Source organism: Anopheles funestus, chromosome 2RL (genome assembly GCF_943734845.2).
Source record: "Anopheles funestus chromosome 2RL, idAnoFuneDA-416_04, whole genome shotgun sequence".
In the NCBI taxonomy this organism is placed as follows: domain Eukaryota; kingdom Metazoa; phylum Arthropoda; class Insecta; order Diptera; family Culicidae; genus Anopheles; species Anopheles funestus.
In genome coordinates this window covers 57,757,109-57,829,197 of record NC_064598.1, presented here as the reverse complement: position 1 = coordinate 57,829,197, position 72,089 = coordinate 57,757,109, and the positions used below count along the sequence as shown (strand labels likewise).

Here is a 72,089-nt window from a genome sequence, read left to right as displayed (position 1 = left end):
CAGGATTCCCTGGCTCATCGCCGAATACATAGTGGGTATAGATTTTAGGTGGGCTTATCCCTAACGATTTGACAGCTGCGCTGTAGAAAAATGAATTAAAATTTGACGTTTATGGGTTCGATTTTTTGTCAATGTATGTGAGTGAATCCTTTGGAATGTGCAATGTGTGTGAGTGAAAATATACGTATCACAATCGAACCCACAAACTTCTAATTGGTTTTCAGCATGTCTACCGCTTCAAACCTATGGCCGAACTCACACGTGACGCCCACGCCCTGCCCACGTCCACAAGTAACTTCGTAGAAAGCCGAAACAAACTCTCTATGCTTACTGCACGCTTAAGCAAAACAACGCTTTACCGAGTGCTACCCCGAATGCAGCGTACGTGGTTTTCTTATGCGGATCGCAGGTATAATTTGGGAATCCTCTTTCACTTCGCGAAGATCCCAGGTATAATTGCCGGACCCTCTTTCGCTTCGCGATTTGTGGACGCGTCCAGGACAGGACCCAATTTTTTTGAAATTTTGTATGACTTTGGCTTTTTTGGACGTCTCATGAGCCGTAATGTGTACGCGACCTATGAGCCCACCTAGTCTCTTTACCCACTTTGAGCTGAGCCATCGGGACTGTCAAAACGATTCCTCAAAAAAAGTGTCAAAAAGTTTGAGTTTGTCAAAGTCTATAGAGTAAAGAGGTATCGTAATAGAGGGTTTTTGGCAGCTCATGTTTACACGAACAGTTGAAGCAGCCTCCAAAACAGTCATACACATTCAACTACACAAAATCGTGTATGCGCTTCGGACATCTATCTGCCATTTTATTTTTTATTGTTATTCCAAGAGCTGCCAAAACCCCTCTATTACGAGACCTCATTACTCTACAGACTTTGCACCCGGTTACAATATACGGATTCTTTGATGGAAGAACATATCTTTTGTAACGCTTTTTATATGTGCTAGAAGCACGAAGCAAATGTGAGAAGAAAGCCGGCCTGCCAAAAAGAATGGTATCGTGAAAACACGAAAACGCACACCAATCTTTTTGTTACAGGCTCCTATGAACGTATGTGCGAGATTGGTGATCAAAGATTGGTATCGTGTAAACCGAGCTAATAAATAATGTAGTTTAACAGTCTGATAAAGATAACATGTATTTATATAATTTATCTTTCAGAATATAGTAATGTGTACAAAGATGATTTCATGTCTCGTGTTTGGTGTCCAACATTTATTCGGGAAAGCGAATGGCATCATGTAGCTGTAACATTAGGGAAAATATCACCAAAATCATCTCTTCTTTCGATTTATGTGGATGGCCGGCATGTACATTCGCAAAAAATCAATCCGATTTGTAGCTCATCGTCCAGCATTTCTTCAAGAAATTCTACAAATTACTTCCACGCTTTTGTTGGAACACCACCAATATGGCGAACGTATTCTAAGCTTATTTGGAAACAAGGAGTATGTAATTTCATTGACGATGTAAGTAAGATGTTTAAAAAGGGTTCATCATCACTCTGTTACTTATTATGCTTATTTTTCTAGACTTTTGATGCATCCGCTGTTGCTCGAATATACATGCTCGGACCACATTACATAGGCTCGTTTCAAGATGTTCGATTGGATGATAATGAAGAAGCAAATCCGTTAATTGCAGAACACAGAATATCGTTTAGCATCAACCCAAAAGCTTTCTCATATATGACGTTAAACAAAATAAGGAAAGTGTACAATCGCACGGATGCTAAATCGATCGCAAAACAACTCGGTATGAGCTCGCATGAAAACGCTACACCAATTTTGGTCATGCATAATGCTGCCGGTCATTTAAATGGTCCCGCGCGTACATTAGGTGGAGTAATGGTTGGATATTTAGGTATTCGAAAGTTCAATCCGTTTCCAGTATCAATGTCGATCAACACAGTTGGAGGATGTAGTGTTTTACTTGGACTGGTAGCCATGTCACACGATGTCGAAAGTTTATATGCAGCCGTTAAAGCATTAACATGTATTTTGCGTACGAGTAAATTAGCACGAAATGAAATGAATCAACGTCGTTTCTATCAAACTCTCGCAATGTTGTACAAAAGGAAAAAAACGATGCTCAATTCACATATTTTACATTTAACGTTCAATTTGGTTGGCACCGTCCATAGCGGACACGAAACATCTACTATACCAAATGTAACAGCATTCCAGGTAAGTTACAAAATTTTATCTAGTTCTGTATATTTCCGAGAGAAAATTTTAACTGCAAAATGAGCAATACAAAACTTTATAAAATTGATTCGTTTAATTGCTTGCATAGAAAAAACTATCAAATTGTCATACAGAATTTATATTTATTACTTTTGGTTTGCCGTCTTTTAGAAATATAGTCCTTATTAATGAACTGTTTCTATTTCCTACATTTCTGCAGGATTTGTTATGTGACTTTCCAATATGGTTGGAACAATCAAATGACCTGATACGTTCTTTGCTGGAGCATCTATTAGAACTTTGCACCGAATCAAATGAAAAAGTTACCAATGTTCGAATCCTGCAGGATTTACAGGTATGTTAATAATTATCACTCTCTCTCTTTCTCTCTTCTTGGCTTTAACGACCTTACAGATCACGCCGGCCATTTCTGGCTTACTAGACTTATTTTACCACGTAGCAGGATAGTCAGTCCTTGCTACGGGGAGACGGTCCGGACGGGATTTGAACCCGGTCCTGCCGTGTGGACCGGCGCCGTTTATCACATGCACCACCATGTTAATAATTATTTTACTTCTAATTCCGTTCTTCTATACGTAGTACTTAATTTGTTCCATTCACACTGTGGCGACTACCACCAAAAATTACGCGGCTTGTTGAAAATACTCTTTGCAATTTATTTATTACAAATCAAAGATTTGTATCTCCTTCAGAACCTGCCGCGTTCGCTTCGTCTTTTCGAAAGAACTCATTTTTCTACTTCCTATTCGTCCTGACCTATCCTTTTCACGTGGCCTACGCACTGTGTTTATATCGCCCGCTTCTCTTCTAAAGCTCGTCCTCTAAACCGTATGATCGAGTTCTTTATAAGATTCAACCTAAAACATCGCGCGGCTAGCTTTGTTCGCAACACACACAGTATAAAAAATCCCATCGAAAATACTCGGTAAAACGATATAAACATTTTAATTCTCTAACTTAAGGTATCATAGACCCCAGAATTGGAATCCTCCATGGGAAGAATTACACGAGACGCCCACGCCCCGTCCTTGTCCACAACTCACCTGGTAGAAAGCCGAAATAAACCCTCCCAAATATGCAATTCAACTCCTGTTTTTTTTTTATTCATAAAGAACGGCCTGGTCGTATTGCTAAATTCAACTCCTTCTCTGACTAAAAACTATTGCCGCTATATTCTGGCCTGCATGCGAAGTAGAGATGTGCGCACTGAGTAGGAATAAGTGAGTGAGTTTAATCGTGCATAGGAGTTTATGGTTTCAACTCAGCATAAGGAGTTTTTATGACTCTTTTACTTACTCATTTATGTGTTACTCACTCATTCTCTGTGCCGATCCTTGGCGTTTTTACTCCTGCAGTAGAGCGATTCAAATCCAAAAAGAGTAACAACACTTACTAACTCTTATTGAGTAATTTAAATCCAAAAGGAGTAACAAAACAGTTTTAATCAATCCTATTGAGTGATTTAAATCTAAAAAGAGTAACACAATACTAGTTCACTCTTATTGCGTGAGTTGAAACGCAAAAGAGTGAATCATTAGTCGGCACAGAGAGTGAGTGAGCACAAACCCCGAGGAGTGAGTCATTAGTCGGCAGAGAGAGTGGGTGAGTAAAAACGCAAAGGAGTAGTTAAAGGATTAGTTTAGAGTAATATTTTTATGACTCTCAAAAGAGTGAGTAAAAGATTCAAATCTTTATAACCACTCTTTCACTCTGTTTCAACTCTCTGAAAAGAGTAGATATTCCCATTGGGCACTGTCCCATCATCGTTCCGATTACAAAGCCCTACCACGATATCGCTATCTCCGCTAAGACGTTTTCTTGCTCTTTTCAATGCTTTTTTCACTTTTGTCATAAGAAACTTTTCATTTATCAAAAAAAAAAACAAATGTATATATAAAAATCTGGTTTTCTTTGTATATCTGGGTACTACGTTCAAAATTTTGCTACAAAAAATTTTGCTAACGATTAGCAGCTGCACCTATCTGGTAGTACGCAGGCTTGGGATTCACACTGCTGGGATTAGACTATGCGTCTATCTGGTATTGCGCTAGAGGATGTGACGAAGTGGAACACTCGCCACTATATTAAAGAATAATGAAATTAATTCTTTTTCTTTTGATCTTTTGATCAGCTCAGATTCTTTTCATCTTGAATTTGAATTTGAATTGAAATTGATTTGGTAAATCAATTATTAATCATTATTTACACTTGATACCATTCATTTAGATTATTACTTGATTACCATTCATTTTAGGGGCGGCCTGGTGGTGCATGTGATAAACGGCGCCAGTCCACACGACCGGACCGGGTTCAAATCCCATCCAGACCGTCCCCCCGTAGCAAGGACTGACTATCCGGCTACGTGGTAAAAATAAGTCTAGTAAGCCAGAAATGGCCGGCGTGACCTGTAAGGTCGCTAAAGCCAAGAAGAGAGAGAGAGGCCATTCATTCCAAACCACTACCATACGATGCGCCAACTGTGTTCACGAGAGGTTATGTTTTATAACTACGGAACTGAAGTGTCGTTTCCCTGGCTTGGGCTCGTTAGTTCTGCTGTTAATGAAATTTCTAACGCAGACCGGATGCGCGTGGCCATGTGCTGGATCAGCTGGTATTTGGTAGCCGCACGCTGCTTTTAGGCCAGTGTATGTCCGTGTACACGTGGCGGTGTCCAGTGGCATAATTAGTTAGATATGTACACAGGGCAATTAAAATATTAATTTTGAAAGCTATATAACAGTTTCGGCTAAAATCGATGATATATTTGATGTAATAACTAATTTTATGTTTTTTTTTTCAGAGTACGTCAAAGCTTCTCCTTATAATAGGAGAGATCACTAATGAAGGAGCGGAAAATGCATTATTTGCTTTGTTGCAAATATTGCTATCTCATCAACCTAGATCTAACGACATACTACTGTTTGGGCAATACATGGTCAAATGTATTCCTACGGTAAGGAATTGTCAAAAGTGTTTTGTCATAACGAATATTTTATCACATTCATTTGCGTTAAGTTACGTTACTTAGCGAGAGAAGTTTGAAACAAAAAATTGTTACGAGAGATCATACATTACAAATAATTTACTAAATATTGCTATTCGTGGATTCTGTTACTCATTCTTATTCTATTTATTTTTTTATTATGATGATTAACTATTTATCTTTCTCGTTCCAGATGGAAAATTCTTTTGAACACAGCACAGAAAAACTTACGGAACGGCATGTACATCTTCGGAATCGTGGACTGAATATCTTGCACCATTTATTCTATGGCGCAGATAATATAATCAATTGGCGATTTTGCGATGAAATATTTCGCGTACTGGGACTGGATTGGGTGTTGTTGTTTATGCAACCACATTTGCATTACTCAACTTTAGTTTGGGGATTTCGGCTATTAGTAACAATGCTAACGCGAGAGCCCATTCTAACTCGCTTTAGAGAAGGAAAATGTACAAATAGTGATGAAGGATACCTGAAAAACACAGAAATAATTATGCATTCCCGAAATGCCATCTTACTTTCTTCAAAATTTAGTTCCCAAGTGTCAGGTGGATCTGGAAATAATGCAATTTTAGAAGAAAGCACTACTTTAAGCCAAACTTCACCTCTGTTGATGGGATTTCCTTACCTAGAATGTTTATTAATACATCGTACAAACATACCGGAAGTATTTTCATTGCTTATCGCATTGATGATTGGTTATCCCGTAAAATCATCAATAATTCCTTCCAAAGATAACAATCTTGAGTCAATTTGGTCCTTTCTTTGGTCAAAAAATGTTCATACAGGTAACAACCTGTTACCAGAAAAATTAAATTTTTGTTCTGAAGCACTTTGCATTCTGCTCAGCATGACAAGATCAATTGTGCATGGTACAAGAGCTGGAGGGAATTTACCAGTAGAAAAACAAATTCCACCACATTGGTTACAATCGCATCCGTGTGAAATTTTAACCATGTTTATGTTGTTTTACAAGCATCTTCCAGATTTTGCTTCAGTTACTTTAAGTGGAGAAGTTATTGCTTCACTTATCGCGATACTGTTTACACCACCCAATGCGCATGGTATTGATAACAATATTCCATCCGCTAAATCTTCTGCAACAGGAATAATTACTGCAGCAAATACAATAAACATTCCAAATGTATCGCTTACATCTACTTCACGGAAAATGTATAACATAACAACAACAACAACAAATACGCAGTCAGTAAATGACACATTGGAAGAAGCGTCACAATTACCACCAATGCAGATTAATGAGGCAATATCCATACAAGTTATGGATGTTTTACAGACTTTAATTATAGATTCGCTCGTATTAGTTTATTCTTCAAAGTCTCCACCCGTCATAGACATGGTACTAGATTTTATTATAGTAGGCAGTACTATTTACGAACATCAACGTAAATTTTTTTTGACAAACATTGTTTCGTTACTTATGAAAAATGATTCAATGATAAATATTATTGTTGAAAGGCAGAATAGCATTCCAACTAGCAGTAACCTGATGAAATATAGTGGACAGGAGCATGTAGTGGCTAATGTTTTTTACGTAACTGCCCGATTTGTCGATAAATTGTGGCAACAGATGCTATTTATTGATGGCCGCGAAGTTTTTGAATACTGCGTTTGCTTATTAAAACATGCCAAACGACATGTCGGATCTTCATCTCTATCATCCCATATTTCAGGTAATATGGGTGGTAGTGGAACAAATATTGCTAGCGCAAGTTCTTTGGATTCTTTGTACCGTTCGATGAATCGATGTATACTTAATCTTTTGGCTTATCCACCTGCTCCAGTGAATATAAGTTTAGTGGACATATTGCAAAAAATAATGAGTAACCGTTTGTTAGTTTTTGGAGCTGGAAATCATGATCCAGATTTTATTGGATGCTTGACATATTGTATTCTCCAGTTACATAAAGGAGAAAGTATTATGTTAACCAGTACATCACATTTTGAACAAGAAAGAACAACAACGTGGCATGTGGAATCACCGCTCAAAGATGGAAATTTAGAACACAATTCCCGTCAATTTAAACATGATGAACTTGCGTTCGGACCATCATCAGAACTAGAGAATATAGCCTTTAGAGTTTGGGAAGAACTTTACGTATGTAAGAAACCAGTAATAGAAGAAATATTCAAAGTAACACTTACTCAACCATTTCACAATTCTCGTGCGCCGAACATGGAATGCACTCATGAGCAGATTTTTGATTCTGCATTCAAACATTGGCTAGCATATGTCGAAAGAGAAAGGCATTTTACCTCACGAAATCCTTGGGACGTGCATAATAGCATACAATCTAAAATTCAAAAAGTAGCTGGTGGATTGACACGGCTTACAAGTCGAACGAAATTAAAAAAGGAACTCGGAAAACGACAAGAAATTCTTAGCGAAGAGTTTAGTGCAGAAGGCAACAGACAGTTTCTTAATGCCAAAATTTTACTTGTGAAGGACTTTTGGAATTATTATTTGACACAGCAAGAAAATAGCTATATGCACAACAAACGCTATGTTCATCAAGATTGGCTGCAAGTGGAAGCAGAGTTAATACGTGAACGAGGTATATGGGGTCCGGAATGTTGTGCTGATTTCACAAAATGGACCCTTGATAGTACAGAAGGACCATATCGGATGCGTAAAAAGATGTTGAAGAATTTGCTGTTTTTTGTCCATTATCCACCGCCCATTGATCTCGTAGATGTATTGGATACCGAAGAGCATCTTCATCAACGACAACCCAAAAGCCGTATAGCCATCAGTTATGACAGTGCAAAGTACAATAAATACGTCCGATTATATCAAAATATGTTTCCGGAGCAGTTCGAACAGGACATGTACGCAGGTGATGGATCACCAAGAAACAATGCTGCCAAAAACTCGGATTTCGCAAAAACGAAACGGTAAGCTATTTCTTCTTCTTCTTCTTGGCTTTAACGACCTTACAGGTCACGCCGGCCATTTCTGGCTTACTAGACTTATTTTACCACGTAGCCGGATAGTCAGTCCTTGCTAGGGGGGGGGGGACGGTCCGGACGGGATTTGAACCAGGTCCTGCCGTGTAGACCGGCGCCGTTTATCACATGCACCACCGGGCCACCCCAAGTTATTTCAGAAAGAGTTATTTTGTAAAGAATGATCCAACTATTACGTCCCAACTATCCGCCTCGCCACTGAAATAATAATATTATGTGCGTTGATGATTACCTTTCATAATTACATTGAAAGATTTGGCAAAGTGCACATGCACGTGCAAAATGGCATAGCCATTTTTTCAACACGAATAATGTTGAACACTACTAAAACAAAAATGTTCTAACGAATAAATCCCAATCGACAAGGAAAGTCAGAAATACATCTTGAAGTAGCAGAAAAGAAGGAGAGCCAGAAAAAAGAAGAAAAATTGCTTTGATTGGGAATATTATTTGGATTAAGAATGGCAATAATTTAAGAATTTTCGAATATTCAACGATATTCTCTTTCGACACTCTAATAATACCACACGAATCAAGATTGAACACTCAAAATGTTTGTTTTAATTACAAAAGGCATGTTGAAGGGCAAAGCTAGGTTTGCCGGGTAAGCTAGTTTTCTATGTAGATTGATTAAATTTACAGCAACTTAACGAAAAGTTGCTTAATGCAAACTTATTTGCTCTTATACAGTTCCTGAATGCATGTTACATTGTCGAATTGATTGGACAAAGGCATATCTGGCATACTTTGAGCCATTTAGAGCCATCGTAGCTCTGGCTCAGGAAGCTGACTTATTTTTGCTTTCTAGATTGGCAAATCAAGCATATACGTTATTCTACCAAGCCCAAATAACAGCAGCCGCTATTTGAGGTGGGTCTGTAAAGCGCAATTTGTTCAGATCAGTTTTGAAATTTAGTGAATGAAACAGTCTAGTTCCATTTGAACAGAAACCAGAGCAATACCCAATAACACCAGATACAGGGTTTTTGAGGCAATTGACGTGTAGATATTTTTTTTCAGCGGCATATAGTCTTGCAGGAAGTTATTGAAGTGCACAGAAAATTGTATTGACTTGTTTAAGACAACTGTAGTACAACGCTTGTAAGTTTTTTTCTGGCAGCACTGCTAAAGCTCCGGTTTTCTTTAGTACCCATTTTCAAGTAATGTTTCAAGCAAATGTAGTGTGGCAAAGTGTTCAAGTTGCGTGAATGACCCATTGACTCTTTCAGCTGGTTATTTATTTATTTTATTTATTTATTTTATTATTACATATATCTGCCATTAGGCTTAACAATGACCCTATCCTATTTAAACGTAAAACTAATACAAAGAATAACAACGAAAGTTAAAAAAACTATCGTAAGCTCAAAGCGGGAGTGAAGGAAAAAGAAAAACAAGAGACAAGGATAACATTAAGGCACATGAATGGTGTTTAAAACACGAGCAAGAAAGGAAGTTAGAGAGGAGTTAAAATCGAAATCGCCGTAGAATCGGTTGAACCACCTGAAGCATGAAAGGCGCGGATCGTTATGGCAATAAAGCGTATGTCGAGTTTCTCATGCCAAAGGATCACGAGGACGGAGGGAACGGGACGGAACATATAGACATACAGAAGCAAGCAATTCCGGAGCATTAGTAGAACCTCTTAATAAACCACCAATGAAGCAAGCTTGGGCCAAGTGACGTCTCATAGTTAAAGAGTCCAGCCCAAACAGAAGACATCGTGTTTCATATGGCGGAAGAGAAGAAGAACCATACAATCGTCTATACATCACTCTGGTGAAGTACTTCTGTAATTTTTCGATTCTGGTGCACATATCATTGCCATAAGGCCACCAGACAACACAGGCGTACTCCAATACAGTTTGAACTAAACAACAATACAGAGATCGTAAGCATATTGGGTCATTGAAATCCGATGTGACACGAAGGATAAATCCAAGGGTTCTGTAGGCTTTCGAAAGGACTTCATCAACATGTAGCTTGAAGTTTAACCTATCATCAAGTATTACCCCAAGGTCACGAATCGATAAATCACGAACTAGTGAAACATTTGAGAGAGAGTAATTATAAGGAATAGGGTTACGAGAATAAGTGAAAGAAATAATAGAACATTTATTGGGACATAATGAAAGAAAATTCGACGAGCACCAGTAAGAGAATGAATTAAGATACTGCTGGAGATTAAGATAGCAATCATCTAAAGAGGAGGTAGTATAGAAGATTTTGATGTCATCAGCATAAAGGAGATCCGGAGGCAAACATTACAAGGGGTTAAGTACACTAACTTTAGGAACACCAGCAGAACAGTTAAAACATCTAGATACATAAGGACCAATTTTTACACTGCATTGTCGATCCTTTAGGTAAGAAGATAACCAGACAGTTATGGCCTTACCGAAGCCCAGTTTGGATAGTTTAGCTAATAAAAGCTCACGAGAAAGACTATCAAATGCTGCACGGAAATCAGTGTATATGGTGTCCACTTGTAACCCCGCTTCAAAATTGCGGAAGATCTTGGCAACAAATCACATGAGACTGTTGGAAGTAGATCGGCCCGGCATAAGTCCATGTAGTTTAACGCTGATGAAAGAATTAGCACTAAAAAGTATTCTGGGATAAACAGATAATCCGAGAGTTTTTGCCGTGGCACACGTTTTTGTTATTCCACGTTAATTTGGTATAGACGATCGACGGCCTCTTTTATGAATTGGAAAAAGCCAACATGATTTCCAGGGAGTAGGAAAAGTCCCAGTCGATAGAGACAAATTAAAAAGTCTTAGTAAGACTGGCGCAAGAGAATTACGACAATTTTTCAGTACAGTCGCAGGAATGCCATCAGGACCTGGAGAATAGGAAAGTTTAAGTTTATTTAATGCACACTCAACTTACAAATAATACTATGGTAGGTTATAACATGGTTATAGCATTAAGGGAGATGGCGTTGATATTTTCAACAACAATGTTGAAGGCCCGTTGAATGTTTTTACTGGCATCACAGTTGCTATGAATTTGACACATGCAATGTTGATGGTTCTATAGGTTTTGTCTGTCGCAGTGCTTTTACAACTAGCACAACATTTCCATAACTATTTGCCCGCAGGGTTTGGATTGAATAAACTGCACAAAAGGATGGAGTGGAACACAAAAACATTCCGTCAACTTTGCACCGACACTCACACTACTATCGATTCAAGCAACATACCAAGATCCTTGATGCACTATGTACGATCGAGTGTAAGCTCATGGATTTCGTAAGCGAGAGTCTACGAGGTTTGCAGTCGGATGAACGTAATCACGCTGCACGGGCCAGACTGTCAGAGAATTTCCAAGAGTGGAACAGCTTGAGCGAATCCTGGAGAACTTCACGAAGAGTAGAACAGCGAATCGCACGAAACAGTTTCGCATCATCAGCGTAAAATGACCTAGAACCGACATAGAATGGGCCTTGCCCATTCTGCCCATCCATCGATGTGCTTTGAGTATCGCGAGACGCTATCGAATGCAGCTTTGATATCCCTATAGACGACATCAATTTGATCATCATTATCAATTTTTTTTATCAATTATCAATTTTTATCAAGCAAAACACGTTTCGCTTTTTTCAAAACCCGTGACGTTCGGTCACTCCACGGTGGTCCACCATGTGGTAACTTTAGGGGCACGCATCAAGAGAAGCGTTGGTCAAAAGATGAAATCATACTCTGAAGATTATGAACATCGTGAAATCATACTCTGAAGATTATGAACAGAAATATTATATTTCTTGGTGGTATTATCAATATAAATGAGTTCTTTATGAGTTATCATGAAACCCTGAAACAAAAGATGGTAAACTTTAATGGTCTCAAATGTGTATGAAACTATACCTAAATTTGATAATGAAATGAGTAATTTTTCTGTATAACTTTATTTTCCTGTGCAGGCTCAAAAGCGACGAAAAAGGACATTGTTTAGAATTCGAGGAGGATTTTTCATTTTCGCTCCCAGATAATCAAATATTATTGCGGCTTTTGGAGGACAAAGAAAAGGTGATGTTTTATGACTTACTGGATGTTATCTTTTATAAAAGGTTACGAAATTGTTTCATTTAAATATTCATTTTATTGTTTTCCTACAGGTGTCTAACATATTTCGGACGGCTCGTATAGAAGGTTTGGATACTTTTGAAGGCTTGTTGCTGTTTGGGAAAGATTGCTGCTATATAGTTGATGGATTCACTTTGCTTTGTAATCGAGAAATACATGATATCGATTCTTTACCTCCGGAGAGCTTCGATCCAATTTTACCCAGCACTTCTTCTGGAAACTGGTCAGTGTACAATTTTTTATTACAATTTAATTAGTTTTAGTTTACGTTTACGTTTACGAGTTTACGACAATTTAGTATTCAGAGTCTTCCGTTGTTGGACTTTGTCCATGTATTCGTTTAAATATAACTAAGTTTGGGAGTGTTTCTGACGAACGATCGTTCGTGATGAACTATTACCCTTCTTAATGAATTGTTTACTAGCCCCCAATGTTCGTATACCACAATTTTTATTTTACGCCAAGGTGTCGGTTGCAAACCATTTACAGTGTTATAATAAGAAGCAAGCATAGTTTTTTTTTACACAAAAATCGGGAGCTAGTAATGTTTTCTTTGTTTAATGTATGTCATTTGCCGCTGCTCACAATTAAAATGCTGTAAACCTTGAACCGAGATCCCTCAGTTTCTAAAACATGCTAAAACTTTCTCCTCACTACTTCAACGGATTTAAATAGATTGCTCAGAATGTTGTTTCATTTGAACATTAATTTTAAAACCTTAAAATAACCTTAAAACCTTAAATTAATAATACATTTAATTAAATAAAAAATTAAAATCGCAAACCGTATTTCTAAATGTATCAAAGCAATTAAATGCTAAACGCCTTAACTGTACAACGCGCATCATCTCTTTTTTAAAGAACAAAAATAGTTGGATTTATTTCATGTTGGCCCTTGTTTACATTATCAAGTGGAAAGTGAAGGAGATCATCTCTCATTATAGACCTATGTCATGTAACGAAATTAAAAACTAGTGCTAACTATCTAACAAATACTTAACTACTCTATCAATAAACTGACTAAATTAACCTATTACTAACGATAATAATTATAACATTAAAAAAAAAAAACTCTTATGAGTTCGGAGTTGGATTGTGAGCTGGTATTTTTAAGGCGTTCCAAATCTCTCCTCTCATTCCAATCCTCTCATTTATTAGCGGTATTTGTGCTAATTTATGGAGGTTGTGAGTACTATATCTAACAGGCAGTGGCGGATCAAGCTTGTCGGAGGCCCTAGGCGGAAATTGGAAATTGGGGCCCAAAAAAGTATAGTCGAACTTTCGTGAGGAATTTTGAAAAAAAAAAAAACCGAGAATTAAACTGTTTTCAAAAGTGCAAAAGTGTTTTCAAAGTTTCAAAAGGGGGGGAGTCATTTTTGGAGGCCCCTACTGAACGTGCTCGGGGCCCCTACAAACGATGAAGGCCGGGGGGGTGCTCAGTGACCGTTAGCCAAAACACACTCGCAAACCTGTGCATATGGTTTTCAAGGAAGAACAACCCATTCACAGCGCTGGGGCCTCGGCTGTGCATATGATTCCTTGGAAATCGTTCGTTCTGGGTTTAAACCCATCTGGCAGAAAGACACTCACGGAGCTCATAAATTGATCGACTAATCGTTCGACCAGCTGAACGACTAGCGAAGTTATTCGATCGATATTTCCGAAGCGACCCGACCGCGCGTCGTTGAATCCGAAGCAACCCGATCGTGGGCCGATGAATTCCAAGCGAGCCAATCGCGTGCGCCGATTATCCTGAGCGAACCGATCGTGCGCCATTTCTTTCTCTCATCGTTTCTTTCAACAGTCACGCACACAAAAATTTACACTTAAAATATTTCCTTTTATTTCACAATATTTTTTCACAATATTAACAAGTGTTGTTAATTCACCTTTTTTATCATTTTTAACTACTAAAAATTAGTAAATTAATCACATTTATCACTTTAAAAGAACAAAAAAACTTCAAAACACGTATACGATGAAATCTTGGCTGTAGATGAACATCCTTCCTGCACTGTTCACTGTTGCATGATGTTGCGGCTGTCGATGCTGTTTGATTCCACCCTTGAATGGTCTTCTGAAACACTTGAAATCGAAACACAAGAACATGATTAGCATCGAACAAATGTGCTGTATATTTTTCAACACTTTTACATACCTTTGAGGACACAGTTCGTTGATAATTCACTATTTTAAACCTCCTCAAATCAACGCGTCCATATTGCACTCTCTCGGATCACGAAGTCCGGCAACGCGGACTGTGTGCATGTGCGTGTTCCGCGTTTGCTTCTTCCTTTTTTCTTTGTAAATTGTTTGAAAATCACACTCGGGTCGCTCGGTCAGCACGATCAACACCAACACATTGACAAAACCGCTCACCACAGGGCACGAACGGCAAAAACCACTCAAAAATAGCGAGATGGAATGATGAAAAAGCGAGAGGTCAATATAAAATCTTCGGAAATTGTCAGATGGGAAGGGGCCCCTGGCAGCCCATCTGGCAGAAAGACACTCACGGAGCTCATAAATTGATCGACTAATCGTTCGACCAGCTGAACGACTAGCGAAGTTATTCGATCGATATTTCCGAAGCGACCCGACCGCGCGTCGTTGAATCCGAAGCAACCCGATCGTGGGCCGATGAATTCCAAGCGAGCCAATCGCGTGCGCCGATTATCCTGAGCGAACCGATCGTGCGCCATTTCTTTCTCTCATCGTTTCTTTCAACAGTCACGTACACAAAAATTTACACTTAAAATATTTCTTTTTATTTCACAATATTTTTTCACAATATTAACAAGTGTTGTTAATTCACCTTTTTTATCATTTTTAACTACTAAAAATTAGTAAATTAATCACATTTATCACTTTAAAAGAACAAAAAAACTTCAAAACACGTATACGATGAAATCTTGGCTGTAGATGAACATCCTTCCTGCACTGTTCACTGTTGCATGATGTTGCGGCTGTCGATGCTGTTTGATTCCACCCTTGAATGGTCTTCTGAAACACTTGAAATCGAAACACAAGAACATGATTAGCATCATGACAAATGTGCTGTATATTTTTCAACACTTTTACATACCTTTGAGGACACAGTTCGTTGATAATTCACTATTTTAAACCTCCTCAAATCAACGCGTCCATATTGCACTCTCTCGGATCACGAAGTCCGGCAACGCGGACTGTGTGCATGTGCGTGTTCCGCGTTTGCTTCTTCCTTTTTTCTTTGTAAATTGTTTGAAAATCACACTCGGGTCGCTCGGTCAGCACGATCAACACCAACACATTGACAAAACCGCTCACCACAGGGCACGAACGGCAAAAACCACTCAAAAATAGCGAGATGGAATGATGAAAAAGCGAGAGGTCAATATAAAATCTTCGGAAATTGTCAGATGGGAAGGGGCCCCTGGCAGGTCAACAAATTCACAACCTCGTCACCGCCGATCCTGTTATCCATATGATTCTTTAGAAAACGTTCGTTCGTGGTTTTAAAGGGGCCTCTGGTGTTGAGTAGTAGATGAGCGGGGGAGGGGGGGGGAGTGCTTCTGCTCGGGTTCCGTTACGTATGAAATGTTCTGTCGTCTTTCGGGCCCCTCCAAACGACGGGGCCCTAGGCGGCCGCCTACTCCGCCCACCGTTAGATCCGCTACTGCTAACAGGCAAGTTTAAGATCATTTTAAGGAATCTTTTTTGCACTCTTTGTATTACAAGCATTTGACCCATATAATATCCCCGTTATAATATCCTCGTGTGACCCGTTTGTAGAGAATTAATTTGTTCTCCGTTGTTAGTCCTCCATTTCTTTTTATTAGAGGATATAGGCTCATCCCATCCGGACCGTCCCCGCGTAGCAAGGACTGACTACCCGGCTACGTGGTAAAATAAGTCTAGTAAGCCAGAAATGGCCGGCGTGACCTGTAAGGTCGTTAAGCCAAGAAGAAGAAGAAGAAGAAGGCTCATCAATGTCCCTAGTACTTTTGTTTGTATATAATTGACAAGTTGTTTAAACGACAATTTTTGATTCAACACATCGCCAAGATAACGAACCTGTGGGTCCCATGTGATCACATAGCCTTCCAGATTAATAGATTTGACTCTGCGCCTGAGGGTGGAGAGCCATAAGTTTTCTCTACAAGGTAATTGAATCGCTTGCGTTTTTGCACTATTTACCAATATTTCCCAATCATGAAGGTAGTTTACAAATGTTTCTAGCGCTCGTTGCAGCCCACCATGTAAACATGCCAGATAGTTTTGCTGATAACGGAAGGCGGTATCATCAGCATAAAGAGATAAATGCGTATTTTTATCTAATGCAGGGACGTCAGTTGTATAACAGTTAAACAAGAGCGGTCTGAAGACGCTGTCCTGTGGTACACCTGCCTTGTTTTCATACGGTTCAGAGTATGTCGAGCCCAGGTATACCGCCGATGTTCAGCAACTTAGATAACTTTGTATCATTTTTATAATATACATAGGAAACCGCTGTTTTTTAAGTTTATACAGACCCTGATGTTAAATATTATCAAACGCTTTTTCTACGTCTAACAAAGTGATTGCTGTGGACTTCCCAATGGATTTACCATCATTTACAATGTTTAACATCCTCTGAAGTTGATGTGCTGTCGAATGGCCCTTTCTAAACCCGAACTGAATTTCAGTTATGGTGTTATTCACATCACAATGATTTTCCATCCTAGCATGCAAAATTGCAAAATTGTCATACAAACACTTTGCTAAGAACGCCAAGGACGGAGATTGGTGTATAGCTGGATGCTAGGCATGGATCTTCATTCGATTTCCTGATCGGTACAACCTTGGCAATTCGCCAGCATGTTGAATATATTGTCTGCTCCAGTGGCCGTAAAGGCTACACTATATGTGATCAACCGCTGTACTTCACCACGGCTGACCCTAGCTGCTTCAGGTAGTGTGAATAACGCATTGGTTATTTTATGTACGTAGTTTTGAACAATCGTTTCATAAGGACTAATGATATATTCACTTATTTTGTGTGCCTTCTCAAATGTTTCTGCTAAAATTTTACCCTTTTCTTCTGAAGTGAAACATGTGGTTGAGGTTTGTTTGAGAGGTGGAATGGGTTTAGGACTAGATTTTAGAACTTTGGTTATTCTCCATAGGGGACGAGCATTTTTCTTTATATTTTTTACGTCTTTTGAAAATTTCTTGTTATGGAACTCATTTTGTCTATCTTGAATCAACCTGCACATCAATCTGAATGCGGAGTAGAACGATCTGTTTCCAGTGCGTTAGAAGCGATGTTTTAAAGAATTCTTTTGTTCGATAACAGATTTTGTGACGGGGTCTTTTTTCTTTTTTTTATACAAGGAGTTTAAAATCTTAAAAAGACACCCACTATGGGGGACGTGGTATTTGTACCGAGTAAAAAACTCTGCTTGGCCTCTTTGCGCCCCACCACGGAATCACCTCGCGGTATTACTTCATGGGAGGGGCAGTGCTGTGTCACTTAGTCCGCTTTATTTCGCACTGCCAGCATTTACACACACTAGCACCACACATACGTCACGACACTGTACACAAAACACTCACATACAAACACTCAAACACAACCATTTAGCTGGTCCTCTCTCCTTTTCCGTTGAAGCCTCTCCAGGATCTGGGGGATCGTTTTTGCGATGGTTTCCCCGCTCTGCAGCATCAACTGCACCAGGTTTATTCGGCATACCTCAAAGAACACACAAAGAAAAGTCGTGACAAAGAAGTCCACGTCGCCATGCCTCCTTCCCAGACACGTTGACAGATCGGGGATCAGTGAGAAGGTCCATCTCCCGTTTGATGCGTTGCTCCAAGTTGTCTGCCATTTCTGTATTGAGGCAGCTCCGATGGGCTTTCCTCTCGGCTGCGGTAAAGGGTTCCCCCGCATGTGCTTACCGGTCCTCTCTGCGTCCTCCTCTAGGGTGATACATATGGGCATCATGCCCGCAATCACGCATACCGCTTCATACGAGATGGTGCGGTACGCACTAGCAACACGCATAGCCAGCCGTCTATGCACCTTGTTCACAGAGTTTTGGTGCTGCTTCACTGTTAAGATGTGCGCACAAACTGGTGCTCCATATCGCAATGCTGACGTGGCCACGTTGGCATGGAGGCGCCTTGTGTTGCTGCTCGGCCCTCATATATTTGGCGTGAATGATGCCAAAGCGTTTGCCATTTTCATAGCATTCTGGCAGGCTTCCTCCAGGTGGTCCTTGAATCCCAGTCGGTCGTCGATTCTAACCCCAAGGTACTTGAGGTTTCTGGCAGACTCAACGCGTTCTGAGCCTACCAGTATCGACGCCTTCTGAACCGCTTTTTGGTTGCTGATGAGTATGAACTCGGTTTTGGCGTGTGCGATCTCCAACTTTACAGCTTTCATCCGATGCGTCCGTGACTAGCATTTCCACTTCCTCGATGGACTCGCGAGCGACTGTCAGGGCGATGTCATCTGCCGGTGAGTTGTGCTCCTGGAGGCAGAGGGAGTGTTAGAACGCCATCATACATGAAGTTCCAAAGGGTGGGACCAAGTATTGATCCCTGTGGGACGCTCGCTGTAATGCTGGTCGTCTTAACCCCCTCATCTGTCTCGTACTGCAACACGCGTCCGTCGAGATAGCTCCTCAGCACCCTGCACAAGTACGGGGGACCCTCATGTTTATCAATGCCATTGCAATCGCTCCCCAACTGGCGCTGTTGAAAGCGTTTTTCACGTCGATGGTATTGACCGCTCAGAAACGACCTCCACACCTCTTCCGTCGGTACGCCGCATAACCATTCTCCAGCACTGCTTGTATCGCGTCGACTGTCGAGCGCTTTTCCGGAAACCAAACTGTCGTTCGGAGAGGCCATGCTGGCCTTCTGTGTGTGCTGTCAGGCGCTCCTGTATAGGCATCTTCTGAACCTTAGCCAAGTTGTCTATCAACCCCAAAGGCCTTAGGGTCGACGAGTTGCCTGGGTGCTTTCCTGACTTAGGTATTATCACCAGCTTCTGCTTCTTCCATATCGGCGGAAATTGGCCCGACAATACTTGCTTTGAAAAACTGCCTGGAAAACTGTCGGATACGCTTCCATAGTTGCTTTCACTGCCTCGCTAGGGATACCATCCGGACCGGGTACTTTCCTAGGTTTGAAGCGCTCCGCAAGTCCAAGGATTTCGTCGATTGTTATCGGCGCAGGTTCAGTCTCTGGGGCGCTGTAAGTGGGGCTCAGCTCTGGTGTGTCGTGAGTCGGAACGAGCTGATCGATGATACCCTTGAGCTTGATAGGGCATCGCGCGACTGGCTCACGGTTGTTATCTTTACCCATCAGTATTTTAAAGGCGGTTCCTCAGGGCTTCCGAGAGACTACGGCGCAGAGCTCGAGGAAATGTCGCCTTTTACTCGCCTTTATCTCTCTTTTTAGTTCTGACCTGGCCGTAACGTAGGCGACTCTCAGCTGTTCTCTTTTCCGTAGACAGCTTTCCCGCAGCAGCTTCCTGCGTGCTTTATTTGACCTCGGACCTTAATTATAGAAAACAACTCCGTTGACCTCGGCGATGACGAATCCCTCAAAGGTGCAAGATACAACTCTTTGGATCGGGAATCTTCCCACTGTCCAAATTGCTGCCATTCCTGTTTTATCAGTGATCCAGTTGCTGCTGCCTGCCATATGGTGTGTTTGTTGGTTGGTTTGAGGTTGGTATGGCTCGGATATTAGCACATCTCCTTTCTCCTCCCCGACCACTTGTGGCAGAAGGTCCTGTGTAGCCTAGCAGCATACTTCCATGTATGCTTTGGCATTTGGCAGAAGGGCCCGCCGATCTGGTGCGCATTTTTCCCTGGTGGGCATACAAAGCACCTTGTTGGCTTGGTGCAACTACGTGCCAAATGATGCTCTTCTCCACAACGCAGACATAAGATATATCTGTCTGGTCTCTTACAATTACGCGACAGATGATTGTACTCCCAGCACCGGAAACATCTCCTTGTTGTTAGCAATATGCGTACGCGACAGATTGACCAGTCAACTTCAATTCCAGAAGCTGCCACCACTTGTAGAGACTGCTTCCTTGGCATCTTGACATACGCTGTCTGCGTTCCATTGAACGCCGGCTCTTTTTAACTCAGATAGCATTTTTCCCTCTTGAGTTCGCCGGATGTAGGAGACGCATTGCCCAAGGGCAGACATGTCAAACATACGGCCCGCGGGCCGGATCCGGCCCGCGAGGTCTTTGAATCCGGCCCGCGAAGGAAAAACGAGAGCATCGATTAATATCTGGCTGGGGTGAGGTTTAGCTTGGAAAATTGAAAATATATTTGCATATGTTGTGTATGTACTCTTTAACACTTAAGTAACACGCTCTTGAATCTTCTTGAAGTCCAAACAACTGTTGAATTTTATTTCCTTCCGACTTCTCCCTCCCCTTTTGACTTGCCTTGGCCCGCAAGATAATTTTTGTTTGCAATCCGGCCCACAAACCAGAATGAGTTTGACATCACTGCCCAAGGGCTTTAAGCTTCGGATCCGCCTTGACTTTTTGTAGAATATCTGCGTAAGAAGCAGCATCCTGCACTGCTAAAACGATTGCTTCTGGGCGCAGCGTTGCTCTTTAAGTGTTCACTGGAACAACTTCAGCATTTACAGTTCTTTACTGTAGCTGCGCTGTAGTCCACTCTTCGTCTACAACGGCAGCTGAGGTTGTGTATTCTGCTACATCATCTAAGCTTAAGGAGTTGACTAACCGTGACTTTAGAAAGTTACCACCCCTCTGCTTCTTTTGTGCGTCTTCTTCAGTTTCGAGCGTTCTTTGACTTCTTCCTCGCTTGAATGGTCCTACTAGGGCAGTCCCTGGTGTCGCAGGGGGGCCTCGTGTTGCTTCCGCTTTACAAAGTGTCTTCTAGTTCTGCTGTCAGCTTCGGGGCTTGTAACTCTTTTTGATCGCTGCTAAGGGCGGTCAGAATTTATACTGACGTTTTCTTAATCGGCGCACGTACGTTGTTGCGATCTTTCATCTGCGTGGCAATTTTTCGTACAGGGTGATTCGGAGGCTAGGCAATGTGGCCTGAATTTGATTTTTTTTTATAATTACAAATAAATTGTAAGGGGTTTTTTGCATAGTGACAAATGATTTATTAATCGAGGAATCAAGTTCCATACCCTGTTTGTGAAGCCGTAAAATTTTCCTCATTTTTGGCCCAACTTTGCCCCATAACTCGGTTGGTATCCAACGGATCGCCAATCTTTCTTCTGATATGGCTAGATGGCATTTGTGCCTACATTTCGTCCATGCACCACTAATCGCTACCATGTCTGTGGCCGGAGCTATTCGCGAAAGCAACTGTTGCACTTTTTCGGTTATTTGGTGCAATTATGTGTACATTGAGCTACAGCACTGCACTCACTACTGAACATCATTCCCTACGGGCAATGAGAGGTCAAATTTGAGAGAATTACGGTAGAAGCGCAAGAAGAACATGGGAAACGCCGGCGAATCCCGAGAAAAAGCTAGAAACCTTTGATTGTCCGTATGAGCCGACAGGGTTTTGTTGAAGTTAGAATTATTTCCATCTCGTTTTGACCTCTATTGTTCACCCTGCGTCTTTATTGGTGGTTATACACTTAAAACCAATGTTGTAAACGTAAGACCCCCACTCGCTTATGTCAAAATATTAGAAGAAGAATTTTGGTAAAACTCGCTAATATTCGACCTGGTCTCTTTAATACAGTGCTCCCCAACCTTTTTAGTACCGCGGACCACTTTTTGTTCGACATAAGTATATCGCGACCCACATGAGACTCTAAGAACGGATTTTTTTAAATAAAACATTAGCAAAAAATGTAATTATCCGCAATCTGACACATCGAGGGGTGTAGAACAATTTCGTCACGTAAAAACGCTTGAAATGTTAAACAATACGCATTAAAATGATCGGTCCAACGACCGAAAATTTCTTCCGCGGACCACTTCTACTTAAGCCACGGACCACAAGTATTACCCGTATAACAAAAAAGCTCATTTTTAGAGGACCAACAGCACACCCGAAGAACACTCTGTTGGGTCTGGCAAAAAAGGAGCATAAATAATGGCAAGATGCATAAACAAAAACAAAGGAAACAAAAACACGATCCTACACTGTATACGTATACTGCCTATAATTGCATTACGTATGCGTACAAAATGTTTAATATTATTTACGATTAAAATCAGTTCACAAATTAATCAACAAACCGTTGATTTAACGACACAAGATCAACAAGAAAAATAATCACTATTTCACACGCAACGCACAGCACCAATGTTGTGCTTGCCGAAACTAGCACGTAGTGCAGGAGAAAAACTAACACCACACATTTATGGCTCGGAGAAACAAGCACAACACTCGTTTTCACATCGCACTGAACAAAACAACAGGTCTCACAATTTGCAGGTCTCGGAATATCAGCCAATCCTCAAAAATATTTTACGAAGATTTTAAATTCTTATTTTGTAAAAAATGCTAATTTTTTAAATTTTACTTTAATTCGCAGGTCTCGGAATATCAGACAATCCTCAAAAATATTTTACGAAGATATCCGTGAAATACACAAACGTCGCTATTTGTTGCAGCCAATTGCATTGGAAATATTTTGTGGCAATGGACAAAATTATTTGTTAAGCTTTCCTCAAAAAGTGCGTAACAAAGTTTTTCAAAAAGTGTCTTCCATGGCAACACAAATTGCAGATAATGCACAGCAATCGGTTGCAGGACAAAAAAGAACAGCAAATGTGGAACAAAACACCGGCCTATTGAGCAGTTTAATAGGTGAAACTTCTGTGACTCAACGTTGGGTGGTAAGTTTTTTTTTTATTCATAAAGAACGGCCTGGCCGTATTGCTTATTTCTAACTTATAAATAGAATAGAACACCTTTCACTTTAGCTGGGAGGCTTTTCTTCCTCCGAGCCGTGAAAGGGCACCTTATCCCGGGTGTGCTCGGTTGTATCGTTGCGTGTTATTTCGTCATCCAAAGTCAGGGTCGTATTCGTGGCGAGGGTCTTATCGTGAGCCGGCATCATATGGGCTGTTTTGTTGCTATGTGTTCCGTAGTCCATGCACAAGTTCCTGATGGTAGCTGGGTTCTTGATCGTTTTCCATCTTCTTGGTTGGGTCTGATATTGGGGGTTTCTTTCGTATCCTCCTTCTCCCTTTTTGCTGGTTTGTTGATAGCGTCGGTCGTTGCAACTTCTTTTGTATACCAAACCCTTCATACATCGTACTCATTTACACTTTCTTGCATTCATCCATTCATTCATTCATCATTCATACAAGCGAGGTACAACACGTATAAGACAAACCAACAGTAGGATTTAAGGAGAGGGGATCACACTAATAATCCGTTCGCACGGCAAAAACCAAAGATGGCTCTCAGGTAAGCCACGTCACCGTCCCCCAGCAGGTCCCGAACCGGGATGTCCGGCAACCTCCCAATACCACGGACTGCGTTAAACAAGGCGGGTTGAGCAGCCTCGTACTCCTCACAAGACCATAGAAGATGATCTATGTCGTGGTATGCGAGGCCGCAGCCACATACTTTGGAGTCGACCTGTTCTATGCGCTGCAGATGTGCGCCCAATGCGAAGTGGTTAGACCTAAGTCTAGACATCATTCGAATGAACGCATGATCTCCTGAGATGCCATGGAACCAAGGCTTCAAGGTCACTTTAGGAGTGATCGAAACCTCCCGAGCTCACCAGTGTCCCATGAACTCTGCCAGCGAGCCATGCAGACAGATAGTGGGGCACGCATGTGCTCGTGAAGAAGGATAAGCCTATCGAAAAAGGACCCTTCCGAAGCACCCTTTTTGGCCAATTGGCCGCAATGAGCAGGCAACCAAACAAGAGATATACGGAAAGATTTCTCAAACAATGAGCTTAGGACCTTTAATATTTCTTTTACGAAGTGGTCTGGGCTCTTAAAGGCTTTCACAGATTTTAATGCTTCGACAGCGCTTAAGCTGTCGGAGAATATAAAATATTCGTCTGGAGGACAAGCACTTATGATCAATAAGGCGTAAAAGATTGCGGCGAGCTCCGCTACATGTATCGAGCATGGTTGGCGTAGTTGAAAATATGCTTCGGATACGCTGTTATATACGCCAAAACCGATGCCCTGCTCTGATGAGGATCCGTCAGTATAAAATTGGTTTCTGTTCAAATGGCCATACTTTTCCACAAAAATGATGGGAATTGACGTCCTGCGAAAGCTATCGGAGATAGGCTTACTTTCCTCTCTCAACGAAGTATCTACAGTAAAACGAGAACTGCAGGACCCTGACAAGCTGGCACGATTTAAATTTTCTGAGTGCTAGGGTGTACCTGTAAAGATACAAAATCATGATATGTCTTCATGATTTTGCATTTAGAACCTATCTCATGCAGTGTTTGAAAGTTCTCGATTATCAATGGATTTGATACTGTAGAGCGTACGAGAAGGCGAAGCGATAGTAGCTCAAAACGGAGCGATAGCGGCATCACTCCACACATCACATCGAGCGACATCGTGTGGGTTGATTTCATACAACCCAATGCGATTCTAAGACAACGATACTGGATACGTTGAAGGCGGATCAGATGCGACTTGGATGCCCGATGGAAGCATATGCATCCATATTCCAAGACGGACAGTATCGTTGTCTTGTATAGTTTAAGGATATCTGATGGGTGCGCACCCCACCAGAATCCGGTAATCGTTCTGAGAAAATGGATTCGTCTGGTGCATTTTTTAACCAGATAGTCAATATGTGCCCTCCACACATTCTTGCTATCGAACCAAACGCCCAGGTATCGAAAAGATCTGGCAATGGACATTTTTTTGTTATACAAATGTATATCAAATTGAGGATTAACCAAATTATTGCGTCTATTATTCTCTGTGTCGTAGAAAAACGAGAAAATGAAAATTTCCGTTTTCTCAGGGGAAAACTCGATACCCAGGTTTCTAGCCCACACTTCTAAATTGTCCAGAGTGGTTTGCAAAGGTCTTTGAAGGTCGATGATGTTGTTGCTGGCGACTGAAACAACACCGTCATCCGCCAATTGCCGTAATTTGCATCCTTGTGCAAGGCATGTATCTATATCACTTACGTAAAAATTGTACAGCAAGGGACTCAAGCAAAACCCTTGTGGCAGTCCGTAGAAACTGACCCTTCGAATATTCAAATGGCCGTTATCGAAATTCATCGCCTTTTCCGAAAGGAGGTTGAAGACGATGTTGTTTAATTTCGGGCTTAAGCCCGCAGCTTCTAACTTTTGACACAGTAGGTGTACTGACACTGAGTCAAAAGCCCCCTTGATGTCAAGAAATAGAGAGGCCATCATTTCCTTTCGGGTATGGGCAAGCTCTATTTCGGATACAAGCAGCGCCAAGCAATCGTTGGTACCCTTACCTTTGCGAAAACCAAATTGGGTCCAATCTAAAAAGAATCATTTTCTCAAAAAGTTTTGCAGACACGGTACGAGTCAAACTCTGATGCTGGTTTACCAGGTTTCAACAGGGCGATAACCTTCACCTCTCTCCATTCCAACGGGACGGTATTAAGCTCCAACATAATGTTGAAAAGCCTCAATAGCCGTTTCTTCGCCAGGTCTGGAAGGTTGTGGAGCAACTTGTTCCTGATACGATCCATTCCTGGGGAGGAATTTTTGCTGGAATAAAGTGCAAGCGAAAGCTCGACCATTGTGAAGGGTGAATCCATTGAGGAATCACTGCCAGGTGCACTTTGTATGAAGGGTGGTGCTTGAGCGAAATCTGGGCAGACTTTCTGTGCAAATGGCTTAAGCCATTCCCCGGAAACACTTTCACTCTCGTTGGACGCTCTGCTATTTCGCATCCTTCTCGCCATGCTCTGAAGCGAACTGAGCGAAGTGGAAGGACAGAGATTATTTACATACCTCCTCCAGTAGCTTCTCTTTTTTACCTTAAGCAAGTTTTTGCACTTGCGCTCCAGTCCCCTATATTGATCATATAGATCTGTGGAGGCAGTGGCTCTATACTGGGCAAAGGCCTTCCTCTTCGCTGAGAATGCCACTTGACAGTCCGCATCCCACCAAGGAGTAGGAGGTCTGATAAATTTCCTTCCCTGGAGGGCGGCCTTGTTTGGGCACCAAGGGCGCACTCGTTTATCGCTTGAACAAGATTTTTATATTCCTCGTATAAGGAAAAACTGGCTACTTTACGGCGCAGCCAAGCGGACATTAGTTCACCGTATTTCGTCCAGTCGATGTTTTTCGTCAAGTCACAATTGACGGGAAAAGGATCGGCTGTACGATTTCCATTGATAATGGAGATCTCAAGTGGCAGATGGCCACTGCCAAGCGGTTCTTGGATAACCTTCCACTTTGAATCCAGCCCTAGAGATGATGTACATAGAGATAGGTCTATTGCGCTATTTCGTACCATAGGTGATGACACCCTAGTTGCGTCACCAGAGTTTAAGATTGTCAATCTAAAAGTGTCGCAGAAATCCCTAATGATTGATGCTCGACTATCATCGTGCGAGCAGCCCCAATCTTGTCCATGAGCGTTAAAATCGCCTAGGATGAAAAACGGCTGTGGTAGAACCGTAGCTAACGTCTCAAGATCCATTTTGATCTTCTCAGGTTCAAGATTGGCTCCCGGTGGGATATAAATAGAAGCAGTAGAAACGTCAAGATTACCTATCTTTGCCTGGATAGCGACGTATTCAATGCCCTCGGGTGTAGGGAGGGGTATTCGGTTGAAGCTGTGACTACTTAGAATACCGATTAATACTCCCCCACCACGCCTATCACTGGCTTGGTCGAATCGATCTTGACGTATAATATTATATCCCGGGAAGGTTATAGTTTTTTTCTGGTCAGAGCCAAGTTTCGCTTAAGGCAAATACATTGCAATTATGTTGCCTTAAAATAACTTTAAATGAGTCTATTTTTCCAATAAAACTTCTGCAGTTCCATTGTAGTATGGTAGGCATTGGACTTTTTAGCCGTCCAAACGGACCATCATACTAAGACAAGGCCATTGTTTCAGCCATTGTTTGACCATTCCTCGCCAAGGAAGGAAAGGAAAACGCCAAGGGAATCATACCCGCAAGTGGCTGCGGAAGGTGGAGGGACTCGATCAGAGATTGTAGAATCTCTGTCAGGGTAGGGATCTGGGAGAAGGATCTGGGCTCACTTGGGAACGCCAGGTTTTTGGGACTCGGCTTCCTGCGGGATTTGGAGGAGGAACCAGCATCACGTGGGGGATTATCCCGAGGAGGGCGTTGGTGTGGCGCTGTTTCCACGTGACGCCGTGGTGCCTTTTTGGGTAAAGACTGTGTCGTTTTTTGGGTCCTTTTTGTTGGCAGCCTAGGAAAATTTGATCGTTTTACTCCTGTAAGAGGAGCCAGATTGGGTAACGATTCGTTATCCGCATACAAAGAAAGCGTAGAAGCGAACCGCATACAAACAAAGCGTTTTTTCGTTATACACGCTAAAATACGGTATTTGTATGTTCCGAAAGAATCCCCCTGTTCGAGCCGCTGCGAACACTTGGTGACGCATGAGCTATTATATAAGACGTGAAAACAAAAAACGGAGGACTTCAAAAAGACTTCAAAACGGAAACAAATCGCTGGTTCATTAGGCCTACTTTCCTTTGTTCTAATAGCCCAGTCTAGGTTCCATGAGCTAATTAGCCTAATAAGTTCACCAGGTTTGGATCGAGCTTTCGGAGTGGTTTTCGCTCTGTGTAAGTGCGTGCAGGCACTGTTTAAGTTTTAGAGGGCTGTTTAGAGGGAGACATTCCTTCATTTGCTTCAGATTAGTCAAAAAAATTTCTTGGGTAAGGTCATAACACCAAGAAAAATAATAAGATGATAGTGTCGTATTTACGCGGGAATTTACTTCATTGAATGTAAGAAATGTACTCAAACGTTAAATGTTCGTTATTTTTGGCTCTTTTCTTAATATTTATATTTAAATTAAATCGCTTGTCTCAAAATCCTTAACCCTTGGCTCTAAATAAATTCATGGTTTTTAAAAATGTACTAATGAATCTGTTTTTGCATCTTCTTATTTTTCTTTTATTTTAGCGTGGCGAAATATCAAACTTTCAGTACCTCATGCACTTAAACTCGCTAGCTGGACGCTCATACAACGATTTAATGCAATATCCTGTATTTCCTTGGATATTGACAAATTACGACTCCGCCATCCTAGATCTCAATGAGCCATCAAATTTTCGGGATTTGTCAAAACCTATGGGGGCCCAAACAAAGGAACGTTTGGATCAATTTCTTAAACGATATCAAGATTGGGACGATCCCCAAGGCGATACCCCACCATATCACTACGGAACACACTACAGCTCGGCAATGATTGTTTGCTCCTATTTAATTAGGCTAGAGCCATTTACACAACATTTTCTACGTTTGCAAGGAGGGCATTTTGATTTAGCTGATCGAATGTTTCACAGTATAAAAGAAGCTTGGTTTTCGGCTTCCACGCAAAACATGGCAGACGTAAAAGAATTAATTCCTGAGTTTTTTTATCTTCCTGAATTTTTGGAAAACTCAAACAGTTTTGATCTTGGAACAAAACAAAATGGCGAAGTTTTGAATCATGTTGTGCTGCCTCCATGGGCAAAAAATGATCCCCGGGAATTTATACGCATGCATCGAGAAGCCCTGGAATGTGATCATGTTAGTCGTTCGCTTCATTTGGTAAGTAAAGTTAGCATATTGTTATTTATTACTATTCTTTTTCATATAATAGGTATCTTATTCGTATATAATAGCTACTGTTGTTTTCATGTGGTTCATATCATCGTTCACATTCCAAACAAAAGGATTGACAAACCGCTATACTCAACGTAAAGAACTGATTTTCATAGTATACAAAAAAAATCAAAACATTTCTTTACTACACACTGTTTGCAACGGGAATAAACTTAGTCAATACAATTAGATGCTAATGGGGATGGTTATTATGAGGATTTTTGCTGTACAAAATTTACTAAGTTTTGGGCGGATTCCACGCGACATGATCTGGTATCAAATTCCATCCAGAGCGTCCCAAATTCCCCCAAGTGCTGACTATCAAGCTACGTTGTAAAAATAAGTTTTGATACGACCTGAATGAGAGAATTCATCGAGACTTGAATTGGTTCTCTATTTGGTAAATCTCGTATTATTTCAAATGGGTAATTCGGAATTGGTGTTCGTTGGATATTTATTTTGATGGGTCATATTTAGTTACGTTACATATATGGCAAAAGGATATATGCATTCCAAATCCTCTTTCACTTCGCGAAAGATCACAGGTATAATTCCCGAATCCTCTTTCGCTTCGCGATTTGTGGACGCGTCCAGGACAGGACCCAATTTTTTTGAAATTTTGTATGACTTCGGCTTTCTTGGACGTTACATGAGCCATCATGAATACGTTGCCTATAGGTCGACACTCATCAAGTTCTCCTTGGGTAAAGATGATTCCAATCGCATAGTTGGATGCGTCGGTTGTTATTAAAAATGGTTTTAAAATGATTATTAATTAAGGTTTTCAGATTTAGAAAGGAAGAAAATTTCTTCTTTGTTTATTAGAATATGTTTCTCAATATACTATAAAATGCTTGGTAAAGGGTTTCGCAAGTTTAGCGAAATCGTTTATGCAACGTTGGTAGTGCCCGATTAAACCTAAAACTCCTCTAAGTTTCTTAATGGTTTTTGGCACTGGTCATTTCTCTATGGCATCGTCCTTTTTTTATTAGGCTAAATTCCATCTTATCTTGTTGTATATTGAAATTAGTGTTTTCTAACGTCAGCAAAATAGTTTTAAGATTTCATGCGGCTTCATTTCTTGTTTTTATTGTTTTTTATTGTTCATGTACACGAGGCATATCTTTTCGATATACTCTGTTAGTACGCTGTCCATAGCCCTTTGAAAGGGCGTATTGAAGGGGCGTTTTTAAGCAAAATGACATATGAACAAATTCATATTTTCCGTTATTGACAGTGGTGGCTCTTTGGTTAAAGTTGACCAAGATGATTATGTTGGCTGCGATACAACACTCAAACCATGCGGGATAAACCTATGACAAAATGTATCAGTCCACTCAAACAGAGAAGTACGTAAATTAGTCGCGGTAAAATTATCAGAGAGACAAGTCCCCTAACAGACAGAGAAGACTGTCTTTTTTACATCTTTAGAACTAGCAATACCTTCAATAACCAAATAAACCAAATAAATACAGGGTTTCTCAGGCCAGTTCAACACCGTAACACCACTTTTCAACAACGTAAAATGTGTATACGAAATAATATATCCAATTCAAACCCGATAAACCTTTTCAACATGGTAAAACTATGTCTCGAATCCGTAAAATCATTACTCTACACTGGGAAATATAAGTTTCTTTCCGTTCCTAATTGTAAAGAAACTGGATCCACTCCGTTCCGAAAAAAAGGAAGTTTCTCATTACTATTTCTGTTCTCTCATCACTCTGAAAGTGAGCTCTATGCGCTGAACGTAGTGGTACGTCTACCGTGTTGTCTGAAATGTATCAGATCGAAAACTTATGTCACATACATGCTTAATGCATTATAAAATGATTAATTCTTATAATCTAACTAATATTGCTCTACAGTGGATAGACCTAATCTTCGGGTTCAAACAACAAGGACAATCTGCGATCAATGCTGCTAACGTGTTCCACCATTTGTTTTATGAAGGAAATGTAGATATTTTCAAGTAAGTTTGTAAATTTCCTTCCGTGTCAAATTTAGTTTTGGAACTAAAAAGTAATTGATTATTTTAAAATGTCTTAAATTGTGATTTTACAGCATTGAAGATCCTCTTAAAAAAAATGCCGCAATAGGTTTTATCAATAACTTTGGCCAAATTCCCAAGCAATTGTTCAGAAAACAACATCCAGCAAAGCGAATGACTCCACAAAAACAATTTTCTATGTTAGTTGATGTGAGCCCACTGATACCTCCACAGTCCCCCATCGGTACACCAGCAATCAACTATGATAAAATTTTCTTTTATCATCTGGAAAATTTGAAATCAAGCCTACAGCCCATCAAAGGTAATATTTGCAATAATGAAATTTGTATTTTTTTGTCATTTATAGCATATCGGAATAAAGCCAGTGGGTTTCTCGTAAGCCTAAAAGAAAGGGAACGTTGATCTATAGGTTGAATTTACAACAAGCTTTATTATGGAAGTTCTATCTTCTATTTTCCTTTGCATTTTCAATGTTTTTGATATTGTTTTGTATCTTAACCCCTTCTCTGTAAAACGAATTAAGAATTATAAACCAAACTTAGTACAGATAGACAAAGTACAGATAGATTATCTATTAGATAGAACTAGTACAACTAGGAAAAAGCGTCTCAAAACCAAAGTCCCCGTGGTCGTTTGAGGTTTTTCTCAAATTTCACAAAAAAAAAACACTCATGATGTTCATGCTGCCCCTCTTTTTGTGTGTCATACAACAAACAGTGTATGACAAATATATTTAAAGAAATTGTAATTTTTATTCGGTACAATTAGTTGAACAATTTAATCGAATATATGGAAAATTAAATTATTATTTAAGGATACGAATGTTAATAAAAAGTTTATGTTTGGAATTTAAACGTATACACAATTTGTGTCACACACTATTCAATAAACTTACTGATGCAGAAACAAAAAAACTTAACCATCTATGAAGTTAATAAATTATAATAAATGTGAGTTTTATTGCTTCAGTATGCACTTACATAAACAATGGTTTACTTTCTCCTGAAAAAACGGCATACAAAAGAGTTTACTTTTTTCTGAAAAAACGCATACAAAAAAATGTTGAATTGTGAACAACTCACATCGGATCTGTCAAAAGAATTCCTCAAAAATTGTCTCCAAACGTTTTTGAAATTTTTGTCGATGGGTCAGATTTTGCTCAAAACGCAAATCAATCAAAACCACTCGTGAGTTTATCAAGGCTACCATGTAGCCGGATAGTCAGTCTTGCTACGGGAGACGATCCGGATGGGTTTTCATCCCAGTCCTGTCGTGTGGAACAGGCGCCGTTTATCATATACACCACCGGGTCGCCTCTAACTTAATTCCAAACGTAAACTTTTTGTGTGAAATACTACTCTTGTACCTCGTTCATTCTATTGTTAAGAAGTTTCATACATACATACATATACATATATATTCTTAGAGCAAAATTTTATTGACCATATTTTCCACCGAACTGATTAAAAACACTTTTAAATAAAGGTAAAATTACGATAAATACAAAGCATTAGTGAAACACTTTTTGTTGCCGCTGTCAAACAGAGAGGCAGCATGACCTTCAAGAGTGATTGTTTTTGAAACCAAATTTGAGGCAAACCACAAACCGTCACGAGGACTTTGTTTTTTTACGTTTTTTGAGGGATTGAAGTAACTGAGGAAGTTTAAGAGAAAATCTCGACTCACCAAGCCCCGCGGCCACGTTACGTACACTAGGATTTGAGTGTGTCAACAATTCTCAATTTTTGAGTTACGTAATGTGTGTGATACTTTTACAATTTTCTTTTCTTGTTCAAGAATGTTTAATTTATGAATTTCAAATTTTATTTCAGAACTGAGAGGTCCGGTAGGACAAATTGTACAGTACGACAAAAATATTCTATCAGTTGAACAGAACAAAACTTTAATACCAAAATTATATAATCGATTCGTATCTTGGGGGTGCGCTGACCATTCTTTACGTGTTGGCTGTTATGATTCGGATCGAACATATCATGCGTGGGAAAATATAGATAACTGTGGCGACATAATTTGTTGTACGTGCCCAAGCGCAAAGCTACTAATAATAGCTGGTACCAGTTCTGTGTTATCTGTATACAACATGGATGCAAAGATGAAAAAACTATCTCTGAAGCAAACTCTGTTTGGGCACTCGGATGCTGTCACCGTTCTAACGTCGAGCACTGCCTACAACATCATTATAAGCGGTTCTCGTGATCAAAGTGCTATAGTTTGGGATTTGGCTCGATTGACATACGTTCGCCAATTAGTTGGACACGCGGGAGTAATAGCAGCTGTCAGCATAAATGAACTAACGGTAAGTGGGCAGTACTATTTTTTTATTCGTAAAGAACGGCCGCCTTACTACTAGTTACTATATTATTAATGAAATATGATTGCTCAACCTTACTGAAGCTTTTTGTATTTCTTGTAGGGTGATATTGCGACATGTTCCGGTACTTGGTTGCACATTTGGTCTATCAACGGTCATCAACTAGCTGCTGTGAATACTAGCATGAGTAGTTCCGATCGAATGCAACAAATTCTTTGTGTGACTTTTTCAAGCATTCGTGAATGGGATACTAAAAATGTCATAATCACAGGCTCTACAGATGGAGTAGTCCGGGTATGTATTTAGGATTATATTTTTTATATTACACCTTTTCCCAGCTACGTTCGAATATCGTGCCATCTGCCTTGAACCGCATGCCGTCTGCTTCAAATCGCGCGCCATTACCTTCGGAAGCGTGCCACTACGGTTAAACCGTGTGCCACTACATTCGAATTTGACAGCTAGCAGATGGCACAATATTCGAATGTAGCTGTAAACAGGTGTAAATAAACTTCTTGCTTTCGCAGCATCAGCTATAGACAGACACGGTACACACCGACTCAAGCACAATGTGAACGCATAAACTGATTCATGGCAAATAACCCTTTTATTAATCTAAATAATGGAATATTCAACCTTATGCTATGCTAACCGTCGTCAGTCAGCATATTTTTTCTTGACCTATGTTTTCCCTAAAGTTCCAGCACGCGTCGCTGGATTGCGTTATCGACGCGTTCTCTTGTTTTCTTATTCTTAAACTTATTGACCAGCACACATCGCTGGTACCTGACGCGAATTTATCTGGTAGCACTTTCTGACCTTACAACACCATAGGCGGCTTACTGCTGCACAAGAAGTAGCAAATGAATTTAAAATTAATTGATTTTTAGAGTGGTTTCGACTTAACTTATGCTGCTTGAGTGTTTCATTACTAACTTAAATAAATCCACCGTGGCTTAATAAAATATTCCTTTTTAATGTTTTAATGGAAATATTGTCACGCGGGTTAACAGAAATGTCTTACTAACTAAAACCTAAACCTAACATTATTCCGAGCCAAGGGAAGAATGGGAAGAGAGTTTGAGGAGGGACCGGAAAGTGGACAAACTAAGGTGGAAGTCAAACACATGGCACACGGAACTGAATTGACGTATAGCACACACGAGGGGGTCTTTGCGCCCTACTAAAGTCCTTCTAGTTGGGATCGCAAGAGGGGGACGATTACGAAGGACACGGGAAGGGATGTAAAAAGGAATTGATGATAACAGAGAGGGAGCAGTACAAATCCTTCAAGCAAAGGGGGTCCGAGAAGTCGCGAGCAATACGTTTGATCAAGCCAAGGTTCTTCCAGGCCCTCCCAACCACGGAATCAATTTGGAGGTTAAAGGAGAGATCTTTGTCCAACCAGATTCCCAAGTCTTTCACCTGCGTGACTCGGCTGACAATCTGGTCGTCAAGAGCATAAGGGAGACAGAAAGGAGATTGAGAGTGGGTAAATGAGATAACACTACACCTGTCGGGACAGAGGGTAAGGGAATTACGAGCACACCAGATGGAGAAACGGTCAAGGGTGCCTTGCAGAGATTTGCAATCTTCACGAGTATACACAGGATGAAAGAAGAAGGATGAAAGAAAACGAAAGAAGAAGGGTAGACACAAGACTAAATTGTACTGGACCTCAGTTTTCTATTTTTTCTTCCTCCTACTTCCTTCACGGTGGGTCCGACTCCGGTCTCCTGGTTGGACATCTGTCATCCCTCTCCCTGAGCCTACCGCAACATTCCTCGACCCGTAACCCAATCTAGATACTTAATTGGCATTACACTACTGAATTTCTAGTACCACTAGCTGAGGCAGCGCGCTGTCACTTCTCGAACAAAACAAACCAGACAAAAACACAAGAACAAACCCATACAAATATATGGAGGTGCTCTGTCAACCTCCATAGAACAAATCAGACAAACACGACATAGAACAAAACAGTTTGATTTTGTCTTGCATGTCTGTGTCACACCTTGAAACTCTCTATACCTTGTTGCCAAATATCACCGAAGCGGTTTGTGTGCTGGATTGCTTTGTTAATAGTTATTGTGAAACAAAGAATTTGAGATTTTTAGCAAACATAAACTGACCGAAATTGGAACTAAACGAGAAAAGATTGCTTAGCGACAGTACTAGGCATTGAAATTGTCGATGGAGTGACAGTTCTACACGACAATTGGCAGAGCACCTTTCGAACAGTGGTGCAGATCACGGCTTAAGCTTTTTTTTGTATGCGTTTTGACGTTTCGAGGCCTATCCGCTGTCAGTTCCCCATACAAATCGGCAGCCAAGTTCAGCCTAGAAAATATGGATTAAAAAGTTTTCCTAATGAAAACTACTCGATTAGCTCGATCAGCTGCTCGACAAATATGTAAACAAACCAATTTACAAGCAGTTAAAAACAGGGTAAGGCCATGTTACCCATATGCTGAAAATGTAAACAAATCAACAAATATCCATAAATGCACATAAATTTAACACGTTTCAACATGTAATGTGTTGTTAAAATTAATTCATTTAAATTATTATTTTTTTCTTCGTTAGAACGCCCTGGCCGTATTGACTTATTTTTTACTACGAAGCCGGATAGTCATTCCTTGCCACGGGGGTTTGGTCCGAATGGGATTTGAAATATGGATCTGAATGGTAAACGCAACGGTGTTTAATGTATTAAAACGGTATTAAACGACACATGATATAAACTGTGCTTTCAAACTACGAACCTTTGCGCTACTGCCCATTTGGCAGAAATTCACGCACACTAATAAAGAAAAGTTGGATTAAGAGTTGGATTAAGAGTCTGCATAGGCGAAGCTTATTCCAACTCATTGTTTACATTGCTTCGGGTTTTCCGATTGGTTCCGATCTTTTCTGTAGCATTTCTTTCGTTCTTCCGTGTGAAGTTTAAACACAGTGCGGCACAACTCATTGGTTACATAAAACAACAATTATTTTATTTATAATACCTTTTTCACAATATTTTTACACTTATTTAAAAATCAATAAATCACTTTACATACACTTTATAAGCTATTTCAACACAATTACTGTTAATAAAATCCGTGAAATAATTGAACAAGATTTTACTGTACTGCATTAACTTTCCTTCACTGTACACTTGGGACGATGGCGCTAACTGCCTGAAGAGGCTCTCGGTTTATTTCTCGCCCTGAATCATCTTCTGAAACACAAACGAAATGCTTCATTAGAAAGGAAGAAGATGTCTTAAGCATTATTCAATATTTTAACTTACCTTGTGAAGCACACTGCACTGATATTTCACTGTTTAACTGCTAAAATACACGCGCTCATCTCACCCGGCTTCGAACACAACGTACGAAAAGGATTGTGTTCTTCTTTCACTTCGCTTCTTTTTCGAACGCATCGAAAAATTCAAAGAAGAACCTCACCTCAGTTGCTGGCGCAATCCAAAGCAACACATTAACAACTGCCGTGTACGAACAGCAAAAACGAATCAAAACGATGTTAAAAACTTAGAAAAATGTCATTTGGGTGTATGCTACTGTTTTCTGCTACGTATATTTCAGAGGTGTTCTCATTCTTTATCATACAACAGCAGCATCCAACCTAACCTTTTGTGCATCCTGCAGTACTTTACTTTGATTAAGACCGTTGCGTTTACCATTCAGATCCAGATTTCAAACTCAAATTTATTTTCCTCATATTTTGGTTCAGTAAAAATTACCTTATGTTGTTCTTAATGATACAACCCGGTACCTTTTCACTGCTCGATATCTGCTCGATTATCTGACAGATGCCGGCTAACAGCTTAAGCTTTCTAACTTAAACCGTGATGTGCCCCAGTGTCGTGTTTGTCTGGTTTGTTTGGCTGTTCACAGCGCGCTGCCTGATTTGTGGCTCTTTTTACTCTTCCGTTATTTAATACGGAATTCTTTTTTTTTGTTAACGAGGAGGGAACCTTCAAAAGGTACCCACCTCGAAGGGCGGCTTGCGGCTACAAACCAATCTCTCCGAGATGGGTTATGTGGGATTCATCGTGACGCTGGGCCCGTGAAGCGGACCCGGCTGCCGATGGGACCCTAACTAAACCACTCCTCGACCTGATCCGAACCCTGCCGATGCGCTTGATGTGCGTAGTACTCCATGCAGGAACATTTGTGCGATGCACCCATCCTGTTGACGCGCTGCTGCTTTCCAATGTTGCTACTGCGTCATCCGTCCTAGTTGTCTCAGCTGCTGCTGCTGCTTCGTGCCTTCCTTCCGCTGCTGCTGCTTGATTCCGCCCGTCCGTAGCCGCTACTTCCGCTTGGGTCTAGCTCCTGCTGCTGCTGCTGTTTCCGTTGTCGTCATCCTTTGGTGCGGTCGCGGCGGCAGCTGTTGCTGTCCCGTTTGTTCCGTGTTCCGCCGTCGTTGTTGTCGTCTCCGTCTGGCCGTAGGTGGACTTTCCTCATTCCATCTCACTTGGAGGTTTCTGAAGATGGTCCTTGCGGCGGTCCGGACTGCTTCCCATGTGTTGCTGTTGGCACACATTTCCGCTGCAAGATTTTCTATCGTCAAGCGGGTGTGGCTCTGCTGCTGCATCTCGTGTTGGGTTCGAGGAAACCGTGGACAGTGGAACATTACGTGGTCGACATCTTCTACTTGCTGTTCACACACCGAGCAGTTTGGCGAGCCGTCGAGGATGCCTTTTTCGACGAAGTAGCTCCGGAGAAACCCATGCCCTGTAAAGAGTTGAGAGAGATAAAAATCAATTTCTCCGTGCTTGCGATTTACGCAGGACATTATGTCCGGGATAATCCTCCTCGTCTTCATCCCCGGCGATCTCGGCTGCCCCGCTCCGGCTGTCCATTGTTGTTGCCAGCGTCCCATGGTCTCTTCCCTTTGCCGCTTTCGTATGTCTGGTCCTGGACTTCCCCTCGCTACCTTTTCGTCGTGGCAGCGGATGTCCTCCTCTAGGAGAAGGACTAACGGGATAGTGCTTGCGACCACGCAAGCGACATCGTAGGAGACCGTTTGGAAGGCACTGGTCACTCGAAGAACTCCTGTGCAGTTCGTCCTCTGAACTGTGGTCCGGTGAACGTCCTTCTGAAGAAGCGTCCGTCCCCACGATGGTGCCACGTAACGGACAAGGCTATTCCCAACGTTAACCAAGGGTCTCCTTCTGCTGCTTTTTGGGCCACACTTATTCGGCATCAGAGCGGTCAAGGCATTCGTGATACGTGATGCCTTGCTGCAAACCTTCTCCAAATGCCGACGGTGGTGCTGTTTGCGGCAGAGCTCGACCCCCAGGTACTTGAGCGATTCCGTGGATACGATCGTGTGTCTCCCCGCACGTAGTTGACCTACCTGCGGGTTGTGATGAGTGCAAAAGATCATGTAGCCGGTCTTTTGATGGGCCAGCTTTAATACCACTCCATCCATCCAACGCTCGATCATCTCCAGGTTCCTCGTAGCAAGGTTGCTGATTTCCTGCAGGTCCCTCCCTATAAGGGTGAACGCCACATCATCAGCAAACCCTATAATGTCCGCACGCTTTCCGAACAGCTCCAAATGAAGAAGGTCATCGTACATCACATTCCATAGTGTTGGCCCTAGAACTGAACCCTGCGGGACACCTGCCGATACTGGTAACGAGACCATTCCTTCATCCGTTTCGTAGTGGAGCGTGCGATTCGTGAAGTAGTTCCGCAGCAACGCCTGGAGGTACAATAGCGTGTTCCTTCGCTGCAGAGCTGCTCCGATCGCTGTCCAGTTGGCCGTGTTGAAGGCGTTCTTCACGTCGATTGTCACCATCGCACACAGTCGATCACCCCTGCGCTTCTTGTCGAGCGCAACCTTTCCGTTGGCAATCATCCATGGTTGAGCGTCCTTTCCTGAATCCGTATTGGGCATCAGCGAGACCGCCCGTAGCATCCAGATGCTCCGTAAGTCTGCGCTGTATGAGTCGCTCCAATACTTTTCCCAGAACACTCAGCAGGCAGATTGGCCGGTACGACGATGATTCTCCGGGTGGTTTTCCGGCCTTCGAGAACAGCACTAGCCGTTGCCTCTTCCATTCGACGGGGAAGTGGCCGGAATCGATTCATTGCTGGAACGTTCTCATGAAGACGCGTGGAAACGCCGTCATCGCCGCAATCAAGGCCACGTTCGGAATGTTGTCGTCTCCTGGGGCACGCTGGGGATTGTACTGGGGGGCACATGTACGCCGGACGGCGATCATGTCGCTGCTCTTCCGTTCGGGCTCGCCTGAGTCTTCTCCGCATCCCGATGTAAGTGCGACGTAACTGGGAAATCTCGTTATTCCACCAGTACACCGATCGTCGTCCTCCCCGTGCTGCTGGCAATCTCGGCATCGTCGTGTCGCAGGCAGTTGACATTGCCTGCGTCAACTCGTCCACCAAGAGGGTGCGGTTGTGGATGTCCACTGACCCCAAAATTTCAACGAACAAGTCCTTGTTGAAATACCGGGTTGCCCATCTGCTCTCCGAAGCCTGCTGTGCACTGTGTCCCAGGTTACGCTGCGTCATCGTCCTCCCGACCGCAAACTTGATGGTATTGTGGTCACTTGGATTTTCGTCGCAGACTCGCCAGTTATTTTCCCCCAGAAGAGACGAGCTGCAGAAGGAAACGTCGATAATGGAACTACGGCCACTGTTGCTGCTCCAGGTTGGCCGGTTGCCCCGGTTCAACAAGACTAGCTCAAGTACAATTTGGAATTCAGAGAGACGCCTTTAACTGTTGCAGCAGCATCCCATACAAGTCGTACCTTTCCCGGCTTCTTTGGATTTTGCATCACATTGAGCGGAAGATACCATACGCTTTCACTAGGGGCATTCAACTCATCCCAAGTTATCTTATGCGCGTATCCTTTCTCTTGGTACTCTTCCATCAAGCGTAGTACTGTCTCTTTCAATGTTGGTTGTTTCATCAGTCTTCGCTCTAGGAATTGCATCCGTCTTTATAGCGCGCAACGCTCATTACAGTTTCTCGCGAGACAGACTTCACACAGCTTCAAACTCTTTACCTTTTGCGATCTCTCGTTAAGCGTCATTTGTATGAATTTTCTGCAATCTTTGAGAATATCCGTTGTGCCCTCGCAAACCCAGCAAGATCTTATACGAGGCGTACACACTACTTCTGCTGCGTGAAGGTTAACTCGCTTCTTTTCTTTTAGGTAGTTCATAGGCCCGGTTACAGGGCTACGCAACAGATCTACGTAATGCTGAGGTATAGTCTATGAAGTTTTCGTCACATGTAGTAGAAGATCTTTTTTCTATCATGCTGAAAATTTGTTATCGGCATGGATTCGTATGGGTGCTAACCTCAAACGCGTTCTCCGAACGAAGGACTATCTGTTATGCCTTGTGCATTAAACATAGCCTGCTATTAAGCATCAAACGTAGCATTTTGATTACTTAGTGTAGTATCAAACAATGACGATACCAAGTATGTTGCCTACGGTGCTATCCGGCTTCCGATTCCAGAGATCCGATTTGAGAATTATACGCTCTTTTTGCCGATTCCATAGTTAGTCATGGCCAATATCAGCCCGACCAAAAAATTGCCCTCCAAAATCTAAAATTGCTAACCTAACATTGAAATACAAATAACTAGTAGCTTGTTGAGTAAAGTGTCTAAGCAAATTTCAAAATTCCTTACCCCTTACTCACTGCTTTACAAAAATGGCCTCATTGGTAGCCTGGTTGCCGGTTGCTCGGTCGTCTTCACCAGCTAATGCTTTCTCCTGGACGGACATCACTTGGTAATGCTTTCTCCTGGACGGACATCACTTGGTATTGTTTTAATCCTCATTTTTTGTGGCACTACAACAAATCTTGTGCAATTGCTTCAATATTCTGGTGGTAAAATGCGGTTGATGTTGCTTTTTGAACTTTTGCTTATTTTCACTTGGCCGACACACTCTGAAAACCGTACCACTTGTACCATTTGTTGAGCCAGCCTACTACGAAACATTTAGCATCGTCCTACCGTAAAACATCGTTTTGTATAGTCCATTCACATTTCGATAAGTCGAAGTAGGCTTAGATCCTGTACAACAACCAAAAAACGACACCGATCTAGTGAACATGCAGGGTTTGTTGATTGAGCTTTAATTTTGGGCAAATTAAAGTTTTACAACACAGACCTATGAAAAGCGGTATGCCAACACTGCAGTAAGGCTGCGTTAGTGCACTAGTAGAATTTGTATATTCTGTATATTCAGCTAGTCTGTCCCGGTAAAACTCGTTTTACCACATTTTTTTCGTTCTACACATTAGTTTTTTGTGTGTACATGTTGCAGTTTTAATCATTTTTAAGTGTTTCTTCATTGTATTTGTTATTATTCTAATCATTTTAATTTTTTGAAAAAGTAATGGTTTGCTGCAGCTTTTATTCAATACGTTTATTTCAATATTATTTATTTAATCTCATCAGCATATTGATAATAAGACAATACAATTAAGACAATAATTTTAATAAATATTCTTATTTGGTTAACAATTTCTTAACTAATTTCGAAGCGCAACTGAATGTACTATATTTTTTGTCAGTGCGTTTTGGGCTAAAATAAATAAATTGGATGGTTTTCACACACGTGAACACGCCACATATAGTTGACCATGTGAAAAACATGATGTGCTTAAATCCTATCCAAAAACCGACATCGTTTGACCTTGGGACTTGTTTATATTCATTGTAAAGACCAGTTTCACAAGAAATTGAAGGCGTTTCAATTCAATAAGCGAGTCTGTTGTCATTGGAATCCGTGGAATTAGCATATTTTCGGGTTTCCATTCAAATTAGTGGCTTCAATAATATTATTCATTAATTTTTTTATTACTCAGCATGTGCCATTGCAAAGCCGCGGTTGGTTCAAATTTCTAAGCAATATAATTGGTGATCCAATTTTCAAAAATAGAAGGTGTGGAGCAATGCCAGATAAATCTAAAGAGTTTTAAACTTCTGCTGGATAATTGACAGTTTCGTTGGGATTACAAACAGTGTCGATGGGTTTGTATGTCATCAAATCGCTTGGCAAAGTATTTTGAATTTTGTAATTTAATTCTTCGACGTCAATATTCTTGTCAGCCAAAATTGCTCTTTCTGCTAACCATTTATGATTTTCGTAATTGGTTTATATCTCTGGAAATATGCTTTCAATGAGAGCATTTTGTGAAGAAACAATTACAAGTACAAACACCCGCTGGCAATTTTATAAAAGCAGTATTTTCATGCTAAGCAACTGTTCCTTTCCCGATATCTAGCAGTTAGTTGGAGAAAGTAACAGCTGTTGGATCCTGTAGTGTATGAACGCGCATGTTAGTGCTTAGCTGGAGTTTTTGAACATGGCGCCACAACGGCGATGATTTCAAGCAGACATTGATCTCGTCAGCATATGTAGACCGTGGAATGACAGGAAGCGTTTGGCTAACGCTTTGTTTGTGCCATAGTAAGGTGCTGGGCAACGAGCGCTGACAAAAAGGTGAAAAATTTGTCAAAACGGAGCTTTTAGCCTCAATTATCATACACAAATTGTAAAGACAAGTTGTCAAAAACGGATGATTTGTATTATGAGAGTCAAGTTTGTGATCTGTTTCAAAAATCAAATTTAACGAAAGGAAAGGTTACAAACAAGCAGGCTAGATTTGCATCCTTATACACAAACGGAAATCCGAAACTCTCAAACAACTTTCCGTCAGCTTTTTCTCACGGAAAGGTGCCAATTTCGGAGCGCGTGGCATATTTTTGTTGCATTTTAGTGCATAAACTATTGGAATAAGTAAATGTTTTTGTAAAAACATTAATTTATGAATAATTTTTCATGTTTTCGCTCATTATATTGCATATGTTTAGGATCAACAAAAAGCCTCGCATATCCATTTGTACTCTGAAATTTCTTCCACAATTCCCAAACATTTGGCAAACACCACGGAGATAGAAAAAACACGACATTAAACATGTTAAATATTTTTTGCACAAATATTTCGCATACTTAACACGCGCTCGTGTGATAAGTGGCAAAGGATCAGAAATAATTCAAAGGAGTCGTATTTGTTATGCCAGATCGTCCGTTGTATCACTTACGTAGCAGGAGAAAATCATTTTAATGTTTTAATCAAATATTTAATACACAATCTTTTCTCAAGCTAACCGCAATGAGAGTTGTTAACGGTTTTTTGTGTTGATTTTGAACAGTTTGACACATCCATGGTTGCCCAGCGGTCAAATTCTTCGTTAAGAACTTTTTTGCGCATGTGTTAGTGTGTAGTACCGCGTAGGTATGGGTGCGTTATTGGCTATGCATAGTGGAAAGTTGTCATCAATTAAAAAGGACATAAAATGAAATGTTTTTTTTTTTATTATTATAATTTTATTCACAAATTTCTCGCTTACACTTCACTTGCTGGAAAATGCGGGCAAATGTGTTGGTCTGTAAACAGAAAATAGTTGAAATTAGCAGTTATTTCAAAAAGTTTTCTGTAATATTTCGAAATACGTACTTACGTGGTGTAAAATGTTGTCCTCTCTGCATGGTACTTCGTACACTGTGTTAGCGTGGTTTTCTGCGGTCCGTGCCAATAAATTGTTTCGGATGTACCTGCAATTGTAAAAGCTTAATGTAAATTGCATGTAATTGATATAATTCGTTGCATTAAACGCCTTACCAGACTCTCAGCAGCCATGAAACAGTTTCAGCACCACTTTGTTCCGGAGGCACGCTGGTCAAGTATCCTCCTTATTTCCAAGTGTTTTTTTCACTCCATATCCCTAACTAAACTATCCAGTCACTTGAAAAACGCGTGCTCTTTTGATTCGAACCCATGTTTACCCTTTTATAGCCATTTTATCTCCCTGTTCTATGCAATAAACTAACCAAACCTTGCACTTCGAAAGCAAAACAAAATTTGATGGCCGAAGAATGACGGTACTGTCAAAATGGTTTTCTACACACACAAAGATATTCCATGAGCTCGGTGTGTAAATACACAACGCGGAGCACGTCGAACTTCGGCAAAGTGTGAAAAGAGCGAGACAAGAACATGCTTGACGAACGAAAAGACAGAGATAGCTTGTGTTGACACGCAAAAGTATAGGCCAACGAGGGTTGGAAGGGGATGAAACGAGGTGAAACGCATGAAAGCTTGACCGCTGGGTGCTTTGATACAGCTTTAACGAAACAAAAATTTTGACGAATCTTGTCTTGTCACAAGAATGGTTTCATAATACAAATCTATTTTCCGTTTGTCTTGGCTCACTTGACTTGAGACATTTCCGTTTGTGTATGAAAATCGATGTTTGTCACTTTTTTCACTTTTTTGAGCTTTTGACAAAATTTTATTTTGAGGAAAATCCACGAAAAATGTTGACAAGAATGATGACAAAAAGTTGACAAAATTTTGACGTTGCTCAAAACGTAAACAAGCGCGCTTTAAAGAATTGCATACCATTGCGGTGTTCTCTTTTGTTGAATTAACTGTATTTCATCCCTGCAAGGACACAGACCATCTTAATCAATTAATTTAAAGCCAAAATTACTGTAAAACTGCTTACAATGCGTTGAATTTCCGTGTACGTTGAAGATGATGAAGATTTTGTCAATCATAGGTTGCTATGTTTTGTCAAAGTGTACAAATGTGTGCACGGCCACGGGAAAAACTAATTTTTGCAGTTGACAAGCGGTTTTTGTCACTTGAAAAATTTGTCACCTTTTTGTCAGCGCTCGTTGCCCAGCGCCCATTTTGGCTAGTATTAGCGAAATGAGAAATTTTTTGCCAGTTCCTTCTGGCAGTCCAGCCCAGAAAAAATAGGCCGCCTTTTCCCCTTTGATACTGCCATCATAATACGTTCATAAACATTCTTTTGTTCATCATTTAACATTATTTCATTGCAACAATATCTGCCATTTGTGGAATATCATACTGCAATTCACGATTGATTTCCGTGTCCATCACCTCAGATACACTACGATTTTTTGAATTCAGTCCAAATGACTAAGTGTTAAATTTCCAATCATAATACAAAGTTCTTCGATGGCAATCAATGCCTCATTATACATAGCATCATTGTATGTTATCTTGGGATCGTTGAATTGTGTTCGAACTCGATGCAATATATCATCAGTCATTAGGCGCGTCTACACGATACGATTCCTGCTCGATTTTTCACATTCTGCGAATCTTTTTTGTATGTATTGGTGCGTTCGAGCAGAGTTGGGCAATCTTTTTCGGCTGAAAAGATTAACCAACTTTGGTGGATGCCTCGAATCTTTCGCTTGTAATCATTTGACACTCGGTTATAAGAAACGGCTACTTTGATGGCAGAACATATCTTTCCTAACACTTTTGATTTGTGCTGGATGTACGAATTAGAAAGCAGGCCTGGTAAAGATTGGATTCGTGAAAACACGAGAACATCTACCAATCTTTTTGTTACTGACTCCTATGACTGTATGTGTAAGATTGGCGATCAAAGATTGGCATCGTGTAGACGCGCCTATTGAATCTTTGTGTTGTTCCCATAATGTACTCGCTCGTACTGGAAAAGATGTATTTAACACTATGACAAATAGGAGTCGAATTTGCAGTGCAGGCTAATGCAGCTTATCGCATTAGCATAGCATCGTAAGCATATCGTTAAAGTGATTTTCATCTTCAAGCAACCCAAGTGCGAGGCATGCATCTTTGTATGTTGGATATTGTTGACCATTTACTTTACGTATATCTTAGTGTATATCCCACTATACATAGAGATAGTAAGCCAGCGATAGTTATTAGCAACAGTCGCAGGTAGAAACATTCTATTTGCCTCGGATTGACTGTATAAACACGTCCCAAAGTGTTCGATTGAAATAGTCCGGAACATAAGTATATCAACTGGTGTACCTTGTTTGCGCAGCATCCATTGTTTTGTTTGATTCCATGTAAAATAGCGCGGTACTTCAGAATAATACAGATTTCGAGCAAATGTTCCGATTGCGTCAGTTCGATTACACAATTCAAAAAATGCAGTGAGAGTAGTTTTTGGTGGATTTGCTACGCGCTCTATTGCATTTTCGTTTGAAAAACGCGTTGACCGTTTTTTAGATGTATGGCTAGATGAATTACTGCTGGATCGCGTTCATGAATTGGGAAGCTTAAGATACGCCAAACACCTTCATTTGAGCCTGTGTATGGACCAATTTGGTAACGCGTTATTTCATCGTTATCATTCAATCTAGAAGATGTTTCAGTATCTTGAATGTGTAATACAGCCATATCGCTTCCTTTGTTGATATATTTGCAGATATATTTGATGCACTTTACCGAACTGCAGTATTCAACATTATTATGAACATTGAAGGTTTTGCTCAACAAAGGTGAATATGGTACCACCCAGCGATTGTCAATGTCTATGTGTGATTCTGAATTGATTTTTAGCGTATACGATTGACCACCATTATCTGTACTTCTTCGCTTATAAATAGGATATCCGTCGAGGTTTGTAATTGCATCATTGGTAAACATTTTTGGAAAACGTTTTGTACATTTACCATCTACCATGCAAGGGGATGAACAATTCAAGCACCACAGGGAGCATGAATCATATTAGTTGTAACAATATCAAAAAGTAATGGGTCTGTTGATGGTTCAGGAATTTCCGCAGATATGACATTATCGATTTCCTCAAGACGTATTTTGTCGATTAGCCATATTAAAATATATGCATGAGGTAGTCCTTTCGTTGGCCATTCAACCGAATACATCCAACATCTTGTGGGGCCGAATACATGTAATTTTGTTATGAAGTTCATCAGAGACTTCAATTTTTGTTTGAGCACACGTGCTGTGATATCATGACGATGTGTTGCATTTTGGCCTGGCGATAGTAAAGATGAAATCTCTTGCCACTTCGGATTACATGTAAAAGTGATGAATAAACATGGACGTCCGTATTCACGCACGAATGTCATGGCATCTTGTATGTACTCCTGCATATGACATGGGCTACCCACGTGCGATGATGGCAGAATCATACTTTTACCTATTTCGATGGTATTCACATCACTCATGACAGCGTCTCGTAAATGAATGTATTCTTCTGCGCGTAATTTCTTTTGATTGTGACGCAAGAATCGTAGTCTCTCGTTTTCTACCTTCGCGTACATATCGACTATAAATTGCTGGAATAGTTCACGACATCGTAGAATAACGTTTTCCTGACCATGCCGTACCATGATACGATGTGCATACGATGTGCATGCAGCTTACTTTCTTATTAGTTTCGTTTCCTATAAGACATAATTAAAATTAAATTAGAAATACACCTGGTTCACGAACACGCAGCCGTCCGTTAAAGAAATTGTAACACGAAGTCGTCAATAAAAACTCGTTACACTTTTTATTGCTACTTGCACCTGTTTAACAATTATCACACCGAACAAGAGAGCCTATGATTGATCGCACGCAGCTTAAATACTAGCTCACGCAGGAAGCGGTGAGAGAATTTTACGCATCAAATTCTCTCCCACGCACGCAGCCACGCACGCTCCCATATGACACATCGATGTCTGACGTGCGAACACGAGGTCATAGGGTCAAGTGCGTATCAAAACGCAGGTATTATTTTCGAATTTGAGAAGCGGAGGAACGCATCCTCGCTTGACGGTTTGGAACAACGTTATGTTCGATAACCAATACCAACAGTGGAAAAATAGGAATACGCTATATATTACTTGTTGAAGGATTCCGTTGTTTAATGTTGATGGAATATCCGTCTTGTCCCATCCAAAATATAAGCGGATATTGGAGTGCATCATAGGAACGATGTGTATCCGAGATAAACTCTACATTATTATTCCTTCTTTGAATAAAAATTTCTCTATTAGAAACTTGATTACCAACTATGATTCCCGCAACTATGATAGAAACAGGTGCATTGATTCTACGAATATGTTCTCCTGATGGTGTTTTGTCAGGGTTAATTATTATAGCATGAGCGTCACTTCGCATTTCATGCATGTGAGATTTAAAAAAATTCATCAAGTAATTGTGTTGGTTCAAAAGGGTGTCTAGTTCCCAAACGATGCGCCTGGCGCTGCTTGAATTGAGGTTATTGTAGCCACAACGTGCATTTACACGATCGCTTTTTTCACCTCCCATAAAATAAATTTGTAAAAATTTATGTTCCGTGTAGGGCATTGGCAACAACGATCCTATTTTATGGTACACTTGACCCTTAATTTTGAACGTAGAATTAAATTGTTGTCCATTTGCTGAAGTATTGGAGACGATTTCTGTTGCTCCAAAAGATGTCATTTGAAAGCAGCCATTGAATTTTCGTATGAATTTCAAGATGATATTAGAGTCAGGATCAGTGCTAACCAGAAAACCTCTTAACGGTTCTGGTGGTATTTCGATTTTTGGTATCTGTACTTTACCGGAAGCACAACACATTCCAGCAGACTCAAGTCTAAACTTGAGCGCATTACAGTATGGACATTATTTGTCCATCGTGCCTATTGATACTTTCGAGTCATTTTGATAATCAATATTTGGATCGTAATCAAACGCAAGTCAACGAAACGAAACAGATGTCGATCTTCGAAGTGCTTGTTGCCGTTGTTGAATAAATGTTGTTTGAATGTTAACAATAAACCGGCGAGTTGCTCTTCTTTCTAGTCGTCTTCGTTGATTTTGTCCAATTCTCGACTGATGTGATTGAGATGCACGTAATTGTGACATACTCACACTGACGATTACATTATCACTTCTTGTTTGTTCTTCTGCCCGCTCTGCTTTTCTACTTATCATGTTAATTGCATTTCTCACTTATCGCCCTATGCGACACCCTTGTCGCCTTGCTGGTATTTTCATTGTGGTAAATAGATTGATAAATTATATTATTCTGATTTAGTAAAGATAAATATAATATTTACCTACAAATTGTCACGGTTTCCTTATGTGTGCTGCACAGAAGTTTGGTACTTTTTGACTACGTAGCTCATACTGAATACTCAGATTCCAGAAACTTATGTATTAAAGCTAGATGCTGTTGCTAGACGACAACTGTTGGGCTTATGGCTTTTGATTCTGGTCGCCATGATGAATGCGGATTTGAATAGAGATTGACAGGAGCGGAGTAACGCTTGCTAAGAACTTTGTATAAAACTTAGTTGATAGAATTTTGTATAAAAAAGTTATCTAAGTACACTGGATAGACCAACCTGTTGTAATTTATTAACCATGCAATAAAACAAATTAATGTCACTGCTGCTGTGATCGTTTCTACGGATTTAAGTATTTGCTCCATATGTCCTAGTGGCTTATTATGGTCGATAATAATGTTAGAAATTGGTTGTAATGACGAAACACAAACAATTTTTTATGTTGTTTTTTTGTCTACTCCGTTTGCCACATATTTTTTGAGACGAATAAAACATATACCATGATGATAAACAAATAAGAAAACCGTGTAAAATTATGCATTTCGTTCATCACTTTGTTCCTACAGTATTAGCTTACTCGGCGAAGGTAAGCCGCAAATCGCTCGCTTTTTACTTTCTTAACACTCACTTTACGTTTTATCTCGCTATATAAATTATACTCGTGCAGAAACGCAGCGTTACTGCAGTGTTGGCATAGCTGTTTTTCCAAGTCATTGTAGTAAAACTATGAACTATGAAGTAAACTATTGCCCAATATGAAAGCTCAATCAACAAACCCTGCATGTTCACTAGGATTGGTTTCGTTTTTTGATTGTTGTACAAATCTAAACCTACTTCGACTTATCGAAATGTGAATGGATTATACAAAACGATGTCTTACGGTAGGACGATGCTAAATGTTTCGTAGTAGGCTGGCTCAACAAATGGTATAAGTGGTACGATTTTCAGAGAGTGTTGGCCAAGTGAAAATAAGCAACAGTTCAAGAAAGCTAAGTTACCTACATTTTAACAGCAGAATATTAGTTTGAAGCAATTCAACGAAGATTTGGCATTTTTAATTGCTGAGCGGGAATTGCTGAATGGTAGCGGCGCGGGTTTGTACACCATAGAACGGGCGATCAAATCCCTTCCGGGTTAAACTTACGTACGCAGGACAGACTGTCTCGCTACGTGTTAATAAACCCAAGGAAAGTTAGCAATGGCTGGCAAAGACCTCTTTAAGTTGTAGTGAATTCAAAAAAAGAAGGAGAGTAAATGGTGATGCCCATACAGGAGAAAAGGAATAGCTAGTGAAGATGTTGATATTATTACCACCGGGCCACCATTGACCACATCAAATGTTGAAAAACAGTGAAAACATCCATTAATATACTGCGTTAAACAGATCTGATTTGCTGTCGGTAAGGGGAAAGGAATTTTTGAATTTGATTAGACACTTTATTCCACAATTTTCTATTTTTAATGGTTGTAGAAAACGGAATACATGTCATGCGCTCCGAAAATATTTCTTTTCCGTGGTCGATCCTACAATGGCACATCATAAAACCAAAACTGGAGAGACCCGATGTGCATCTTAAACGGAATTTTCTAAGCCTTCCATGAACGTCTTCAATGTTTGGATTTTCCCTATTTCGGCGATTGTAGCAGAACTATTGTAAAGAAATTCTGACGGAGGCAAGATAGTAAATTGAACATTTTAGATGGTTGAAAAGAAGCAATTAAAAACCACGATGGCCGGGCTGACATTGGCCTTGACCAACTTTGAAATCCTCAAAACGAACGAATAATTCTCAAATCGGTTATAAGGAGCTCGCGGTGAAGGGTAAGGAATCATTCGATTTGATGAAAAATTGTTTCACAGGTTATTTTTCCTTTTGGTTGTAGCAGATGAAATTCACCTAATGTTCGAAGCAAATTGGCATGTTCAGTCTGTAAGGCTGGATTTCACTGTAAGTAGCGTAGTATCGCCAACGTAAGCCGTAATTATATCAGAACATTTTCAGCATGATAAAAAAAACTTCTACTAGATGTGACGAAAACTCCATAGAACATACCTCGGCATTACGTAGATCTGTTGTGTAGGCATGTAACCGGGCCTATTAACTAGTCTCGCTATATAAATTATACTCGTGCAGAAACGCAGCGTTACTGCAGTGTTGGCATAGCTGTTTTTCCAAGTCATTGTAGTAAAACTATGAACTATGAAGTAAACTATTGCCCAATATGAAAGCTCAATCAACAAACCCTGCATGTTCACTAGGATTGGTTTCGTTTTTTGATTGTTGTACAAATCTAAACCTACTTCGACTTATCGAAATGTGAATGGATTATACAAAACGATGTCTTACGGTAGGACGATGCTAAATGTTTCGTAGTAGGCTGGCTCAACAAATGGTATAAGTGGTACGATTTTCAGAGAGTGTTGGCCAAGTGAAAATAAGCAACAGTTCAAGAAAGCTAAATTACCTACATTTTAACAGCAGAATATTAGTTTGAAGCAATTCAACGAAGATTTGGCATTTTTAATTGCTGAGCGGGAATTGCTGAATGGTAGCGGCGCGGGTTTGTACACCACAGAACGGGCGATCAAATCCCTTCCGGGTTAAACTTACGTACGCAGGACAGACTGTCTCGCTACGTGTTAATAAACCCAAGGAAAGTTAGCAATGGCTGGCAAAGACCTCTTTAAGTTGTAGTGAATTCAAAAAAAGAAGGAGAGTAAATGGTGATGCCCATACAGGAGAAAAGGAATAGCTAGTGAAGATGTTGATATTATTACCACCGGGCCACCATTGACCACATCAAATGTTGAAAAACAGTGAAAACATCCATTAATATACTGCGTTAAACAGATCTGATTTGCTGTCGGTAAGGGGAAAGGAATTTTTGAATTTGATTAGACACTTTATTCCACAATTTTCTATTTTTAATGGTTGTAGAAAACGGAATACATGTCATGCGCTCCGAAAATATTTCTTTTCCGTGGTCGATCCTACAATGGCACATCATAAAACCAAAACTGGAGAGACCCGATGTGCATCTTAAACGGAATTTTCTAAGCCTTCCATGAACGTCTTCAATGTTTGGATTTTCCCTATTTCGGCGATTGTAGCAGAACTATTGTAAAGAAATTCTGACGGAGGCAAGATAGTAAATTGAACATTTTAGATGGTTGAAAAGAAGCAATTAAAAACCACGATGGCCGGGCTGACATTGGCCTTGACCAACTTTGAAATCCTCAAAACGAACGAATAATTCTCAAATCGGTTATAAGGAGCTCGCGGTGAAGGGTAAGGAATCATTCGATTTGATGAAAAATTGTTTCACAGGTTATTTTTCCTTTTGGTTGTAGCAGATGAAATTCACCTAATGTTCGAAGCAAATTGGCATGTTCAGTCTGTAAGGCTGAATTTCACTGTAAGTAGCGTAGTATCGCCAACGTAAGCCGTAATTATATCAGAACATTTTCAGCATGATAAAAAAAACTTCTACTAGAAGTGACGAAAACTCCATAGAACATACCTCGGCATTACGTAGATCTGTTGTGTAGGCATGTAACCGGGCCTATTAACTAGTCTATGTATATATCAATTCTACTCGTGCAGTAACGCAGCGTTACTGCAGTTTTGGCATAGCTGTTTTTCTAAGGCACTGTTGTAAAACTTTAATTTGCCCAATATGAAAGCTCAATTAACAAACCCTGCATGTTCACTAGATTGATGTGGTTTTTGTTTGTTGTACAGGATCTAAGCCTACTTCAACTTATCGAAATGAGAATCGATACGATTAAATGCTCAGAACGAAGGTTTCAGGTAGGACGATGCTAAATGTTCCGTAGTAGGCTGGTTCAACAAATGGTACAAGTGGTGCGGTTTCCAAAGTGTGTTGGCCAAGTGAAAGTTTTCAAGAAAGCAAAATGAACCGCAGTTTTTAACTGGAATATTGAAGCAATTGCACGAAGATTTGACAATTTTTAAATTGCTGAGTGGGAACTACTTCACAGAACCGACGATCAAATCCCATACAGGCCAAACCCTCGTACGCACGTCTGACTGTCTTGGCAGGCCAAGACCTCTTGAGGTTGTAGTGCTACAAAGAAAAGAAGGAGATTGAAATCAATACCAGATTATGCCTGTCCGGAAAAAGCAATAACTGGTGAAGATAGTGACAATATTACGAGGACCATTGAGCTCTGCCAACTTTGTAAAACAGTGAAATCAATCCAAGGAATTGTAGAATTTGCTTAAACATTTAATTCAACAAGTTACTAATTTTTTATTGCAGAAAATGCAATACATGTCATGCACTCCGAAATTATTCCTTCCCAGTGATTGATCCTATAATGGCATATCATGAAACCAGCATTCTATCAAAATTTTCCATTTTTGTGTTTTCCATATTTTGGCGATTGTATTAGAATTATTGTGCTCAATTCTGACGAAGCTAAGTCTGTTGCGCAATAGGATAGTAAGTTGGAAATTTTAGTTGGTTGAAAAGAAGTAATTCCAAACCACGACGGCCGGGCTGACATTGACCATGATCAACTTTCGAATCGGCAAAAAGAACGAATAATTCTCAAATCGGATCTCAAATTGGATCGATTCCTTTGGTTACAGTAGATGAAATACACCTGATGTTCGAAGCAAATTGGCATATTCTGGCATTAATATTCGGCCGTATCGGGGAGATCGATCGTTCCGGAAAGGTCGCCCCGGGGTGTAACTCATTTTGTAGCACAGCTATATGATAGTATTTGAACAAACAGTTGTGCACTGAGTTGAAAGGCAGTTTCGTTGTGAATTGATATACCTTTTTATGTCATTTGCGTACTGAAAACAAAAAACCTGTTTATTGTTCTCAAGCTACATAAATTTCAAAACTAAAATATGAAATTTAGTTTCGTGGGTTTAAGTAAAACATGTAAAAATTCGCAATTAAAACATATTTTTGCTTAATTTTGAATATCCATAAAGCTTGCAACAACATTCATGTTCTATAACATCAGTAGAAATATTTAAACACAACCATAAGCAAAATGCACCCCGAATCCGCTGCTCAAAAAGTCGCGGATTTCTTTCCATGCAAATGGGAACGGTCGTCGCCGTGTATAACACTTGTTTTCAAACATATTGCGTTTGCTTCAATCTAGTAGGCGCTTTAGTTTGAATGAGTGTAAATGTGAGGCGTGTGAGTTGCAATGAGTGTAATTGAGCGGTTCCGTGAGTTGAAATGAGTGTAAATGAGTGCACCGCGGCGACCTTTGCGGAGCGATCGATTTCCCCGATACGGCCGATTAAAATGCATGTCACTTTATATAGCCGGTATCGATGTCTGTAAGAATGGATTTTCTGTAAGTACCGTACTATCGTCAAAGTTTGACACAACACTAACAAGTATTGAAAGCGCTTCGCTTGATGGATAGTCCTGCGTTTGGGAAGCGCGTTTGAGGTTAGAACGCAGATGAATCCCAGGGCTGTTACAGCTAGCGCGTATTTTGCGTTTGGCGCGGATTTTGCGTTTCGCGCGGATTTCGCGCGTTTTTACCCTTTATCGGCGCGGATTTTGCGTAAATGTACAAAATAACGTCTAAAATCGTCATTATTTTTACTTCAGAGCAAATCTCCTCATAATCAAAATCGAAAAATTGCCCATTTTATCAATTCTGAATGTAGTGGACGTAATGGGAAAGCATACTCATTTTGTTTGTAAGACATACGATGCAAAAAATGATTAAATGTTTTGAACACCTATTTTCATCTCTGCCACTTACAAAAAAGTTTCGCGCTGAAATTTTAAAATATGGTTGAGTGTGTCGCTCTGGCCAACTTCTCGCTCTGCCACATATGATATCAAACAAATAAAGCGAAAAAGCGTGCGGATTTGTTGGTAGTTTGGTGGATTGAAGAGTTTCATTCGTACGGAGGAGCAGCAGGATGAAACGAATTTACGAATTCTATGATTATAGTGTGTAGCAATCTTTTCACTGAGTATTTTTTTCATAAAAATTTTTTTTAACATTGAACTTAGCTATTGAATCAGACTTCATGAAATTCCAGCATGTTGGTAGTGCCAGGCACAGAATATGGAATAACTATTAGTTATTATTAGTTAACTATTAGAATTAACTTTGTGGATTCTAGAAATTGGCAGTGTTAGAAAATTTCTTTTTTCGGAAATTTGCTAACTTATTTATTTATTTATTTATAATTAATTATTACGGCTTCGGCCGTATTGTCAGCCTCTGAAGCTGAAGAAGTACATTTTTCACAAGGCATTTCCTCCTTGTATTTTACCACCTTGATGGTGGTGCTGGTGAAAATGGTGAGTGTTGGTGTTGGTGAAAACGGCACCAATAGCGGTCTTGTCACTCGTTGCGGGGGGCTGCACATGACTGTAACAAACAAACAACAATTAGAAATTTGTGGACAGCACAAAACACTCGGTCTGCCTCCCTTTTGCGGCTCTGGTGTTATCCTCGAAGACGACTGTTTCCTCAACGGCTTGGCTAAGGCACTACAAAAAAACATGTAAGGACGAATACAACACAACGGATAACAATAGGAGTATGAGAAAGGGGAAGGAGGGAAAGTGGGGATAGGATTCAAAGGAGAAGACCGTTGTCCCTGGCGAAGCGGAAGACAAGCCTCATGTATTCCAGGTCCCTACAAGCCAAAACATCTCGGATCGGTGTATCCGGCTGTCTGCCGATGGCCTCAAGTGCGCTTATCAAGCTGGGTCTCGCAGCTTCGAATTCCACGCAGGACCACAGAAGGTGATCCACATCGTGGAATCCAATACCGCAGCCACAGACTTTCGTCTGAGCCAGATTAATACGCTGTAGATGTGCATCCAGAGCGAAATGATTCGACATGAGTCGAGACATCATCCGAATGAACGCACGATCTACAGAGAGCCCACCGAACCAAGGCCGCAGGGACACTTGCGGAGAGACCGAGAAAAAAAACCGCCCGAGTTCATCCGCTTCCCACATGCTCTGCCAGCGAGACAGGAAAAGTTGCTGTGGGGAACGAAGGAACTCTTGGGATGAGATGGGTCGGTCGTAAAATGCGCCCTCTCTGACGCCTGTTTTGGCCAGTGAGTCTGCCTTCTCATTGCCGGGGATTCCACAATGAGAAGGGACCCATATTAGCGATATTCTAAACGCCTTATCAAACAGCGAGCCTAACAACTCGATAATTTTTACAATAAAAAAGTCTTGACTCTTAACAGCCCTTGGAGTTTTCAGTGCCTCAATAGCGCTAAGGCTATCAGTAAAAATGAAGTACTGGTCAGGGGGGCTCGCTGCTATTAGCAATAGTGCGTAAAAAATTGCGGCGAGCTCAGCTGTGAACACAGTACATGGCTGCCGCAATTTAAAGAAGGCTTCGGTAGTCTCGCTAAAAACACCGAAGCCGGTGCCCTCCTCAGAAGATGATCCATCAGTGTAAAACTGGCTCCTTTTGTCTATATGACCGTACTTATTCACGAAAATGCCCGGCACTACCCTCGGGCGAAGATCATTGGGAATGACCTTGATTTCCTCACGCAACGAGGAATCTGTACTAACAATAGAACTGTAGCACTCAGGAAGGGCAGCACGGTTTACTGCTTGTGGGGCACTAGGATGGACTTGTAGAGCAACAAAATCATTATATATGTTAATGATTTTGCTCTTAGAACCTGCCTCTATAAGCGCTATAAAATTCTCTATGATCAAGGGATTTGATACTGAAGAACGGACTAGAAGGCGAAGCGACAGCATTTCAAAACGTAATCTTAGCGGCATCACTCCGGTCATCACTTCTAGGGACATGTTGTGTGTTGATTTCATGCTCCCCAGTGCGAGTCTAAGACCACGGTACTGAATACGCTCCAGTTTAAGTATCTGCGTATTGGATGCCCAATGGAAGCATATGCTTCCATATTCCAATACGGATAACACCGTAGTCTTATACAGTCGCAGGACATCAGTTGGGTGTGCGCCCCACCAGAATCCTGTGACTGTCCTTAGAAAGTTGATTCTTTTCGAGCACTTTTTAATAAGGTATGTGATATGAGTGCTCCAGTTTAATCTTGAGTTGAACCACACACCAAGGTATCGAAAGTTGTCGGTGATTGATATCTTTTCCCCATATAAAAAGACATCAATGTTGGGGTCATATAGTCCCTTCTCCCTATTTTTGTCAGTGTCGCTAAAGGGAGAAAAGACTACCATTTCGGTTTTCGTTGCAGAAAACTTGATACCAAGGTTTTCAGACCACTCGGCAAGGTTATCCAATGTGGTTTGTAAAGCCTGTTGTATTTCGACGGCGTCCCTGCTAGCGACTGATATGACGCCGTCGTCTGCCAATTGTCTAAGGCTACAATTTGGCGCTAGACAAGAATCTATTTCGCTCACATAAAAATTATATAACAGGGGGCTCAAACAGGACCCTTGTGCTAGTCCGTGGAAGCTGGTTCGTTTCAGTTGTTCGTGACCATTGTTAAAATTCATTGTTTTTTCCGACAAAAGATTGAATAAGAAGTTATTCAATTTCGGCCCTAGCCCAGCAGTTTGCAATTTTTGACTCAGTTTGTGTGGAGAAACTGAGTCAAATGCCCCCTGTATATCTAGAAAAATAGACCCCATGTTTTGCTTGCGAGCACGAGCAAGTTCAATTTCTGTTACCAGAAGCGCTAAACAGTCGTTAGTACCCTTTGCTTTACGGAAACCAAACTGGGTATCTGAAAGAAGGTTGTTGGATTCCAACCATTCTTCTAAACGGAAAAGAATCATTCTTTCAAGGAGTTTTCTCAGACACGACAGTAGAGATATCGGACGATATGAGTCGTGTCTTGATGGCGGTTTACCAGGCTTCAAAATAGTGACAACTTTCACTTCTCTCCATTCTTGTGGGACGATGTTGAGTTCCAACATACTGTTGAAGATGCTCAACAATCGTTTCTTCCCCACGTCTGGAAGGTTTTGAAGTAATTTACTACCAACCTGATCCAAACCTGGGGAAGAATTTTTACATGATAGGAGAGCCAAGGATAGCTCCACCATGGTGAATGGTGAGTCCAACATTGGGTCACTGCCAGGCGCATCTTGAATGAAATTCTGCGCTGGAACGAAGTCGGGACATAGCTTGTGTGCGAATTCAATAAGCCATTCGCCGGAAAAACTTTCGCTCTCGTTAATGTTGTTGCTGTTTCGCATCCTTCTAGCCATTTTCCAAAGCGAATTTAAGGAAGTGGAAGGATCTAGATTGTTGACGTATCTGCGCCAATAACCCTTTTTCTTCGCCTTCAACAGGTTTTTACACGCTCTCTCTTGTCCCTTATATTTTTCATATAAAGGCCTCGAGCCCGTGTCCCGGAAGGCTTTATACGCCTCCCGCTTCTTATTGAAAGCCGCTTGGCAATCCTTGTCCCACCAAGGAGTGGGTGGCTTTTTAAATGTCCTTGCTTGGTGGGAGCGCCTTGTTTGGGCTTCAAGGGCACACTTGTTTATGACTGCAACAAGATTTTTATACTCATTTACAGGAGTTGAGTAATAAGTAGCAAGAGAAAGCGAAGCGGCTACTAATTCGCCGTATCTTGTCCAGTCAATGTTCCTCGTTAAGTCACATTTAACGGGGATCCCATCAACTGAACATCCTCCCTTGATGTAAGAGATTTCTATCGGCAAGTGATCACTGCCAATAGGGTCCTGAATCACCTTCCAGCTAAAATTCAGGGCCATAGCTGATGGACATAGAGACAAGTCCAGTGCACTTTCCCTACTTTTTGGCGTCGACATCCTAGTTGCCTCTCCTGAGTTAAGAATTGAAAATTTGTACCTGTCGCAGAAATCTCGGATAATGGGAGCGCGGATATCATCCTTAACGCCCCCCATTCTACTCCATGGGAGTTAAAATCTCCCAGGATTAAAAGCGGACCAGGCAAGACCACTACTAAATTTCCAAGATCCTCTTTGAACTTTTCAATTTTTTCTTTTTCATTGTTGGCTATCGGAGGGATATAAACAGATGCAATTGTCACGTGAAGGTCGCCTATTTTGGCCTGTATTGCGACAGTTTCCATCATTTCTTGTCTAGGGGTTGGTACTCTGGAGAAGGTGTGACTCTTTCCTATACCGATCAATACCCCCCCACCCCTGGTAATTCGATCTTCACGGATTATGTTATATCCCGGGAAGGTTAGCGTAATGTCGTCCGATAGCCAAGTTTCACATAGGACGAACAGAACGCAATTGTGTTCGCCTACCAGTGCTTTAAAGGAATTCAGTTTTCCGAGCAAACTTCTACAGTTCCACTGTATGAAGGTAGCCATTGGTGAATTAATCGTCCAATCGGACCATCATACTTAGGCACGGCCATTGAGCCAGCCACTGTTTGATCATCCCCTTCAGGTAAGGAAGGGCCCAAGTAGCGATCAATTGCAAAGGTTGCGGAAGGTTAAGGGTCATGAGGAGGGACTGAAGGATCTCAGAAAGGGATGGGGCAGGGATCCTCGGGAAGTTCCTAGGCTCTGTGGAGAAAGCCAGGCTTCCCACGGGAGCTTCGGTCCGAGGGGATCGCTTACTCTTGGGCTGTTTCCTGGGATTTTGTGGAGGAGGAGCAGAAGGAGCAGCGTCACGTGTTGGAGTGACGGGGGAGGGGGTTTCTTTTTTCCCGCGACGCTTTGGCGCCAAGGGTTTATTTTTCGCTTTTAGAACCTTCCGTTGTACTTTTTTATAAAGTACTCTCCGGTTCTTTACTGGTCTCATGGCTGCCTGCTCTAGAGCGGCCGGGTTAGATGCAGCATTTGCATCACCTTCGGACAATGCCGCAAAGGGATTAGAAACGTTTGCTCCTTTGAGAGCATCGCTATATGAGCCGCGTGCCCGTTCGGCTACTGTTTTTATCTGCTCCCTTTGTAGCTTCCGGTACACGGGACACTGCGCTACCTCATGCCAATCGTCTCGGCAATGCGAACATTTCTGAGACGATGCTTTGCACTCCTCGGTAGCATGCGTCCCTTTGCACTTTCCGCAGCACGTTTTGTGGGTGCAAAACGATTCGGCATGACCGATGCGGCTGCACTTAGAGCAAGCAGCTACCTTAGGCACGTATGGCCGGTCAATGGGTATCCGGAGGCCTTCTATTACGAGGGCCTGCGGAAGTACCGTACCCTCAAACGTAATTCGGATTGAGGAGGTCTGAATAAATCTTTTTTCATTCGGTTCTGAAGCGTCCAGCCTGTACAGCTTTTTCGCTTCCAGAACTTTTACTTTGGGCATGTTAGGGGAAGAAAACACACCCTGGCCCATTTTTACCACTTCCTCCACGGGGTAATCAAAATCCTCAATTACGCCGGAAACCTCGACCAAACTACCGGGGATATAAACCCGATAGTGCTCCGTATAATCGGAATCAGCCGCAATCAAGTTGGCTTGAGCCCGGTCCTTTGCGGTTACCCTTATCTTGTTTGGGCGCATCCGAAACACATCGGAAACACCCGGATACTTTTTAAAGATCGACGCCGCGATCGATCTAACGTCGAGCTGCTTGGCCCGCGGCATGAAATATACACAAGGCCTGCCCTCCCAGGACGCGGGATACGCACGCGCTCGGTGTTCTAGTTCCTTCGGCTCATTTGCACCACATTGTGGTGCCTTAGAGGTCGACGGACGGGGGTCTTCCAAGGCCACTTTTTTAGCGGCTGGTGCGGATCTAGGGCGCCCTGGCTTTCGCTTCACGCATGGTTCTATCTCCCTTTCGGAATCAGAACACTCCTGCTCCATGGTAGAGCCGGAGGCAACGGTCAAGGAAGGAAAGGATACACTTACCGTAACGCACGTTAGACAATACACACACGCACTGTACTACACTACACACTGCATATGACAAACTACCTCGATCGAAGCGAAAGCGTTGCTACTGTAAGCAATTATCGCACTCGATCGAAAACACTAACACCACAATCGTCTTCCGAACGAATATCGGAGACAGACGGAGACACCGATTAGCACGATACAGCCAAATCGCACAAGCACGCTGAGTACGCAATCGTACTTCGGGGCATTGACCACTTGCTGCCTTAGCAAAATTCCGTAGGCACGCTTTCAATCGAAATACGTCCTCTCGCAACGGATGCTGGAGGCAGACTGAAATTTGCTAACTAATAAGACTATTTTTTGCCGAACACCGATTAACAGATGTGTCTCGCAGGTGGCAAAAAAAAGATATTTATTTGTCTCCGCAGGCGTTGCCTGCGACTTTTATGCATTTTTTCCAAACTTCTTGTTTTTATCCTGCTTTTCTCCTGCTTGTGACAGGTCGTTGGGGCATTGTCTCCCTGGGAAATACAAGTCGTAGACTTAACAATTTGTTGCATCATAGGCAAAGCGGTTATTCAATTAATCATCATAGAGGGTTAATTAACTACATTTTGTTTCAAATGTTCCAACATCGGGTAAAAATAAAACTATACATTTTATTCTATAATACTGAGTACGTTTTTTTCATTATCAATACCTTGATTCAATAATTCTTTGAGTTACTTTCGTATTGGCGTGGATTTGAAAATCTGGCGCGGATTTCAAATGGGTTGGCGCGGATTTCGCGGTTTTAAAATAGAGACTTCTGTAACAGCTCTGGAATCCATAGCTGCGGGGCCACGACAGTTGAGGATTCCCTCAGAACTCAAAACCTCAGGAACTCATGAGTGATTTTGAGGGATTTGCGTTTTGAGGAAAACCTGGGCGATCTACAAAAACCTCAAAAACTTTTTGAGACTTTTTTTGAGGAATCGTTTTGACAGTTCCGATGCCTCTGCCGTTCAGAATGTAAACAAAACATATTTTTGCACAGTGTGTGACACAATTTAGGTATACGTTTTAATTTAAAAACTTAACTTTTTATGCGAAAGAGTATCCTTGAATCTCGTTCTTTTGATTGATAAAATGTTTAGATACTTTTTTTTCCTTAAAATAACATTTTATTGACCATATTTTCCATTAAATTGATCAAAAAACACCTTTAAACAAAGTTGACAATTACATGAAATACGTAGCATTTGTCAAACACTGTTTGTTGTCGCTGACGAAAAGAGAGGCAGCGTGAGTGAGTGATGCGATCAAATTTGAGGAAAACCTCAAACGGCCACGGCAACACTGGTTTTGTGACGTTTTTTGAGGGATTTGAGTGACTGAGGAAGTTTGAGGGAAAGTCTCAACTGTCGTGGCCCCGCAGCTCATGGCGATAACAAGATGCAATGATATCTTCTTCTTGGCTTAACGACCTTACAGGTCACGCCGGCCATTTCTGGCTTACTAGACTTATTTTACCACGTAGCCGGATAGTCAGTCCTTGCTACGGGGGGGACGGTCCGGATGGGATTTGAACCCGGTCCGGCCTTGTGGACTGGCGCCGTTTATCACATGCACCACCGGCCCGCCCCCATGTCGCACGAATAATGTGCGATACTTACTTAACTCTCGATGTATCTGAGGTCTAAAGTCATACATACCGAAATGCAATGATATATGATATGGAAAAAAATCTTCTAATACAGAAAACTCCATAGAGTATACTTCGACATTAGGTAGATATGATGCGTAGCCCTGTAACCGGGCCTATTAACTAGTTGAATAAAATTGCACAAATAAATCGTCATGTCATGCTTTTAGTCTCAGTAGTGTTCAACATTATTCGTGTTGGAAAAGTGGCTATGCCTACTTGATAACTCCCGTAGGAAAAACAGAAAAGAACTCATAATATTGGCCAGAGGACACCTAGCGAAACGAAAAGTAGCGGTAAACCTATTTTCATACCTAACGAACGTTCAGCGAAAATTTCATACAAATCGGTTCAGCCGTTTAAGAGAAGTTTGCACACTAACACCGCGACACGAGAATTTTATAGATATAGATGTAGATTAAAATTAAAATAGAGACTTCTGTAACAGCTCTGGAATCCATAGCTGCGGGGCCACGACAGTTGAGGATTCCCTCAGAACTCAAAACCTCAGGAACTCATGAGTGATTTTGAGGGATTTGCGTTTTGAGGAAAACCTGGGCGATCTACAAAAACCTCAAAAACTTTTTGAGACTTTTTTTGAGGAATCGTTTTGACAGTTCCGATGCCTCTGCCGTTCAGAATGTAAACAAAACATATTTTTGCACAGTGTGTGACACAATTTAGGTATACGTTTTAATTTAAAAACTTAACTTTTTATGCGAAAGAGTATCCTTGAATCTCGTTCTTTTGATTGATAAAATGTTTAGATACTTTTTTTTCCTTAAAATAACATTTTATTGACCATATTTTCCATTAAATTGATCAAAAAACACCTTTAAACAAAGTTGACAATTACATGAAATACGTAGCATTTGTCAAACACTGTTTGTTGTCGCTGACGAAAAGAGAGGCAGCGTGAGTGAGTGATGCGATCAAATTTGAGGAAAACCTCAAACGGCCACGGCAACACTGGTTTTGTGACGTTTTTTGAGGGATTTGAGTGACTGAGGAAGTTTGAGGGAAAGTCTCAACTGTCGTGGCCCCGCAGCTCATGGCGATAACAAGATGCAATGATATCTTCTTCTTGGCTTAACGACCTTACAGGTCACGCCGGCCATTTCTGGCTTACTAGACTTATTTTACCACGTAGCCGGATAGTCAGTCCTTGCTACGGGGGGGACGGTCCGGATGGGATTTGAACCCGGTCCGGCCTTGTGGACTGGCGCCGTTTATCACATGCACCACCGGCCCGCCCCCATGTCGCACGAATAATGTGCGATACTTACTTAACTCTCGATGTATCTGAGGTCTAAAGTCATACATACCGAAATGCAATGATATATGATATGGAAAAAAATCTTCTAATACAGAAAACTCCATAGAGTATACTTCGACATTAGGTAGATATGATGCGTAGCCCTGTAACCGGGCCTATTAACTAGTTGAATAAAATTGCACAAATAAATCGTCATGTCATGCTTTTAGTCTCAGTAGTGTTCAACATTATTCGTGTTGGAAAAGTGGCTATGCCTACTTGATAACTCCCGTAGGAAAAACAGAAAAGAACTCATAATATTGGCCAGAGGACACCTAGCGAAACGAAAAGTAGCGGTAAACCTATTTTCATACCTAACGAACGTTCAGCGAAAATTTCATACAAATCGGTTCAGCCGTTTAAGAGAAGTTTGCACACTAACACCGCGACACGAGAATTTTATAGATATAGATGTAGATTAGTTTTACAGGTAGTATAGCAAATAATTTTGTGAATGAATCTTTCGTTTCAGTTGTGGTCAATAGAGTTTGTATCGAAGCGAGGGCAACAATCCGCGGAGGAATTGTCAAAAACGACTTCAAAAACTGATGAGAAAGACAATAATATGCAATCACTAGAAAGTAAGTAGATTGGAAAGTGTAAGTAACGAAATAAATTGTTAGAGCTAAGTTGTTTTTAAAATTGATTATTGTTAGCATTACAATAGACATTCAAATTTTGTTTCCATAAGTGTAACTACTAATGTAGTACATGGTTCTTTAAGTTAAGCCGACTACAGACGAACTGCGTCTGCCGTGGAAAACGCGTATGACTTGCATTGTCAATACAATATATTTACAACAGTTTGACTTGCGATTCGACGCCCCGTATTTGTTATACACATTTGTTATACTGAAAAGCTCATTTTTCTAACCAAAGTGGGTATAATATACAGGTGGTGTTGTGAATAACAACGCGTCATTGTTTTGATTCGAATGCGGTGACAGAATTCATTTGTTTTGGTTAGACAAATGTGACAGTTAATTAATCGTAATTAATCGATTATAGCAGACGAATGACACCGGGACGGAACGCCGTGAAAGGAAAAAGGATGGCCGTTAAGGAAAAGGGAATTGTATAAATAGGGGCCAAAAGACGCGCTTTCGGCCTCTTACATTTCAAATACGCGGCAAATAAAGACCAATTTGTGGTCGCTAATAGGTGAACCAACAAAACCTTTTCGAAGTCGCAATCATTTACAACAGGTGGGCTTATCCCTAACAGGTGGGCTTATAGCTCTTTTCAGCAGGCCATTTTTAAATACCCGTTTGATGTTTCGTGTTACGGTTTCCATGCGTACCTTTACACCTCCACAACGATACACACAACCAGTGTGACCAGAACTACCGATTTTTGATAACCCTACCGATTCACAGACGAGCACCCTGAAACTACCGATGTTTCATGAATCCTTCCGAAAATCACAGATTTTTCTTAATATTGGTCAAGAAGCCATAAATGCATGTCCTAATTCATTTTTCATGGCAATATCTATTGTGTGCAAACCACACGTAACGTAGAAAATAATCTGGTCACTTTGTACACGAGGTACGCTTTTTCACACACATGCTCAAATGACCGTAACAAGATCTGTCAAATCTTTTTTGTATTTTTTTACAGCGCAGTTGTCAAAGCATTAGGGATAAGCCCACCTGTATATTATACCCACTTTGGTCTGTAGAGTAATGAGGTCTCGTAATAAAGGGGTTTTGGCAGCTCTTGGAATAACAATGAAAAATAAAAATGATAGATAGGTCCGAAGCTCCTACACGATGTTGTGTAGTTGTATGTGTACGGTTGTTTTGGAGGCTGCTTCAGCTGCTCGTGTAAACATGATTTTGTTTCAAGATATCCTACGGTTAATTGTTGTAGATTTTATTTTAAAACGAAATCTTTTAATAGTGTGATTATCGTGTAATACAATGGGCAATGGAAATTTATGGAATAGTGCATATATTCCCCGAGCTATGAGCGCTGAAATTTGCTCAGTAAACAATTCACCAATACATAGCCAAGGACGTCTAACTGTCAAAATGAAAATCCAAGATGGCAATGTCAACAAAGCCTATTCCGAGACCTCATTACTCTACAGACTTTTCACGGAATATTTTTTAGAGGGAGACGTTCTGTCATTTGCTCTTGCCAAGTCGAAACTTTTTGCTTGGGATGCAATGATTCCTCAAGGACATAGCATTTTGACATAACGAATGACATTAGGGTGCAATTTTGTAGAACCGCGTTTTAAGGAAACATGAATTACAGCTCCGAAATCTAGTTTTAATGTGAAATATAGTCATCTCATTTTTTTATAATCTGATTAAATGTTTATTACAAAGATGAAAAATTATAATTATGCAAAAAGTAAATTAACTATGAAGAGTGTGTTTGTACATCACTCAATACATATTGAGAGTGAGATGCACATTGATTGAGTGAGTTTAATTTTTTTTTTGCTCGGTTAGAACGGCCTGGCCGTATCAAGACTTATTTTACCACGAAGCAGGATAGTCAGTCCATGCTACGGGGGGACGGTCCGGATGGGATTTGAACCCGGTCCTGCCGTGTGGACGGGCGCCGTTTATCACATGCATCACCGGGCCGCCCCAAGTGAGTTTCAATTAAAGTATTAAGATTATATAGGATGGGACAAAGCTCATACAAATCGTTAAGCTTTTTAATTCGTTAAGCTTAAGCGTTAAGCGAATATTTTTCAGACTTTAGCCGGGAAATCCCTGTGGTTTTGAGCTGCGGATTTTAAACGAATATGGTTTTGCAAATGGATTTCTTTTTCAATAAACTTAGCTGTTTTACATAAAAAAAATTGACACGCCGATGAGTGACCGTGAGAAGGGGGGGGGGGGGGGGGTCCTTATTTCAGACTTTACCCCAAACGGGAACGTTCGAATCCGCCAGGCACAGTTCATTCTTCCCGCGCGCAATTTATGGGAATGCAATTGAACGTCTTTTGAAAAATGAGTGTCTGGTGAACACTAACTAACAACGGCGACGACTGGATTTTCGTCGTTCGAAGTCCGTACTGCCCTTGACACCCTCTGGCGCGCCTGGATTCCATTCAGCGTAAATTTACATGGTTTGCGCTGCATTGCTGGAGTGTCCAGGCAGACTACAATGGACGCTGCGCGTTACTTGGCCTGGAGCCTGACACCGCGGAATTGTAACGCGCAAAGACTTTTTGTCGCAGGACTACTTGTCGACTCACCGGTGCTGATTTTTGCAATTGACATTTACGTCCCGGCATGATCGTGAAAATGTAAATGTGACGCAGTCAATGTAATTAACGTAAAAATGTTAAAAACGCTTCAAGGGGTCCATGTACGGTCCGTTGAATTCAATAAACAAAATAACAGATAACAAAATAACAAACATAACTCTGGTTGCCCGTGGGAACGACGAACCTTTGTTGAGAAATTTCAGAAAATGTTGGGGAGATTGACTGCAACTGATTTATTTAGAGAAGTAGGTTATGAATGGTTAAGTAGATCTTCTTAATTTATAATTTTAACTAATCTTAATAAACATATCTAAATGTTGTATCTAATCCAGGCAACTATAAAACTAATGTTATTTTTTGATTATTACTTGTCATTGATGTATCAGGTGTGCTTTGGGAGAGAAGACTTAAATTCAGAAAGGAGTTAACCTTACATACTGCTTACGATCATAAAAGCAATGCCGAACCGGCAAGTATTACAGCACTTGCCATCTCGAAGGACCATCACACACTTTTTGTTGGTAAGTTGGTTAAATGTATCATTTAATATCTCTCTTCTTGGCTTTTAACGACCTTACAGGTCACGCCGGCCATTTCTGGCTTACTAGACTTATTTTTACCACGTAGCCGGATAGTCAGTCCTTGCTACGGGGGGGGGGGCGGTCCGGATGGGATTTGAACCCGGTCCGGTCGTGTGGACTGGCGCCGTTTATCACATGCACCATCGGGCCGCCCCATTTGATATATTAATGTTATAAAGTAAATTTATATATATATATATATATTTTTATAAAATAAATTTTGAGGCGGCCCGGTGGCGCATGTGATGAACGACGCCGGCTCCACACGACAGGACCGGTTATCAAATTCCTTCCGGACCGTCTCCCCGTAGCTAGGACTGATTAGGGCCTGGCCATTCTTAAGACTTTAAAAAATATAAATAAAATTTCAACTGTTTCTCCCCAACAGGCGATGCACGAGGTCGAGTTTATGCATGGTATGTAGTAGAATCGTCGCTTGCTAATCAATCACGAACAACTAGTGGATTTGTTCCGCAAAAAGTAAACAAATGCTCTAGTTTGGATCATTGATAATCTAGCTAATCCCGTTTATAAAACAAGAACAACTAAGTAGGTTAGCTGTGTGTACCAGATTATATAATAGAAATTAGCGTTAAAGTAGAGAATTCCAGTGTTACGTTGATGAGTAAATGTGAAACAATAAATATAATAAAATAAACGTTTTTAAGCTTTAGTGTATTAAATTTATTTTGAGTTGCCGGTACGATAACGCGATAAATAGACAAATTCGCGTAATTTTGTTATCAAAGCATATGCGGTAATAGTGTCCTACTCGCGCAAGTCTGTTTTGCTCCCTCACACATTACTTCAAGCTCTACTTTAGCATGACCATCGATGGAAAAGTGCAATTCGCGCGGTTTTCTAAAACTGCTAATTCTAGTTCGTCATAAGTTCACACTGCAGACTTATCGCAAGAATTGTATCATGTTGGAAGCTGATGGTGGTTAAATAATCATGTGCAGTTAAAAATTGTAACGAATAACAAAAGTGTTTCGTGATCCTAATGTTTCAAACAATATTTTTATATTAAGGAATGCATGTATTCCGTGTCGTCCAGTGCTGTCGACAAATGATCAACAGATGAAATAATGCCCAAACTATTTGTGACAAGACGTTCTGATGAATATACCACAGCTTCACACGATTGTGGATAGTCATTGTAGACAAGATTTTGTAGTTAACCGGTTCCGCCGGTTCTAAAACTATATTTTTCAAGATAATGATTTAATATACACTATTTCAGTCCCGTAGCGCGACTCACATTTCTTGTCTTTTTACGACTTGTTTCGCTCACTGTTTTTCCTACTCTCCTACTTTCTCGATCAATTCTCCTACATTTCGTCCTAGCACTTTTCGCCGTGCCAGGCCTGTCCACACGTCTGGGGTGTCGAACGATTCCGTCGTAACATGCCCCCACCCGTGAACTCACACCACTATCGATTTCAATGCTGATTTGTGTTCACTGCTCTGCACGACGTCCACAATAGCTAGCCTCGCTGCTGATCGTCTATGCAATCCGTTCGATGTACGCACTAAAGCCTGTCTTATCCTCCCGTCTTTCCCCGGAAATACTTCCTCTATAAGACCTCGTGGCCACTGATCTCTTGGTGAGTTTCCAGTCACAAGCACGAGATCACCCACTCGCAACTCTCTCACTTCTTCGAACCATTTACACCTACGGGTGATGATGGGCAAATACTCTTTGAGCCACCTTCTCCAGAATTGTTCCTTAATGTGTTGTGCAAGCTTACAACTGCTTCGAAGTGTAACGCGCTGTTCCACTGGCGATGATAGGAAGTGTCTAGTGCCGTCCGAGTTCCCCAGCAGGAAGTGATTAGGAGTCAACGACTCCTCATCGGCTGACTCTAGCGCGATATACGTGAGGGGCCTTGAGTTGATCATCGATTCTGCTTCCAGCATCACTGTCTCGAGGGTTTCGTAATCTGGTTTCCGGTTAGCTTCTGCTATAGTACCAATCGCTGTTTTTACTGACCGGACCATCCGTTCCCATGCACCTCTCATGTGTGGTGTTGCCGCTGGTATGAATTTCCAGCTAGTGTGAGAGGTTGTAAAGGCAAGTGCGAGAGCGTCATGTCTTCGTTTCATTTCTGCCTTCAGTTCGTTACTCGCTCCTTGGAAACATGTCGCATTGTCGGTCCAGATTTCCAAGGGTGTACCTCTGCGTGCGATGAAACGCTTTACTGCCATGATACACGAGTCAGTGCTTAGGGTGTGTACTACATCGAGATGTATTGCCCTTATTGTCAGGCTCGTGAAGAGCGCTACCCATCTTTTTACATTTGCCCTGCCTTCTTTTACTAGGGGCCATTGGTGGTGGTCTTGCTGCTGCTTTCGTTATCCTACAGACTGGGCAGTTTCTGGCTACCTTTTCTACTACGGCTCTCAGATTGGCGATGTCGAAACGTTGACGGATTTCGCTAACTATAATCTCTCTATTCGCATGACGATAGTTGTAATGGTACCAACCTACGAGGAGGGAAGTTATCTGATTATTCTTGGGGAGTATTGCAGGGTACTTAGCTTCATTTGTCGCGTAAAAAGATGCACCAATTCGCCCACGCGTCCTTATTATTCAGTTGTCGTCCATAAATGGCCACTTTTTGTAGATGGGACTGGCTTTGCTAACGGTGTTATGCTGTCTCTCTGGTGTGCCCTGGGTTTTGGATAATTTTGCGGTTTCATCTGGGAAAGCTTCACGTTGCGCAATCTTCCATAATATTTGCTCTGCCCTTTGAAGCTCATCTTGCTTAATCCCTTCCAACTCAAGTGTTTTCCCTGCTTTTTTCCTTAGCAGGTTGTCTAAATACCGAACGATGTATGCAGTGGAACGAAGTAGTTTGCGCCAGGTACTATACCGAGTAACATCTATGATTTGCACTGTTGATCCAAGTAAGTGTAATGTAAGTGACTAACACGGATTTCCTCGTTCGTATGCGGAAAGGTACGTTTTGTCGGCCAACAGTCGTTGGGCTCATGCAATAAAGCAGGCCCATGGAACCACGGGTTTTCCATGCTCAGGTCTGGTCCATCATTCCATTTTGTTGCTAGGTCGGCCACGTTGAGCTTAGATGGAACCCATCGCCAGTCTTTAGGATCTGTTGTTGTCAAGATTTCGCCCACACGCACTGATACGAATTGCTGATTGCGACGATGGTTTGTCGATCGAATCCAAGACAGACAAACTCCTGCATCACTCCACATATATTGTTGATGTATCGGAAAGGAATGGTATCCTTTTATTTTGGTGAGCATGCGACAACCTAGGAGTGCAGCCTTCAACTCCAATTTGGGCATGGATACCGTCTTCAGCGGAGCAACTTTAGTCTTAGCGCCGATGAGTCCTACGTGGATCTTTCTGTCGGCTTCTAGACGAAAATATGCCACAGAAGCGTAAGCCGCTTCACTCGCATCACTAAACACGTGTACTTCTATTTTCTCAAAGTTCGTTGGATAGGGGGAGGAGAAATAAGGTCGTAGTATTTGCAGTCCTTCCAGTGTGGGAAATAGATTTGTCCATCTGCGCCATCGCTCGTTCAGCTCTGCATTTATCTCGTCGTCCCAATCAATACCGCTCGACCAAATTTCTTGAATCAGTGTTTTACCGTGTACCAGGAAGAAAGAAATGATCGCCAGCGGATCGAAAAGACTCATCACAACTTTCACGACCTCCCGCTTGGTAGAAATGTGTCCTTCTCGCAGTATATGTTGGATGCATTCGTTTGATGTGAATGAAAATATAAAAATGTCTTCAAGCGTTTTCCACTTCATCCCTAATACGGATTCCGTCTTATCGCTCCGCTCCAGCATCATACTCTTGGTAGTTTCTCCGGCCATTTCTCCAGTGCTGTTAAGTACTTCAGGCGAGTTTGACAGAAAGTGTAAAGCCGCCCTTGGAGTGTACGAGTTTTACTTCCTTTACAACCTCTATAGCCTCTGTGACCGTCTTATAACTTTGTAGATAATCATCTACATAATGATGTTTTATTATCACTTCGGAGGCGCGGGGATATTCTTTTGCATGTTCTCGGGCATTTAGATTTTTTACATATTGTGCTGAAGTGGGCGAGCATGTCGAACCAAAGGTAGCC

At 41.1% G+C, this 72,089-nt stretch overlaps 4 long non-coding RNA genes across 4 annotated transcripts; 1 reads left to right on the top strand and 3 right to left on the bottom strand.

Annotated features, from left to right (window-relative positions):
- Positions 1-15,043: 15,043 nt before the first annotated feature.
- LOC125762972 (uncharacterized) lies at positions 15,044-15,709 on the bottom strand. Its single transcript, XR_007418285.1, has 2 exons — positions 15,384-15,709; positions 15,044-15,309 (listed from the first exon to the last, which is right to left on the bottom strand). It is a non-coding gene; the product is annotated as an uncharacterized LOC125762972 (long non-coding RNA).
- Positions 15,710-36,393: 20,684 nt separating this feature from the next.
- Positions 36,394-37,760, bottom strand: LOC125762981 (uncharacterized). The gene is made up of 2 exons (XR_007418294.1): positions 36,715-37,760; positions 36,394-36,642 (listed from the first exon to the last, which is right to left on the bottom strand). It is a non-coding gene; the product is annotated as an uncharacterized LOC125762981 (long non-coding RNA).
- Positions 37,761-43,418: 5,658 nt separating this feature from the next.
- On the bottom strand, positions 43,419-44,550 carry LOC125762976 (uncharacterized). The gene is made up of 3 exons (XR_007418289.1): positions 44,111-44,550; positions 43,946-44,043; positions 43,419-43,875 (listed from the first exon to the last, which is right to left on the bottom strand). It is a non-coding gene; the product is annotated as an uncharacterized LOC125762976 (long non-coding RNA).
- A 6,140-nt stretch (positions 44,551-50,690) lies between these two features.
- LOC125762978 (uncharacterized) lies at positions 50,691-51,477 on the top strand. The gene is made up of 2 exons (XR_007418291.1): positions 50,691-50,768; positions 50,840-51,477. It is a non-coding gene; the product is annotated as an uncharacterized LOC125762978 (long non-coding RNA).
- Positions 51,478-72,089: the final 20,612 nt, after the last annotated feature.